The sequence below is a fragment of the Gossypium hirsutum genome, chromosome A09, assembly GCF_007990345.1.
Source record: "Gossypium hirsutum isolate 1008001.06 chromosome A09, Gossypium_hirsutum_v2.1, whole genome shotgun sequence".
In the NCBI taxonomy this organism is placed as follows: domain Eukaryota; kingdom Viridiplantae; phylum Streptophyta; class Magnoliopsida; order Malvales; family Malvaceae; genus Gossypium; species Gossypium hirsutum.
Genome location: NC_053432.1, coordinates 73,481,704 through 73,553,792, shown reverse-complemented (window position 1 = coordinate 73,553,792; position 72,089 = coordinate 73,481,704). Strand labels below are relative to the sequence as shown.

Genomic DNA, 72,089 nt, shown 5'->3' with positions numbered 1-72,089 from the left:
ACGAAGTGTACAAAATAGAATACATGTACATCGTGTGTAGACACGTATTCCCACCGGTCCCAGATGAACGTAAATAGCCGTCTGTATCACTTACTCCGTTTAAGTTGTTACCGGATAGAGATTTGCATCGTAAACCAAATGGTCGACCTTGATCGACTAGAATACATAACAATATGAATATTCGAGAAACAACCAATCAACACAAGTTGTGCGGATGGTGTAGGAACCCAGGCCATACAACTCGATCATGTCCAAATCGGAATAGCTGATAGTTGTTGTAATAAAATTATGTTGCATTATTTTCATTTTATTAAAATGATGGAAAACATTAAAAATATTTCCTTATTCAAAACAACTTTTATTTTATTACAAATATAAAAGAGTAAATTATAATTAAAATACTAAAAACAACTTTTATTTTATTACAAATATAAAAGAGTAAATTATAATTAAAATATTAAAAACAACTTTTATTTTATTAAATGAAATAATATAAAAAAGTTTATACAAGTATATTAAAAAAATCAATGTTGGTGCCGGTCGGAATCAATGCCACATGGGGGTCGTCGACGGTTACGCGTTGGATTCCTCATTGGTTCAGGTTCCGAAGAGGGTTCTGGTTGCTCCGGCGGGGATTGTGGTTCATCCTGCTGGAGATCTAGCTGTGGGTGTTGGGAGGATGAGCCACCTTGATAGAATAATGATTGCGGAGGTGTTTGCATCACCCACGGCGAAGGTGTTTGAATCTTATAAGGTGATGGGGATTGGTAAAAAGAAGAGCTCCCCGACGGCGCCTCGTGCGACGGCAGCCTATAGATTGACGGTTGATTCGGAGTAATTGGGAACGGAGATAAACCGGGCCATGCATTCCAACCTACCAGAGGACTGGAAAAAGGAAACATATAAGGGTTAGGATATATATAAGGGTTAGGATACGCACCTGGCATAATCTGAATAGGCTGTGATATGGGTGTCGTCGGTTGAATTGTTGGGCCCAGTGACTGTGTGGGGCTATTGATGGGCTAGCTGATTGTATGGGCATTGTTGATGGGCCCGAGTCGTTATCCCTTCTTCTTGGATTTAAAGGGCCTCGTTGTTCCCTTTGGACACGAATTTGTCATCGCCTCTCTTCTTCAGACAGTAAATATGGCTTCCCATATATTTTAAACCATGGCGTGTATTCTGGTATGCACGCTAACTCAGGAACGATGATCAGTTCCAGAATAGGTATATAATCATACCGATTCTCTCACATTTCGATATATGCTGAGTGGAATCTCGGCCAATCCGTATGTAATTATCGTAAGTCCATTTTGTGCTTATCATCGAGCACCTCAGGTGCCACGGGAATCGGTTGTCGGAAGCCAAATTGTCACAATACTCGATCTGACTGGTGCATCTCCACGATAGCATAGTTGACCAATGGGACCTTCACGTGGCAAATGTTCGGATTTTGAAATAATTCATCCGGAATTACTGCCCGAATTTTCGGATCCTCGTATGGTGTCCATTGAAACTATATTAATAGAATAAAAATATTAGTTGTATAAATAATACTAGATGCTAAATACTAAATACTAAATACCAAATACTAAATATTAAATACTAAATAAGAAACGAGTATTTTATTATCTATATATATTTCATTTAAAACTTACTTGTACTTCCGACCGTTGGTCTAATAGAAGCCGTATATCTTCAAGAGATGTAGGTATTCCAACATAACTCGTCAAATGGTTCCACCTAATTAAATAAATTTTTAGCACACAATTATATTTTAAATCTACGTAATAATTGTAAAATCTAATTTAAAATTTACCTCGTTATAAGTGGGAATGTATATGGCTGGTCCACTCGAGGACGTAAAAATGGAAAGCAAAACCGTGCCCATGATTGCAGTAGTGATAGGCAACCTCCTATTTTGGCTTTGTTCGGTCGCGTCGCCCCGTACATCTCCTGGTACAATGTTGCTAACACAACAGACCCCCAATTAAGTTCACCAGCTGCTCTAAAATCAACGAGTTTCAGCAGTCATATTAGATGTACGTAGTTTCGTGACAAGTCTGGCATTAGATAACCTCCGATCATCTCAAGAATGTATGCCCAAGCATATCATACTCTTTCTAGTTCAGTCGAATCATTATCTGGCTCCGAAAATGTGTCTCGTAACCAGCCCATCTCAATCTGACCTCCGTTAATATTGTCCGGAATAGCACCCAAAAACTCGTAACATATGGCGCCCCAATCAGCAGAATAAGCAGACCCAGTAACCGCGTACCCATCCACCTGCAATCCCAATTGCAACTCCACGTCTTTCAAAGTGATAGTACACTCTCTGTATGGAAGATGGAAAGTGTGCATCTCGGGTCTCCACCTCTCTATCAACGCACTGATTAGTTTCGGGTCCAACTTGCACCCCCGGCCTATCGTGGCCACATGCCAAAAACCCGCGTCCCGCAGATAACCCTCTATCAACGGTGATGGAAGACCAGACATATTACGAATATAGCATTGCAACACCCAATCTACAGACTATTATAAAAAATTATAAAATTAAAATTAAAATTGTATAAATGAAAAAAATATTAAATTGTATTGAAAAATTAATTAAAATTGCATAAATTAAAAAAATATTAAATACTATTGAAATATTAAAATTATCACTTGCCATTGTCATTTGATCGACGGAGATGTGTTTATTATCGAGACGAATTAATTCTTTTTCCATTGCAAAAATTTAATTTAAAATACAACTAATTCAAAAAAAAATTTAAATAGAGCTTTTTTTGCAAAAATTAAAGATAGCTTTGAGAAAATTTGAGAGAATATGAGAGAATTTTTGGAAGAATTTGAGAGAATTTAAGAGAATTTGGATAGGAGGACTTTTTTGTGTAAAAAATCAAGGGGAGTGGGGTTTTATAGTTTTTTTTTACCGTTGGGGGCCCAACTGTCAAATTTTTTACGTTTGAAAAACACAGGCAAAACGCGTCTCTGAGGAAGCGCTTTGTCGACATCAGTACAAATCACATCCTTAGAGAAACGTTTTCTACTGATGTGGACAAAGCGCTTCCTCAGGGACGCGTTTTACTGGCAAATACCCTGACTACGCTCTGACGTGGACGCGATTTTCCCGTTTTCGGCTTATTTCGATAAATAATTAAAGACTCAGTCCATTTCCGTAAAAAAAGTTAGAAATGGACCTTTATTAGTAAAATACCCTAAAGAAACTCTCATAAAATAATTATAAAAGCCAAATAAGTCTCAACTACAATCAATTGAGGTTATTTTTCGTCCAAGTACCTAATGAGATGTGACGGTTTGTATAAAGTTGGGTGTGAAAAAAGATATATGAATAATTACATTGTTTTTTAATTATTTTATGAAGATTTAATTAATTTTTAAAAATTATAAAAGAATCATTTAAGAAAGTACAAAATACTATAAAAAGTTTTATAATATTTATTAAATATTATAAAAGAAATAGTATTTTTATTTTTATAATATTTGGGTAATTTATATTTTTTTTATAATTTTCTAAAAATTTAATAATTTTTAATAAAACTTAGATTAAATTTTGCTATTAGTTTTTGTACTTTGTAAAAGTTGTGGATTTAATCATTGTATTTTAATTTGATCATTTAATTTTGTACTTTTTAAATTTTTAAAATTTAATTATCACCAAATGATAACTGTTAAATTCATTGACTTAAATTGTATTATTTTTAAAATTTAATGTGGTAAACACATTATCATATGTGCGATGTTATATCAATTTGCTATTTTCAGATATTACTTATTAAAAATTCAGTTAATAAGTTAACGATTGTCATTTGTATTAAGATTAAAATTTAAAATTTTAAAAAGTACAGAAACTTAAAATAATCCAATTGAAGAATATAAACTAAATCTACAATTGTATATATGGTACAATATTAGTAATTAAATGCAAACAAACAAATTTAAGTGCTACCGTTTGGGTTAGGACTAAATTTTCAAATTTTGAAAAGTGCAGAGACTAAAATTGACAAATTTAAAAAATATAAATATTAAAATTTATAAAATTAAAGTATAGGGACTAAATATACAAGTCTAACCAACATTACACTTCAAGTTTCCCTGTTCTTATTAGTAAAACGAAGACTCCAAGCTTTCAATTTTTTTTTAAAAAAAAATTAATATTTTTATAACTTTTCAATAAGTACTAAAAATTTAATATTTAATATTTTTAGAGACTTTTTGATAAACTAAAAATTATAAGTACTAAAAAGTCAGATATTGAAAAGAAATTAAATATTGAATTTAAGTTGTAAAATATGTTTTCTATTTTAATTAAAATTAGATATGAATTATAACTCAATTGTTTGATAATTAAAAATTTTAAATTATGAAAAAAATTTATTTTAGAGTTTTATCTTTAGTTTTTAAAATATTTCTCATTAATTTAAACAAATTCAAATTAAAAAATCTAAAGTCTTTAAAAGAAGATATAATGTTAAAAAATTAAATTATATTAAAAATTCTCCGTAGTAAGTAGATTTGTATCATATTATCATTTTCTATATTTTTATAAAAATAAATGGATTAGGTGATCTTTTTTTTTTTGAACGTTTCAACTGATGCTCTTATTGATGGGATTTTAGCCAATGCCTTACACAAACAATAAATTCTTCCTACAACTGTCCTTTTCTAATTGACAGCCTAATTGGTGTCTAGGGAAAATGAAAACAGGAAATAAATGAATCAGTCTTTACAATTGCCAATACAAATGAAACCATTTAAGCAAAAGAAAAAAGAAAATGACAAGCCAATCCCCCGAGCCCCTTTTCTTGTTGCATCAGTTGCTACTAAGACTCTTCCTCTGAATCGTCTTCAGCAAATAACTTTTCAATTCCGAGCCTTTAGTTATTTCAAGAGTTCATCGAATCACGTTCTCATTTCCGGACTTGTCATCAACGCCTCATCTGCCATTGTTGCTATTTTGGTCCCTATTTACCAGATCCTCCATCTCGCTAGGAACCTCTTCCATCCAGTACTGTGGGTCCTCGAATTTCCAGCCCTCATTCGCCAGTCCGTGTGTTACTTTGTTAGCCTCTCTCTGTATGTGAAAAAACTTTATGCTTCTAAAACTGCCTGCTTTTTTTTTTTATTTCTTAGATATAACCTCGGATATAAGATCTATCCTCTGATTCCAGGTTTATTTTTCGAATAACTGTCAATGCGTCGCCCTCAACATCTACCTCTTGAAATCCCAGTTCCTCTGCCATGTTGACTGCCTATAAACACGCTCTAGCCTCGATCGTAGTAGGATCCGCCATATTCACACCTGGGTAAGTGCACGAAGCCATAACCTCTCCATTATTGTTTCTCGCGATGATTCCAGAAACTGATTTGTGTTGACTTTTGTTGAAAGCTGCATCAAAATTGATTTTTATTCTGTCTCCTCTAGGTTGCTGCTATATTTTATTGTAAATCTCATTTTTGCTTTTCAACACTTCACTCATGTGTACAATTTCGGTATAATATACATGAATAAATCCCACGGTTTCATGCAGTTGAGCCCTACATCCCTCATGATACACTTTGTTTCTGTTATGCCAAATAGCCCATGAAAGAATAGTTCTTTTTGTGCACTCCTCTTCGGTAAGATGTTCAAATACCGACGCTAACCAAAAGTTCCAATTTGTTTCCCTGTTGCATGTTGAAGAACTACATCCCAGCTCCAGTGAGACTTGTCGAGTAAAAGAACAATCCCGGAAGATATGGCTCACTGTTTCCTCCTCTCTTTTGCACACTGGGCACAACGTGTTATTCACCAGTTTGCGGATTCTCAAATTATACAAAACCGACACATAATCCTTGGCCACTCTCCACAAGTGGACTCCAATCTTACTTGGCACCTTAATGACCCAAAGTCTTTTGTAAAACTTAGCTAGAGGATTTTGTTGTATATTGGAAACTTCTATTGTATTGCTCCATTTGTATCTATTTTTTGCTGTATATACCCCTGTATTATCCCCCCTCCAAACTAAGGCATCTTGTGACTCGCTGTTCGCCAGTGGAATTGCGATAATTTTCTGTGTTTGTTCTTCCCCAAATAAAGATCGGATTTCCTCTTGTTTCCAGGTAACAGAATCTCTATCAATTAAATCTGATACCTTAGAATACCTTATATCGATTTGCTAACATTGAACTCTGCCATTTTCAGCTCCCGGGATCCATGCATCGTTCCATATATTGACTCGCTGACCATTCCCGATTCTCCAGCCAATCCCCTCTTCCAGTAGTCGTCAGGCTCCCCAGATGCTACGCCAGGTAAACGAAGGGTAAAAACCTATTCTTGTACTCAGAAACTCCCCTCATGGGAAGTACTTCGTTTTCATTACTCGTGCAAATAAACAATCCGGTTGCGTGATGATCTTCCAGCCCTGCTTCGCTAAAAGGGTCGTATTAAACGTAGACAGGTTTTTAAAACCCAACCTATCCTTCGATTTAGGAATGCATATATCACTCAACTTGCACCAATGAATACTTCTATTATTCTTAAGAGTTGCGCCACCAAAATTTGCTTATAATATTTTCAAGATCTTGGCAAAATGAAATCGGTAATTTAAAGCATTGCATCGTATATATTGGAATAGCCTGTAAAACGGATTTGATAAATACCTCCTTTCCTCCAGACGAAAAAACCCGAACACTCTAATTGTTGATCAATTTGGCAAAACGATCTTTCATCTCAGAGAACGCCTGTTTTTTCCTTCTGCCCACCGTTGTAGGGAGCCCCAAATACCTCTCCGGATTATTGGAAATTCGCACTCCCAAAATGCCCCCAACCCGTTTCTGGACTTCTCGTTTGACATTTCCACTAAAGTAAATCAATGATTTATCAAAATTAACCTGTTGTCTAGATACTGCTTCGTACTAATTAATTATAGTTTTCATTTGATTAGCACCCTCAATCGATGCCTCCCCGAACAGCACACTATCATCAGCAAATAATAGATGCGATATTGAAATATTGCTTCTACCAATCCTAGCCCCAAAAATCCTCTCATCGTGCTTTGCTTTATCAAGTATTCGTGAAAATCCTTCCGCACAAATAAGGAATAAGTACGGACTCAGCAGGTCTCATTGCCCCAAAAACCTTTATTTGAACCCCCCTTCTTTTCTTAAATGAGTGTATAATCTCATACACCACCAATATATTAGCTGTGATCTGCCTTCTTGGCACAAACGCCCCTTGACTCTCATTGATAAAACAGTGTAGAATAAGACAAAATCTGTTGACTATACCTCTGAAATTATCTTATAAATCACATTGCAAAGACTAATGGGACGAAACTGACCCATAGTTTTCGGTGAAGTCACCTTTGGAATTAGAACTATACTTGTTTGATTTACCTCCTCCATACTCCTTTGACCATTGAGGACCTGCAAACAGTACCTAGTAACATCCTCCCCACGATATTCCAGTATTTTTGAAAGAAGACCGCCGGAAACCCATCGATCCCTGAAGCTTTTAGAAGGGCAATAGATTTTATTGCTTCCAAAATCTCTGATGCTTGAAACTCCTTTCTCAAATTTTCATTGATTTCTTCCGTAATACAAGGAAGTATTTTCGCGCTTAAATTATCACTTCTACTAACTGCACTTGATGAAAACAAATTTTTAAAATAATCTGTTGCTATTTTGGATATCTCAAGCCCTTTAATTCTGTTTTTTTTTCCGCAGATACGAAGCCCATCTATGAAAGAAAGCCGTATTTTTATCTCTCATGTTTAACCAATTCGCTCTCGCCTTTTGTTCCCAGAAAAGCTCTTCCCTATCAGCTTCCAGATTCAACTTGTAACAGCCAAATTTTCAGTAGTGTCAGAACAGTGATTTGAGATCACTAAATTCGATGAAGAAGTTAGAAATATTTTTGAATTAGTGAATTTTGTGATTTAAAAGAAATTATTAGGTAAATTGGGTCGAAAACGAGGTATCGAGACCTCGATATTATAAACTGAGCCGTAAATATTTTTATAAATATTTACGGAGTGTCAATAGGATAATATTAAAGTTTCGTTAAGAAATTTTAATGTTTCGATAGTTAATTATGAAAAAGGATTAAATTGCAATAGGGATAAAAGTTTAATTATAGATTAAAGAAAAGTTAAAAGGACCAAATAGGCAATTATGCCTTTTTCTAAAGTTGAGGCGGCATAAGTATAAAAATCTGAGATTTTTATGTGTTAAAAAAATATTATTATATTATAGTAATGATTATGTTTTTATATTATATTATCATTAATATATTATATTATATTATATATATACATAAAACAAAAGAAAGAATAGAAAAAAAGAAAGAAAAGAAACAGAATAGAAGAGACGAAACAGAGAAAGAAACAGAGAGCAAAACGGGCAGAGAAGGAAGGAAAGAAAGAAAGAAAGAAAGAAAGAAAAAGAAAAAGGGAAATTTAAGGTTTTAAGGTTCCAAGCTCAATTGATCAAGAAGTACGAAACTCGAGGTTAGACAAAGGGAAGAATAAAGTTGAAGACTAAGTTGGTAAATTTGGCTATAATTGGTACCGAGATAAGTTTACAGTAAATAAATGCAATATTCTTTTATTTTACATTATTATTGTCAATTTCCAGCATTTATATATTTATGTTATGAAAATATTTAAAGTCGAATTTAAGGTGAAGTGACAGAGGAAAAGTGTTAGAAAGCCCCGGTTGAACCCTAGGAATGTTAGGATATTAGGGTTGACAGGACAGAACAGGAATGAGCCATGTAAGTCCATATTAGAAATATGGCTTTGGAGACAGGATTGAGCCATGTAAGTCCATATTATATATGGCATTGGAGACAGGAATAATTCATGTAAGTCCATGTCAAAGACATGGCATTGGCAGGGTATTGATAGACAAGAATGACCCTAGTATCCTTAGTATTCCGAGTGGTTCAACGGGTCAGAATACGAGTTAAATTACAGTGAATTAACAGCAAAGGAAAAGTAGATTATATTTATGAAAACGGAAAGGTCAGGTAAGAAAGAAGGTAAGGGAATAAAGAAGAAGATAGAAATTGAGAAGTAAAGAAATTTATGATGTTAGATGATATTATGCATAATTATCCATTATGTTGAATGTTGTGATTTATTTGCTTGTAAGCTTACTAAGCCTAGTGCTTAATCTCTTTATTTTCTTCTTCTTATAGTACTTATCTAGCCACTCGGGGATCGAAGGAAACGTCGGAGGCCGATCACACTATCAAAGAAATAACTCGGTATAATTAGACGTTTTGTTTTGTGTATGGCATGTATAGGGATTTAGTTATTTTGTATGTTTGTAGTGATGATTTTGCTAATGAGTGATGTGTAAGTAGTTGATGATGTATGGTTATTAAAATGATTAAGGATGAAGGTGTTTGCTGTTATGAAAGATTAGGTGATAAATTATGCATGGAAATCATGAAAGGATAAAATTTTGCAAAGAAACAGAATTCAGGCAGCACAGTGACGTGAATTTGAAAAATCACCCAAGATAGTATAAAATGAATTAGAGGGTGAATGATATATGGAATTAAAGCTTGTTGAGTCTATTTTCATGGAAAAATAACGGTGTAGAAAAAAGAAATTTATATTTTAAGATATGTGAATTTTAGTAAGATAGGGTCAGAACTGTTTTTGGAGTCCCCTGTTCTGAGTTTAGAAAATAATTACAAATTGTACAAAAATGGTTATGAGTTGAAATTTACATGCTTAGATTCCTTAATGAGTCTATTTTCTATAGAAACAAGTAAGAACTTCATATGAAAATCCTATAGTGAGAAAACTTATTTTTAGTGACTAGAGGTCAGGGCAGTCTGGTGGTGACACAGGGGAGACTTTAACTAATAAACTGTACTAATTTGCTGAACCAAAAATTCTAAAAATTTTATGATGAGTAGATATATGAGTCTAGTTTCAGGGAAAATTTACGGGATTAAATTTCGAGTTCTGTAGCTCAAGTTATAATTAATTTAGTAACTGCTGCGCGATTAGACAGATTTGCTGCGAATAATGAAATAAATTTTCAAACCTAGTTTTTATGCTCCGAACTGGTAAGATAAGCTAAGTAATGCCTCGTGCTCAACTCCGGAAACGGTCTCGGGTAAGGGGTGTTACACAACTCCAATCTAATCTCCGTCATCTCTGCTAATACTTCATCGCTGATGCCTTTAGCATTCAAATTTAACAATATATTGTTCAATACCTTTGAATGACGTTCCCTAGCCCCTTTTTTCTTTCTTTGCCCAATTACTTAAACATACCCCCCAATTATTTAAGCTTCATCAAAATGTCCTCCTCGTTTGACAACCACCCCTATTTGACTTGCTCCTCTATTTCTCCACTCAACAACCAATCGGCGCTAAATCTAAATTGCCTTTGCCCATACATTGCTTGTAGGCTCGTATCCCCTCTCGTATCAACTAACACCGGGCAATGATTTGATAAGCCATGTTGTAAATGTTGTACCGAATAAGTATTAAAAAGACTCCACCATTCTTGGTTAGCGACCCCTCTGTCCAACCGTTCCCTAATATTATTCCCAGCCACTCTACCTCTTTCTCAAGTGTACCACTGCTTAGAAAACCCCAAATCATTCAAATCACATTCTTCAAGAGTCGTTCTAAAAGTATTCATTTGCCATTCCTCTCTTATACGTCCCCAATATTTTTCGTGTGGAAATAGAATTTCGTTGAAGTCCCCCAATACTAGCCACGCCTTATCGTTCCCATGCTTCAGTTGTCGCAACAAATTCTATGACTCTTTTTTATTGTTCTCTACAGGCGCTCCGTAAAACCCCGTAAATCTTTACACTATTGATTCATCATTTTCCTCAATTTCTACATCTATGTGCGATTTTGAATAACTTTTCAACATTAAATTCTTTCATCTCTCCATCCTAATGACAAACCTCCTTTAGTCCCCTCCGCATCAACATCAATACCATGCTCAAATTCGCACTTCTTCCTTATTATCTCCATAGGCTTCCTATTAACTTTTGTTTCTATTAGAAATAAAATTTGGGGCTGAATGCGTCTCAATTTATTTTTGAGACGATTTATAGCTCGTGGCTGCCCCAAACCACGAACATTCTAACTGAGGATTTTCATTGTGCCCGGTCGGCCTGCTTAAAAGCGGCCGCCGGTAATGCATTATTTAATCCTTCCTCCACCGGTCCCCAACTAATGTTAGTACTACTTCCTTCTGTGTTGTGTCTTTACCTTTTCTTTCCATCCACATAATCTATAGCCATGTCTTCCAATTCGGCATCCACCCCCTCTCCTCAAGCATTCCAATCTCGTCGTCCCTCCTCCACTCTATTGATTTCTTTGTATATATCCTAGATCGCCCCTCCACCTCCAAACCCTCTGAAATATCTTTCTGGTTCGTCACATCATCTCCGAATCTCCTTGTCCTGGTTCCCCCTCTAACTCCATACATGTCCATCTTCCTTCATCAGTATCATCCCTTAGCCATCTACTTACCACTTGCCCTCCCCTCCTTGGCGTTGCCCTTAGTGAAATATTCCATCCAAACTCCACTTGTTGATCACTTAGGATTAGTCGAATAGGAAAAAAATTCTCCCCATGCCTCAGCCACCCACATAAGAAACAAAACAATGGTAATTTTTCATACTGGAATAACACATATATGCATTGATTTCTCCCTGTACTTATCTTTTTCTTCCTTTTGAGTGGGCTCTTCACATCCAATAGAACACGTATCCACATGTATTTAGTCACCTTCTTTGTAATCAATGTTGCATCATACTCATAAAACATCCCAATAAAATTCCCCAGTTGTCGCACCATGCCTTCTGTAAAGAATCCCGGCGGTAAATTATGAACCTGCACCCAGAATACTGTGGTCCATAATGGGACCGCTGATGGAATCTCCCCCTTTTGTACTCTATGGAATATTATTAAATGTCAGTTGAAAAACCATGGCATGCCATCCACCACCCGTTTCAAATCAACTTCACTATAAAATCTAAAAAGAATTCGCCTATCCTTCATCTCTGTAATCGAAACCCCTTGTAAAGGATGCCACAAATCTGCCATCATATTTTTTAAAGATGGAAAATTAACAATACTTTCGGTAAGTACTGTTAACATTAATGGGAGACAACATTAATGGCAAACAATACAAAGTGGTGCAAGTTTAGCACCCTAAAGTTGACTTTGAAAAAGTGGCATGGGATAATTTTTTTTTTGGTCCTTGAGATAATGGGCTATTTATTGTTTGGTCCTTAAACCTCAACTATAAATAGGCCTTCTCAGTTCTCATTTCAATTTATCCCAACCAATCTTTCTCTCTTAGTTTTCTCTCTTCTCCCATTTGAGAATTCTTAAGGAATTCTATTTGTTTGTAATATTTTGGAGATAGTAAAGTTATCATCTGGTGTTAGTGCCCGAGGACGTAGGTATAATTTACCGAACCTCGTTAAAACTCTTGTGTTCTTTCTTGTCTTATTTTTCTTTCAATATTTGAGGGTATAATAGTAGTATTTAATTGTGCTATTAAATTACTATAGAAGGGATATTCTGTCTAAGGAAAGACTTGGTATTTAAGAGATCCATGCGATCCACCTCTCTTTCCTGGGAATTGAACTTTGTGTGATTTTTTAGTACAATAATTTACACGCTTCCGACCCTATTGGAACAACAAGTACCCTCCCTACCAGACATAACTCGTAGTTTAAGTCAGTAGAAACCGCATCTTCGTTCAATACCAAAGGCTCATCTTCCTCTTCCATAATCTGGAGATTTGCTAGATCTACCCCACCACGTTTACTTCAGCCATATTCTCCCCCAGATCCGAAACCTAATTTTTAATGTCGCTGAACCCTAGAAAATCCCTGAAAACTATATTCGTGACACAAGGCAGACAAACCCTAAAACATGCCACAGACTTAGATGATCTTTTTTAGGGATAATAAAAAAGTGTTTTAAAAAATATATTGAAAATATTGACTTTCAATTATTTAAATTTTTCAACAAACTATTAAATAAATGCCTAAATTGAGAAAAGCTTTTAAAGGGGCAAAATAAAAATGCACTGCGTGATTAATGGTATAATTTACTTAATTCCTTTTAATATTAAAAAAATGATAAATTTCAAAATTACATATTAATATTAATTTAATGTACAATTTGACATATAAATTTTAATTTGAGGCACACATGAATCTTTTATTAGTGTTCAAATATATATATAATGTTAATTCAATTATATACATATTTAAACAATAAATATTAATTTATTTTTATACATAAATATAATTATTTGTAAATACAATATATAAATATAAAATGATGCTATATGATATAATTTACAAATTAAATCAAATCAAATCAAAATTTTATCAAAATTATATGTAAATTTTTTTAAAGAGAAATTCATAAGACCATACAAGTTGGGGAAGAAAATAACAAAAGCTTAAACATCAATAGAGCATTATGGCACATTGACAACCGATTCTGTCACAACTCAAGCACAAAGTATTAGAAGTGATTGCAAGAACTTAATATAATAAGAAAATCAACCCTGGATAGTTCAAAGCGGTAGGCATAAATCAACGAAGAACTGACCAAACTAGAAGGAACGACGACAAAACCAACCCTAAAATTACTCACAAAAGTAAGACTACATGCATAAACAATACTAAAAGGCATACTACAAGAGGAGACAAAAACTTCTAAAAGTGAAGACATATTAAATAATGGAAAAACAAATAAAAAAAGTATAAACTTAATATGAGTCTAAACTGACTCATGAAATCATTTATTATTGTAAAATTCTCAAAATAGAAACAGACTAAAAAGTCAACGAAGAGCAAATTGAGCAAAAACAAAAAGAAGCAAAAGATTTGAAAAAAAAAATTCAGGGTTTTTTTAATTTATATATAAAGTTAAAAAAATCAAATTCCAGTATAACGTTTTATTTAAAAAAAATTAAGTATAGCATTACGAATTTGACCTTAGTTTTGAGATTTTTATGTTTCGTCCCCCTTTCCATCACTTTCGCAGGCCACCACATTGTTTAGAGACTACTTACTGATGGCTTCTCGATTATTCGCGACTGCCGCCGCAGAGAAAATCGAGCCGGCGGCGTTAAGGCGGCAAGCGCTGTCTTTGACCCAATCAGCTGCCCCTAGAATTCGTCACCTTCTTCAACAGCTCAATAGATTATTCCTTGATTGGGTGTTGAGGCTCGCGGCTGCAGCCGCTTATTCTACACCCTCAATTACGCCGGTTCGTCTCATATTCTTAGTGTTCCGACTTTTGTTTCTTTATATTACGAAATGCATTAATATTTTGGAAAATTATTTATTTTTATTTTACGGAATTGACTGAGAGATGAGAAAGGAAAATTCGATGAATTTGTTGAGGACAAGGGCGTGAAAATACCAATTGATCCTGAAGCTTTGTGCATATGATTGAAACCAAGATGGTTTTTGATGATGATAAACTGAGGTATTTCAAACTCCAATCTTCTCGGAGCTTTATTTTTGTTTTTTTCACATCATTTTTTGGTTCATCCGCTAGCTAAATATCGTAGCTTTGTACGGTTAATTAGCAGTGATTACCAGATTGAATAATTGCATTTAAAGCACTAACACTTGGCCTATTTCTGACTATTGTTATGGATACTGTTGTCCTGACAGTTCAACACATGCGAGAAGAACTTAAAAGATTGAAAATACCCCTACCCGGCATATGCGTGGGCATAATATTTCTGACTATTTTGACTGCATGGCTCATCCTGTCTGTCATCGTTTCTTTTGTGAGTAATAATTCATTCCTACGACGGCTACTTACTATAGCCATTCTACCCCCTCTCCATCCACCTCCACTGTGTAGCCTTCTTGCGGTTGCTCAGAGTGCTTTCATGGACATAGCTTCCTGTGGGAAGAAAATTATTTCTGTTAGCAGATTCCTTAACTGAATTTTGTAATTATCTGGGATGTTGCACGTAGCGAAGTTTTGCTCACTGCAATTCGCATGTCTATGCATCAATCTGAATGCAATCTGTTACAGAACAGGCTTTTGTACCTATTGTTGATTTTCTGCACCTTTTTGTTATGAAGGCCAGTGCGTTTTGATTTGTATTCAACCTTATTTTCACAGGTCTGAATTTGTTTTTATTAACCCAAACTCTAAAGGTCAGTGTGGTTACGGTAAATCTATCGTGACAACAGCTGGTGTTAGTGGTGAAGCTGCTAAACAGGGTGGTAGTTAATGATTCCAGGGAGCTCTTAAAGTTTCCCCTAACTGATTGTACGAGTATGGCTAGTGCATAGATTCACGTATTTCGCATGGTAGATGCCATCATTTTGTACATACCAGTTTGTTCTGTTTGTGTAATTGTTGTATTCATGGGGTTCTTTTTATATTGCAGCAATAACTAATATTCTTGGCCAAAATACAAACTTATAGGTATGTTCCATCAACTCCTTGGAAATGATAGCACTTGGCGTAGTTCAATGAACATATTTATAGTTACAACATTATAATTTATGTGGCTCATGCTATGATATGTTGCCTATGGTTCAGTCAATATCAAGTTGCAAAGCCAAGTAGTGGCATTTAGTTGTTGGGAATCTAGGATTCTATGATAAACTATTATGATTTCTGGGAATTGCCAAATACCACCTCCATTTAAGCCGTCGTCAAGGCTGTTTTGACTGAACAAATCGCTGATGTGCTATTTGATTATTCATAATGACTGCAGCCAATGTATTGTAAGATGAAAACTGTCTTAGGTGTCTGAATAGATATTTGTAAGAATTGAAACTCCAGGCCACGTGTTCTATTTTCTTGTTCCTTTGTATTCCTGGCAGTGACATATTTTTGCTTTACAATGGACAACTCAGACTTCTCATTATTCTTAGTCTTTCTCTAGCTTTCCGGGCTTTTGTTTGTGTTTTCGTTTTCCATTCCTCAAAGCACTGAAAAAAAAAAATTAGGAAGAAACGAAGCAAAGAGTAAATCATGTATAGAATTTTCTAACTAGTTGGGTGCATAGTATTGCCATTAACATGAATGCCTTTACCTGCTGCTTTCTTTTCCTCTCGAGTTCTGCCTGTTATGTTATTGATACAAGTAAAACGGGAGAAAAATTATTCGAATGATAGATGATAAAAGCTTCATGAAAATCATCAATTTTAATGAAAATAAATAAAACCAATGATGTTTACCAGAGCCTGCTTAAGGTGGGCATTTTCTTGTTTCAATTGATTCAATTCAGCTTCTAGCTCAACTGTGTATGCCTGTTAAAACCAAACCAACCTTGTAAGAAATGGGTACTTTTAGTCATATTTTAATTTCTCCAATAACCTGTTGCTGGTATAACAAAAACTTCGAAATTGTCAATTAAAACCATCAAGCATGTGTATTCTAATTCTTAAAATTGTCGGGTCCAGTTGGATAGAGAAAAGATGAAAGCAAAGAGTTGTATCCTACATTGTAGTATTCTAATTGCTTAGGTTTTCAAAGACTAAGAAGATTGAGGTCTAGTCAAGTTCATCCATGGCCGGGATACTTATGGAAGACACTTGTCGTTGTTTGTAACTGTTAGGCACTTAGGCCAAGGCACTAGTAAAATTGTGATAATGGGAAACCGGTTTCTGACACATATAACTGTATGCATTTACTTCAGCAAATAGTATAACTCTCAATTCAATATGTACCTGTTTTCTAGCTCTAGACCTTGCAGCTGACTCTCTGTTCTTAATCATCCTACGTTGCCTTCTCTCGACCACCTTCTCTATTGGACCATCGATGATCCTTTGCCTTCCTCGTACCGCAACCATCTCCATCCCGAATTGTGAAGCTGCATTATCAACTTGATTGGTACAAAGCCTTTCCGATGAGACTGGACTCACTGGAGCCACCCCTCCAATTGTCTTTCCCGGTCCATAGCCACCACCACCAGTTACCTTCCCATTATAAATAACCGTTGTTAGTGGTGGCGCAGCTGGCTGGTAGGCACCACCAGTCTTACCATCATTCAAACCTGGAGGCATTGTCTGGTATGCAGTCCCACTAAAGCCAACAGGCCTGGAAACAAAACCTGGACTAACTGTAGGGTTATTGCCCGTTTGATACAGCCCATATTGTGGTGGCTGATGATGCGGTGAAGGCAGTACCGATGGTGGTTGTGGTGGCATGCATTGTTCCCTTACTACCCCTGCTTTGATCAAGAAATCCTCCAAGGTCATCTCACCAAAAGTCGGCTGCCGCCGAGTACTGGCATTCTCATCAGCATTTTGTACGTTGCTATTGTTACTCTGCCCTTGTCCTTGCTGCCCTCTTTGTATCTCAGACCAAACTTCATCGACCGTCTTCCGGCACAGCGGTGCAGGAAGTGTAAGCGAGCCTTGCCTTGGCAGACTAGGCTGCTTAGCTATACCTTTACTGCTTGATGTTTCATTAAAAGACAAATGAACTTGATCGCTATCTTGTTTATTTGCAGAGTTGATTTGATGATTGGTGTTGTTATTGTTGGAGTTGATAGCCTGGTTTTCTTCAGCGTTCCAGATGCTGGTAAGGAACTCGTCCATGTTCATGGACCCAAAGTTCTTCCCGCCATCACACAGTGTATGCTGGAACTCATCAAGTGTTAGAGAATAAATTGAAGATTGCCTTCCAAGTTCTGAGAATGGGTGGTTCTTCTGTTGCTGATTTGCCCCCTGCAATGGTGACTCGACCTCGCCGATCTCAGACTCGGAGACCACCATTCTTTTTTCTTTGTGACTAAAACCTGTTAATTCAGACCGAACAAAGAGAACAAAGAAAGAGAGCATGAAAATATTGTTCTAAACACTGAAAAAAAAATCAGATACTACCACTTTCTTACAGCTAGGTCTTAAATTTAATCTTCATTAGTTCTTATATAACAAACCCTAAAGTTAAAATATTTCCTCTGTAATTTAGGATACTAATTATTCTTTTTCCATAATCCTAAGCATTCTTTTTGAAAAGAAAATATTAGCAATAGTATGTCCAAATCTTAATTTCATTTTATTTTGGCTGAACAAATCTCTAAATTTAATTCCAAGTTGTACTGGCGAGGAGAGAGTGGATTAATGAGAGCCGTACAACGAAGTGATTCAACCTCAAAAAGTGATGTGATTTAGTCAAAATGGTGGGCTACTTTCTTAAAGTCGAATATCGATATGGGTGGCGGAGAAGCAAATTAAATGCAAAAGAATCTTTCCGTTATGGGAAAGATTATGGATGCAGGCATCATTTAGTTTAGTACCACTGAATACTAATGGTATCACTTTCTATTATTGCCCTAATAACTGAACTAAAACTCGGTTGGACTCAATCCAACTTAATTGAACAAAGCAGCTTTAGTTAGACAAACAAATAACTTATATAATCAGACGGACGTACTTTCGATTCAACAATTTAATCTGATCTGATCTAAAAAAATAAAAAAATAAAAATTATCAAAGCTAGTTATGTAGCTAACTACTATACGCCCTCTACTCTAGTATATTATGGATCTATATTTACCTTTAATAATTTTCTTTGGTATATTTATATAATTAACCCATATGACATTTAGTTAAATGTAACATAAAACATTATTAACTACAACAGACATACATGGGATAGGCCATAGAACAAATTAGCTTCAAAAATTGAACTTCAATCAATATTAATAACACATATCTCCTTGAATTGTCTACGATTCTTGAAGACTTGAACCATGAAAACACAAAGAAAAAAGAACTATATGATAGATAAGTAAGTATGACATACCTGATTCCAACGAGGAAGAAGAAGATAATTTAGCTGAAAAAAAAAGGGTTTAGTTTGGGAAGCTCTATGAAACCAACACTAAGTTGCTTTATACATATGTGTGTGTGTAATAAGACGAGGAATGATGAGTTGCAGATGTGGGTATATAAGAAGAAGATGAAAGCATTTGTTTGTATGAAGGGAGGTGGGGGTATATAAGTTTCCCGTGGGAGAGGAGTGGGGCCCAATGAAAGAGCAGCAAAGGCTATAAAGTCAATTCTAAATCAACCCTAACGCAGGCAGGAAGTTGAGAATAAAAACTGGGTGTCCCGAAATAGTAGTAGATGGGCGGCTGAGGCTTGTTCTGATCGACACGTTTTGCCCATGTGGCTGCCTCTGCCTTGCTTTGCTGCTCTGAGCTCAACGCGTGTGCTGTTTGGCCTTCTCTGCTCATCAACAAGACCCCATTCATCTTACCTATGCCAATTGCTAATTTAAGCTTCCACTCTCATAATGCGTGCATGGTAAATGAAAGCCCTACCATGCATTATTATGTAGTATTCATTTCAAGCTGAACAAGTAGTACTACAAGTAAAAGCAACAAATAGGCCTTTATAATTTCTCTCTTCAAGCATCAGCATATAATGTAATTCCTTCGTTTTACAAGGGTTGAAATCTGCGTTTCTACTAATTTTGAAAAATGAGTTTATTTGTCGCTACTATGGGGTGCTAAATCAATTTTATTTATTTATTATTATTGGAAATATTTCGAGGACTGATCCCACATAAAGTTGAGGTGGTGGGAATCAACTCAAGTGATTTTAAGGAACCCTGTTTTTTCTTTTCTTTTTTTTTTCCTTTGGTTTTCATTCATCAAAGAAAACATTTAATTTTGGCTTCAAATTCTTGATTTTATTGAAACGAGAGTATGTAGACTTTTTAAATTAAATTGATTTTTAGAGCTAAATTAAGCAAAATTGAGTTTCATGTAAAATTTTGGGATTGACTCTTGAATTTTAGGATTACATTGAATTTTCATTTTATGATTGAATTCAAAGTTATCAAAATGGGAGTTTAGTTGTTGTAATTGAACAATGTTGGATGAAATTCCGAATGGGGCGGTGGATATTTGGATATCCCGTATGGAATTAATTTTTAAATAGAATCCGTTTTCAGAAATGAATTTTTCTTAAAATTATGTCTTGCGGTGGCCCAACTAGGAAGACTATTAGGATCTTGAAAAATTCGTAAGCTTCAAAGAGCCCGTTTGAAAAAGGCCAGGGTGTGAATTTGATCTGCACACTGAAGGTCTAGTTTGGTCTAAGTCCCAGTGAGACCCGATTGCAGCCCCAAGTCCAAGTCGCTCAAATTAGTGAGTCTACTTTATTAAAGTTAGGGTTTAGTTTCACTTTATGCCTTTTTGTTTTTCCATCGCAAAAATTAGATTAGGGTTTTGATTTTCTTTTGCATTGTTGGTAATCTTATGTTTTATTTGGTTCTACGTAATGGCATAGATATTAGGGTTGGTTCGGTGTGCTACAGTAGAGCATGAATTTGGCTCATCGAATTTCCAAAATCATTCAGTAGAGGAAGTGCTGAATGGCTATTCCTACCTCCCCATCGAATAACATCCCTTTCAGGCTCTGAAAATACTCTGTCAATTCAACATAAAACAAAACAAAGCTACACTGAAATGATTCAACAAGCAACAAAGTAAAATGCAAAACAATTAAAAAAACAACACTGGAATGATTCAGCAGGCCAACAATGTAAAAGAGAGAATGAAAGCATGGGTTTGTAGGTTTTGATTAGGCAATGAGGAAAAGAAAGAAGGGAGAGAATCATTGCAGTCGAACGAGGGAAGATAACGAGATATAGGTGAAAGCTTCAAAATGTTTTTTGTAGATCTACGACGTTAGCAGACAATAGGAAAATCGATAAGAGGAGTTGAAATAATTCGAACTTGAAATTTTGAGAAAGAAAAGACGCCAGCCAGCAACGCACGATGGTCGATGTGGGGGGTTTTTGGAAAAAAAGAGGATGAATTTTAGAGAGAGAGAGAGAGTGAAAATGAAATAAAAAGAATAAAATTATATAGTACAAATATTAAATACATTAATATTTTATTAAAATTTCATATAAGTATTGAAAAATGAAAACAATATTTTTAAATTATTAATAGGATAATCTATATATAAAAATAGTCACTTTTGTTTGCCTCATGCTACATTTTAATTATTTATGTTTGAAATATTACGTTTTAGTCACTTATATTATTATTTTGTTACGAAGTGATCACTCTACCGTTAAGTTCCGTTATCTCTCTAACGATAATCCTACGTGGCAGTCTAACTAGATCTTAAGTGCCAACTTAGATTTCTAAATGGGATGAAAATAGATTTTTAATTAAAAATTTTAATTAATTAAAATTTTTAAACCTAAACCTTAACTAAAAAAACTGTTAATATTCTCTTTTTAATTTTTTTTCATCTTTTCTTTTTTTCAATGGTTTTTTTTCTCATTTGACTGAAAAAACTATTATTAAGATCAAAATAGTTGAAATCAAATTGAGTGCTTCATAAAGATGGATTCAATGGAAGGTTCAGGTATGTCTTCTTTATATTCCTCTATCTCTTTTATTCAGTATTGAAAAACAAAATATTAGATTTTTTATTGTTTAATGAAAACCCTAAATTAAAACTCTTGATATTTTCTTGTACTTTTTGAAATTGTTTGTAAACATGTATTTTATTTTGAGTCAATAGACATCCCATAAAATGCAACCAGAAACATGTTTCATTCAAGCTAATTTTAAAATTTTCAGAAAAGGGTCGTTACTTTCACTGTTCTTGTTCCTAATTATTATATTTTCTAGTTTTTTTACAGCTCTTGAATAATTGGTTTCTCAATCAATTTTTTTATGATCTGAATCAACTTGTATGTTCACAATCTCTTTGTGGGTATTCCATATTATTCTTTCTTATTGCTGATTTCAACTATTTTGATCTTAATAATAATTTTTCCAATCAAATGAAAAAAAACCCATTGAAAAAAATAAAAGACAGAAGAAAAATTAAAAAGAGGAGATGAACAGTTTTTTAAGTTAAGGTTTAGGTTTGAAAATTTTAATTAATTAAAATTTTTAATTAAAAATTTATTTTCATCCCATTTAGAAATCTAAGTTGTCACCTAAAATCTAGTTGGACTAGTTGGACTGCCACCTACGATTACCGTTAGAGAGATAACAGAGCTTAACGGTAGAGTGATCACTTTGTAACAAAATAATAATATAAGTGATTAAAACGTAACATTTTAAACATAAGTGACTAAAATGTAACCTGAGGCAAACAAAAGTGACTATTTTTGTAGATTACCCATTATTAATATTATTATATTATATTTTGGTGGTTATAATAATTTTTTTATTTTTTAGTAAATATAATATCTTTTAGAAATAGTAATAATGTATTTTAAAAATTTGAGTTCGTGACGTCAGCCCAAGACTTTTAAAAACTCTACATTTTGGTTCTAATTTGGTCTTAAGTCATACTCAGGTTAGCAAAAGAGCTTTCGTAAAATCATGTTTGAATAAAAAATGATTATGTGACATGTTGCGAATGTGTTTAATGTTTATTTATACATTTAAACAATTGAGAAGTGCATGATTGCACATAATTTCTCTAACAACGATTGTAGCATCCAGTGACTCAAACTCGACGGTCGAGTCGGGCAAGGCGTATTACAATCCTTATTATAATTGGAGTCTAACCATGACAAAAACATGAACAGATAAAATTTGAATTAAGATTCTTGCATGTTTGTATTCTGGAGACCCAGTTTGTGATCTATTACTATTTTGGGACACTTAGAATAAAAATTCGATCCGTGCTCGTCCAATAACCTTGTCACAATTGCGTTACGTCATAGAATATCATTTATCTCTTTGGGGTAAATCCGTCAAACCAGTATGATCCTATTTTATCTCATGGTAACCATTACACCTTTCTTCATTAAAAGTCAATTACTATCAAATAGTAATTAAATCATTCATCACAAAGACAAATGACTTGTGACTATGTTTACTTTTCATCTATCATGTAATGTCAATGAGAGGTTATCATTTACCTATGTCTTGAGCTAAGAATTCTACTATTGTGAATAATGTTACATACTAGAGGAGTCGTATACCCTATGCACCAGCTTTTGGACGTGTCTTATCTATTTGAACTTAGACTTTTACTTACATCAAAGTATACGAGTCACACATACAAATCCATCATCAACGTAATACTGCTTAGTAGTAGTTAAATATTAGATAACCAGTAAGCTAATATTTTCTTTTATTTTTCTTTGTATGCAAAAACCATTTAGGACAATATACAAAGGGTATTAATGTAATTCATTAATAATTTTATTAAATCAATCTGTTAAAAAATACAAGTATACGAACAAATGTACTACAATTAGGGCGCTAAATCCAACATCATACACTTGAAAAATTTTATTATTCAATTAATATTTCTTAAAGAAAAGGAAACATATATCTCATAGATAATACAATAGTGTATATTATCCTTAGGGATAATAAACAATTTTTTTTACTTGATAATGGATGAACCAATATTTGGTGGTACAAAATTAATTTAAGGCTCCATAAGAGCTTATACATTGTTTTTCGAAGATAATTAATGCACAATGTTCTAGTTAGTCTCAAATACATTATTATGTTTTAAAAGGATATATATTTTAACGGATATCATATTGAAATTGTAGATGAGAAGATGATTAATTAAATTTATTATATTGGGTAAAATTTTGTGTTGAAAAACTATCACATTTTCGTCTACTTGGTATAATGTATATATTAATTTGGCTAAATCATATGAGATAATAGAAGTTTACATTAATATTGTTAAATCATGTGCATAGTAAATCAGAAGTTTAGTGGTTCAAATATACTAATTAGTTGACATGATAGACTAGATTATTTTAATTAATATTGATGCAATAAATAAAAATTTACATGTATATTTATTAAACAACCTGACACCTTAAACAATATATTTTTCAAACTTGACACCTTAGGTAACTATCCAAGCACCATCTTTGCTGGCAATATGCATAGCTTTCAGGTTACCAACCGTTTTGCCTAATCGAATTGTCATATCTTGTTGAAACCATCCAAGCAGTAAATCATATATGTGAACCCATGCCTGCACCATTTTTAAAACACAATTTCTTGGTCTCAAGTGACCATCATAATTTGCGAGAGTTAACAGGTGGTTGTCAAAAATCCATGGACTTTCCTCTAAAACCTTTCTCTAGTACACACCTTTGTTTAAGAATTGGAAAAATAAACGTATTTGTTTCCAACGGAAAGATTTTAACAAACTCTGACAATTTCTAAACCCTTGAAAAAGTTGTAGTTAATGCATCTGGGTTGATGGATGGTACCATCCTGTGTTTGAATTTATTCTTTGCATTGTTGCATTCAAATTAACTCCTCTTCCTCCGCTTCATGCTATTCCTTTGTGAAGCAAATTTCATGTAATTCATCGTCCATGCTGATTGACTTCTAACGCTAGTATTTACCGTACTAACGCTAATACACTACCAGCATTGATGCTCCAAACGATGGTCTGAGACTGCCTAACCCCACAAAGAACGGGCAACTTTCTCATTCAACTGTATATATAATTATGTTGTATGGAAAAATGTTAAAGTTGTATTCACTAAATATATATATATTTCTTGGTAGCTTATAAATCGGGAGGGGATTATATTAATAGGATTTGAATTCTAGTCATTGGGATGCCAAGCAAAAACTTTAACCCCGACTCTCTCGTAAAGTTAGTGTTTTCATATTATTTTTTGTACCATAATAATTTTCAAGGTAATATATTTATGTAAGCTTTTTAATAATATTTTGGTATATTTGTATATTCATATTATATCTATTTTATTTTTTGTGTTTCTTTTATATTTTAAATTATTAAATGTTGGGCTTAAAATATTACAAATTAAATACAAAAAAAAGAGGTCCATTCTCCTAAATAAAGAATTTTGAATCACACAAATATAAAAACATTAAATAATATATCTTTTTTAAAATAATGATGACGTCTTATTTTTATCATAATTATTTTCAAGGCAATGTAATTATATAAACTTTCAATATTTTATTAATAATACTTATTTTATTTTTTTGTGTTCTTTCGTAATTTAATTTACATTATTGAGTTTTTTTAGGGATAAATTATTGAATGTTGGATTAAAATATTACAAATTAAATAAAAGGAAGCTTGTGATTCTCCCAAATAAAGAATTTTGAATGCAAAAAATTAAAATATAAATCCAAATTCAAGTATCTAAATAATAAAATCTATGAAATAATATTTCGTAGTTATTTATCTTGTCATCCAAGCATATAAAAACTGAAAATAGGATAGTTTGAAAAGATTTTAGATAAATATCCAAGGCCAAAAGTGAGTAGAAGGAGGGAAAAAAACACTTTTCCTTTATTTTCCACCAACTCTTACACGCCACTGAATTTAAGAAATATCATCATATAAAACAACAAAGTGGAATTAATCATGACAAATTTTACGTTCCTTCACATTCAAGCAAAGGATGGCTTCAATTTTCCTGGTTTTTAATTTTTTTTCCCGAATTTACAACAAAATCATATTCAACTTTGATTAGATTGGCTCGACACTTGTAAATTGACCTTCCCACGCGGACGACATCAAGAATATGCAATCATCATTGCGATTATCCATTACCGAAATCTTCATCATTTTCTTCAAATTTAAAAATATGACTTCCTTTTTTTAATTTTGTTTATATAATGAAAATATACCAGTGATAATAATGCAGGCCTCTACCTAAATAGTACACACTTCCTGATATTCTGCTTTCGAAACTGTTGATTATTGCTTTTGTAATCATGTTTAGAGCGTATTTAGCTTTAAAGCAAGTTTTATGCTTCATTTGCTTCTATATATACCGATCTGAACATCCTCTAGGAGTTAAGAGATTTGATTTATTAGTAGGGAAAAAATATGGTAGAAAAATCATGGGTTTTGATTGTACTAGTGGTATTTATCATGCATGGGGATGAAAGTTTAGCCTCGGACCCTGATCCGATTCAGGATTTCTGCATTCCAAATCCCAAATTTGGATATATAAAAACAGCTCATCTCAGCATTCTACCCTGCAAAAACTCGTCGGAGGCCACCACCGATGATTTCGTCTTCTCGGGGTTAAAATCCAGTGGAAACTTCACAGACACAGGCCTGGCAACCTTCCCAGTGAATCCCACAATCTTTCCAGGGATCAACACACTAGGGATATCATTTGTGCGAGCCGACTTGAAAGTTGGTGGGATAAATCCACCCCATTTTCACCCCAGAGCCACTGAGATTGCCTACGTGGTGCAAGGAAGTGTTTATTCAGGCTTTGTTGATTCAAACAACCGAGTTTTCTCCAGGGTGATTGAGCAAGGAGAAGTTATGGTGTTTCCAAAAGGTCTGCTTCACTTTCAGATGAATGTGGGTGAGAAGCCTTCTACAATATTTGCATGTCTTAATAGCCAAAACCCAGGACTTCAAAAGATTCCATCTGCCATTTTTGGGTCTGGTATCAACGAGGAGCTTTTGGAGAAGGCTTTTGGCCTCAATCATAAGCAGATTGGGACCATGAGAAGAAGATTTGATCCTAAAACAGTGAACTAAACATTTTACTTGTCTTGGAAAATATGAAAGAGTAAGTTACAAAAATTTGGATGAAAGGTTAATTATGTTTTCTGTTTATGTTACAGTTTCTGTTCCTTAATTTTCAATGTATTGCCAATAGCTTGGTTCCTATTTTTGTAGTAATTTTGGAAGACAGATACATGAAGGAAAGTCCATGTTTTAGTTTTCCATCCGTTCTCCTTTTTTTCCCTTTGACCAAACAATGCCGTATTTACATAACAATTTAATTACTGACCTGGTAAAACATTGGTTCTACGAGATTAATGTTAGTAAAGGGGTAGTGCAGTCTGGATGAGGAATTGTAATGTTGGAATCCTAGTATCAGCTGGCCTTGCTGCCTTACTACTTGCCAAAGAATAAAGTTCAATACTAAGAAAAAGAGAGAATCAATTCACACTGCAACAAATTAATCAACATTGAAAATGTTCCATATCAATTGAACAGATGCACTGCGACTGGTTAATTATATATATTGTTGCTATTGAATTAATACTTATATATCTATACTTCTACTGTCAAGTACTATTATTTCTACTGTGATTTTTTTTTTACAAAGCATCTTATATTATTATAAAAGTATTTTTTTATTTTATATTTTATAAATTAAAAAATATTATAACATTGTTGACTGAATCTTAGTTCGATTTACTTGGATATTGTTGTCAATACAGGAAGATATAGGTTCGAGCACGCTAAAACGCATTATTCTCCTATTTATAAGTTGGAGATAAATTATGCCTAATTCTAAGCATTATGTCAAATAAGAAGTACTTGAACTTACGTAATTTTACACTGAATATAATATAATATAATCCTAATCCAATTTTATAACTGTATTTTTTATTTGTCACGAATATTTCGTAATCTAGTATAAATAAATTTATTCAAATTTAAAGATGTAGGAAGAAAATTTCTTTGCCCCTCATTGTGGCCACTTGTTACTTTTTGACACGTGTTCTTTTTCTCTTTGCGTTAACAGCTTTTCATTTTTTATCACATAGCATCTATTTCAGGTGAGTTTCTGCCTGATTTATTCAGTAATTTTAATAATTTTTAACATCAATTCATCATATAGTACTTTAATTGGAATCACAACATATTGATTAATGTAAACAGGCATTAATTTGAGCGTGCTTAAATATACCATCTTCCTAGAGAAAGGATATAAATATTAATTCTAAACATTACATAAAATAATTGAAATGTGTAATTACGTAATATTAAGCCTTATATTTTTTTAAGGAAGTATTAAGCCTTATAATTACTATTATATTATCACAGACCCACCATTGCAAAAAAAATGCACGTAACAAATGTTGAAAAATATATAATAATTAAATAAGATTTGATTAAAATGATAAAGCTGTAAATGAATATTATAATATTTTAGATTTAAATATAATTGTAAATAAGTATATTTTTAGATTTTATATAAAATGATAGAAAATATTTTGATCACTTTCCTATTAGTTAGGTATTGTTAGAGTAGTTTAGTAGTCTGTTAGAGTAATTAGTTAGTTTTGTTTCAGTATGTTTGTATCAGTTTAGTTCTGCTAACTGAGTTGGTTGTTTAGGATGAGTCGTTAATAACAGCCTCATCATGAGCTAACAGTCTCCTCTTGTATAAACTGAGTTGGGTTCCTTTTGGAGGTATTACAGCTAAAACCAATAAAATAAGTAGACCCGTTTTCTCTAAATAATTTTTCTCTTCATGTTGTGTTTGTGAGTGTCCAAAAGATGATGAGATTGGTCAAACTTCATCACCATAGATGACTGATTGGAAGTGTTGACCTGGCTTTTTTTATTAATTTAATAATAAATTTAGTTCGTTAATATTTATCTAAATATAAAATATTCAATACATTTAGAATAAAACTTTATAATCAAATAAACTCCTCATTGATTTTCATTTTTTGTCAACCATAAGCCTTACCACGCTTAGAAACTCATAGGTACAAGTTCATTCAGTGCTTGCAAAAAACTGGAAAGGTCTGGTTCACGGTCTTCAAAAGAATTTCACTCCATTTCCAGTGTTTCCAGAGAGCTAGTGGCATTTTCTCCACAGCAGCTCCTTGGCCTGACTCATCGTTGCCTCCTGCAGAATCATTCTCAATCTCATTCTCCTTTGTGCTCGGAACCTCTTTGAAAATCCCATAACTTGAAGCTTCTGCGTTGTAACTGCCGCTCAACGGATAGACTGAGACCGGATTTGTTTGAAAATTAATGGGGTTTTGAGGGAGGTCTAGGCGGTAACATCTTCAATCTGGTCCAAGTATTTGAGAGAATCTTGTCCTTGTGGAGTTAACAGGCTCTGAAGGTTACTGTAAACTCGTGGTTAGTAATAATAAATTTAACCTTTAATATTTATAAAATTTGTTATTTTATTTACTCATCAAATATAAGTTAAAATGATAGAAAAAAATAGAATTAGAACTAAATTGATAAATTTTATAAACTTTGAGAGTTAAATTTATTAAATATTTTATATTTAGAATCATATTGATAGAATGTATAAACATTTAAAGATTATTTAATTAGACTAATAAAATGCTCATACCAGCTTCTCATCAGTCATTTTACAACGACTAAGGGAGAGTAATACAAATATTGATTCCAAAAAATTTAGTGATTAATTTAAAAAAATTAATAATTTGGTGATCAAAATAAAATAAAGATAATAATTTTATAACTATTTTTATATTTTATTCATTTATTTATATATTATATAAATATAATTATTTGTATATATGATATGTAAAATGATTGTATATTATTAATTATTTTATTAATTAAATGAAATGAAATTTTGATATATGAAGTTATACAAAATCATAATTTCTATAATAAGGTGATATACAGTTTGAAGATTTATCCCTATTATTTTCTCATGGTACTTTGTCAAATAGTGAGTTGCATGGGTGATTTTGTGCCACGTTGTAATTCCAATGATTCCGCAGTTTGAAAAATAAGTACTACTCCTCGTTTACACTAGTGAATAGTAATAATTCATACAGATAAATAATTCAAAAGTTGCACTTTTTCAGATTTAAGTACTGAAAAACATTTCAGCTTCAACTTCAACAATTCTTAATTGAAATCAAACCAATGGCAGAGTTTGGAGGAGGATGGATCTCTGCACAAAGTTTTATTTTTAATAGAGAACAAGCCTATATACATATATATCTTTATACTGAATAGAAAAACCACACAAATATTAGTTGATCAAGACCACCCCATCACAGATATACTTTTGTGCAGGTTAATCAACGTCTTCTTGCAGCTGTTTCTCTTTGAGCATTGAAATACACAGCAGCAACAGGAAGGCCAAGATCGTTCTCAGAAGCGAAACGTCGAGTGTTGAAGTTATCCCTTGAACAAGGTGACTTGATTATCTGTCGACGTTTCTGCTTGAAAAGAACGAACACAAACCTGTGGATCCCTATATTTGGCTTTGGGTTTTCATAGCTCACCACTTCCCTTCCTGTTTGATTTAAAAAAACAAACCCCCAGAAACCATAAAAAAAAAAAGAAAATAAAAAGTAAGAAGAGAAGAGAAGATCAGTGTTTCTTGTATCTTCTTAAATTGTTCAACAGTAAATCTAATTACACAGTAAACCCTACCGAATGTGGCATCTGTGGTGCCAGGGATGTCTGTCACAATCCTGTAAAACGGTCAGATGTCAAAAGAAACTGTCAGGCTATTATTTTATCTTGCTGTCTGTATGTAGCTCTTTTTTTCCCCATTGGTAAGAGCTCTCGAGTCAAATGCATGCAGACTACTTGATTATTGCAGATGATTCATAATAAAGACATGACATCATTATAAGTATACGGTTTTGTTATCTTAAATTTTTAATATGATTAATTAATACATAAAGCTTTGCTTTTCAAGATCATTCAGTGAGTGTAGTATGAGTGTGTGATGAAACCAAAATTGTGTAGGGTTTTGATAAGTTTTACTGTTCACATATTATTGAGAGCTGTACCAGTGAAGGTGCTCCCTTAAGTAAGGATCACTAGGTCCAGGAACATCCGGGTCCGTCATGACCTGCAAAGCAACATAAACACCAGCTCGATTTAAACAGTGAAAGACCTAGGTGGAGCACAACTTGTTAAAAATGACATCATAAGAAGAAGGGTTTTAAATTTAATTACCAGAGTGAAGAAAGTTCTCATGTCACCTCCTACAACCTCTACCCTAGGTTTGGTGACAACAGTTGATGGATAAAACTCATGCCCATTGAAGACTTGCTTGTTGTTGAAAGTGACCGACATTTTAATACTTGGGATGAAAGAATCCATAACATCTCCTATGACTCTCCCAACCATGAGAGGCTCTACTTCCCTTGCCATTTGAGGAGTTCTGAATTAAAGACAGAGAATCAAGGGATATATATATCTTATATGCTCGATTGGAGTTCCTTGCTGGAGGACGAGAACAAGCAGAAGCTCTTTATATAGCGTATGGAACTCCTATGGAAACACTGTATGCTCTCTAGATCTAAGCTATAAATAAAACTAGGCTATAAAGGATTGGAGTATATATCTTCTTCTCTCTCTCTCTTTAGTCTCTTGTAAACTCCTTTGGTGACAAATGAATCAGAAAGATTAGTACCTTTGTACATATTCCATTCAATCATACGAGTTAGAATTGCTTAGAATTGCATGCCTATTTCTCAGCTAGGGGACCCTCGAATCGGTTCTTCATTGGCTGCTTTGCTAAGGTCAAAAATGAATTATAAACGAAGTGGGTCCAAAAATAAGCAAAAAAAATTTATTGGTTTAGTGACAATCGACTTACAAAGCATTTATATTTAAGTTATGTGTAATTGAGATTCAAATTTTGTATATCATTTTCTTTTCTTTTCTTTTTTTTACAATAATGCATGAATGTTAACAATGCCTGATAAAGGAAACTCCAACTTTTTCATTTAAGGCAAATGAGAAAAGATACTTAGAAATTATTAATTGGTTTATGAATTCATAGAACTTTCCCAAAATTACAGTTGCAAACAACTTTTTACCATTTTAAGAGAGATTCTTTTAGAAGAGAAAGCATAAAGGTTTAGGGCACTGAGTGGGTAGTGCACCTGGGTCATTTCAATGTTAAATAATATTAACAAATTCAGTGGAATTCCAAATTCCCTTGGTGTAAATTAAAGTTGGTGGTTTCCCATAGCTAGTCAAATTTTATTTTTATTATTAGAGCCTGCCCTTATCTCACTCAAGGGACGGGTTATTTTTACATTTAATTTTTTTTTCGGAAACAGCCCTTGATGATTACTTATTAACCCAACCCTTAAGAGATTTACAATTTTTCCTCCTTTCTTGTCCTGTGTTCTCCAACCTTTTCTACTCATTTAATTCATGCGTGTATAGTTTAGTACTTAAGCTTTTAAATGATGAATTTTTAATGAAATTGTGATGTCATATACATTCTAGAAACTTTAATACAGTGTATATGGTTCAAAGATTTCCATACCAAAAGAACATTAATATTTAATATTAGCTACACGGTACCAAATTCTCTTGCATTTGGGGAGCTAACACGTCTTGTCAGAAACCATTCGTACTATCACGATATTTGTTAATAGTTGTTAAGTGCAAGTGCAGGCGCAGCAATGTTAATAGTTGTCAAATTGAAGCATCTTATAAATTTTAATATTCTTCTTAATTAGCTTCAATTATACACTAGTTATTTCTTTTTTCAGTCTTCAACTCCTTAACAATATATATATTTATTTTATTTTCATTATGATTTGAAAACTTCCAATATATACAATATTATATTCTCAGAAGAGAATCATGCTGTTGCCATCTAGCAAGAATGAGAGGAAGATGAAAAACATTAGAAGGAAAATAAGATGAAAAAAGAAAATATAAGGCTTAATTCTATAATGTTATTTTGATGATCATCATTAGAAGAAATTAATAGTGCAATAACGTTTTCGACAATTGTGTGATTAAGATAGTGGAATGCTTTCAAACATCATAGCTTATATTAATGAAATTATATTTTTGTTATTGTTAGCTAGTTAAGTAAAATAAAATATAGAAAGAAGTGATAGTAAAAGTGGACACTTCATGTAATATTTTGTAAAACATAATAAAATTAGGGGATGAGGAATTGTTTACACAATTCAGTTTCCTTAATCTTTAATCCCAATATAATAAGTAATTCAAGTGCTATCACTCCCCGATATAGCAACCTCACTTGTGTATTTAAAGGCTAGATCTCTCACCTCTAAGTTCTCCTATTGAGATCTCAAACAACAAAACCAAACAACAAAAATTTTACTCTCTCAAAAACGTTCTTTGCTGAACAAGTAAGTTCAATCAATGCTTAGTTCCAAAACATATACAAGTCTCTCAATACATAAGAGTTTTTGAGACTTGCTAACATAGTAGAGATCAATTACAATCAATTCCCTATCAAACAATGGCTAAAATAGCAAGATACAAACAATGGATAAAATAGCAAGAAAAAATATAGTAACAAAGACTAATGTAAATTGGATTGTCCCAGATGAGTCTTCAAAGTTTGTACCAATCCAACATCATTGATTTAGTGGATTCGATTTGTTAGATCCGATTCAAACCAATCCTTAAGATGTATTTCTCCAAATATATATATATTTTTAAAATGAAATGGAACCTAAATTGTCTGCTTGAAAATTTTTCAATGATATGCTAGGAATGTAACAGCTCGGTTTTAGCTAAATCGGAACAGTGGTTTCGAAACCACAAATCTGAGGTTATAAAATTATTTTTAATATTATTTTTGGTGTTTATAGCATGTGATTATATATGTTGGAAAATTTCCTAAGCTAATTTTATCATTTAATAGCTCAATTTGAGAAAAAAAGACTAAATCGCGTAAAATGCAAAAGTGGCATTCTATATGTTAAATGTGTTTAATTGCTATGGTTGAGTAAATGTGAAGTCCTTATGTTGTGAATAGACCATTGATAGTGGGAATGGACATAAATGAGCATATATTATGATGATTTTAAATGGTTTAGTAAAGGTTAATAAAGTAATTTAGTAATAAAATGAATAAATTAAAAACAAAACAAGGTATCATCTTGTTTATTCATCACTTAGTCGAATTTTAAAGAGAGAAAAGAAGCCATTGAAGCTTCTTAGGGTTCAGTATTTGTGAGCTCAAATTGGTATGTGATTTTGTTTGATTTTTGATGATTTTTATGTTTTTGTGATCGTTGCCTTGAGTACTAACTAGCCTGTACCCTAATTTCTGAATTTGTTGATGAATTTGTGAGTTTCCATTGATGGTAGCTTAATGTTTTTGAATTTTGATGATGGAAAATGAATAATTGTTGATAGATTAATATGTTTTGTAAAGTGATTTTTGATGAAAATGCTTAAATATGATTAAATTGTGAAATTTGTAAACTGTGTGGTTAAATGTGTGAAATGTTGATAAATATGGGCTACTAGGGGCTTAAGGGTAATTCAGCCAAGCATGGAATATTGAGATTTTGTGTAATTTATGTTTTTTATGAAATAAGGACTAAATTGTAAAAATGTGAAACTTTAGGGGCTAAAGTGTAAAAATTTCCAAATGTGTGTTTGAGGACTGAATTGAATGAGTTGGTGATTAAATTGATTAATTTTGAATATATTTAGATCAAGAATGAAAGAAATCAGATTTAGATCGGGGAAAAATCGAAAGTTATCGTATAGTCGATCTAGTCTGTTTATCCCTGAATAGGAGGTAAGTTCATATGCAAATAAATACATTGAAATTGATTTATAAATGTTTAATTTTTATTGAATTTCTATGAATGTTTAACGAGAAAATATGAGCAAGAATTGACGAAGTTTCGATATCTGAAAGTCCCACACGAACCTTAGGAATAGTATAGGATACAAATGTCATGACATTAGATTACCGAGATGTGATTACATGTAGGACCATGTCTGGGACATTGGCATTGTATTGTAATTATGTGTAAGGCGATGTCTGGGGCGTTGACATCGTTATATGATTTTGTGTAAGGCCCTGTCTGGGACAGTGGCATCGATATGTGACGACATGTAAAACCATATTTGGGATATGGCATTGTACGAGCTATTATGATTTTCGAGTATCCTTAACGATTTCAAATGGTTTAACAGGCAAAGTCAAGTCGATAAATCATGTGTGGACGAGTTATATGATACAGATACGTACAAGATTCATACGAGTATTGAAAAATGAAGTATTTGATGAAATTACCTGTGAATTTGAATAAGCACTAATTGAGAAAGGTTAGTGTATTTATATGTGCTTACTCGAACTTTGTCTATTGATGGAAATGATGTTGATTCATGTGGTAATTTAGTTGTGTATGGCTTACTAAGCTTTTAAAGCTTACTTTGTGTGTTCTTTCCATGTTTTATAGATAATCGAAGCTAGCTCGGACTCGAGGATCATCAGGAACATTGTCACACTATCGATCATCTTGTTGGTACTTTTGAAGCTTTGTATATATGGTATATAGCATGTATAGGCTAGTATTATCTTGGTATGTTTTGAGTTATGATATTAGCCATGAGATTTGGCTTGTAAATATTGGAGTGTGTATGGCCATATAAGTTAGCCTAATTCATAAGTTTGATAAGTGATTTATGATGCATATAATGTCTTATGTTTTGGCAAGATTAATATGGATTCATGTGTTTGCTAGATGAGTAATTGATTTGGTTAATTATCAATGATGTATCATGATTGAGAAATGGTATGTTATGAATTGGTTTATTAATGATGAAATGGTATATTATGAGGCATAAAATAGTTGATAAGATGGTGAGAAAATACATATAGAAGTTAAGGTTAAGACTTGTTGTTTTGGTATGTTTTTGTTTATGATTTTAGGGGTTGATTGAATGGATTATAAATGTCATATTATGTGTATGAAATAGTATGTTTTGGCTGCCTTTGAATGTATTGGATTGGTACAAATGTGGTGGTTTAGGTATGCTTGAAAAAGGGTGAGAAATGTGGCTTCAACTAAGCCTATTTTCACTCCACACGGCCGAGCACACGAGCGTGTGGCTTGACTGTGTGTGACACATGGCTTTGGTATATGGCAGTGTGTCCCTTGGGGTAGCCCTTCGAATTAAGTCAGTATACCCTACAGGTTTGGCACGGCCTAGACACACAGGCGTGTCTACTAGCCGTGTGTGACACACGAGCTGGTACATGGGCGTGTGGCCAACCGTGTGACCCAAGTCAGTAACCCCTTTAGTTTTTCCACAGCCATGGCATACGGGCGTTTCTTCGGCCGTGTGGTGCAAGTCAGTATGTATGCATTGTTTTCACACGGCCTGTGACACGGGCGTGTCTGGTGGCCGTGTGAGGCACATAGCCTGTTCACACGGGCGTATGACCCTTGAATGCTTGAAAATTTTATAAGTTTCCCAAAATTTGCAAATTTTATCAGTTTAGTCTCGAACCACTTCTAAGCATGTTTTAAGGCCTTCAAGAGCCTCGTAAGGGACAATATGATTGTGTTTTTGCATAATTATGACTATGAATGTTTAAAGTATGTAATATTGATGTGATTTGATCAGTAATGCCTCATAACCCTATTCCAGTGACGGATACGAGTTAGGGGTGTTACAAGGAAAACCTTGACAAATGAACTAAACTTTGAATTAGAAAAAGAAGCATTGAATTTGAAAATTAGAAGATAGTTTTAAGAAAAATTGTAAGAATTATTATAATTTTTAGATTATAAAATTATTATAATTTTTAAATAACTTTTATAATTTTATTCATTTTTAAAAAGGAATGATAGTGAGATGTGATGTTAATTACCATTAGATTAAAATAATTAATTATTAGTGATTAATGAGTTATGATTAAGTTAATTAATTAAGTTTAATTAAAACTAAACTAATTATATATATTAAAGATAGTGGAAAAAGTTGATAAACATCTTCATCATCTATACACCACCGTCCACTCTAAAAAACCATTGGATGAAGCTTTTGAAAACTTTGCATATTCATCCCTTAATTTCAAGTAAGTCCTTTTCATTTTTCATTAATTTTTATAGATTTGAGGCAATGGGAGCTTGATTTAGCTAGCCCATGTACTAATTTGTAAAACTGTTAAAATTTTCAAAAGTTGTCATTGTTGAGAATTGAATGAATTTGATGTGGAGTTGTTAGAAACTAAGCTTAGTATATGAAAAGGACTAAATTGTAAAGTTTAATTGTTAGTTTAGTACATTAGGGACCAAATTGAATAAAATAGAAAAATGTTACGAAATGTTGATATGAATAGAAAATAGAAGGTCTCTAATGAATTTTGGTGAAGTTGGATTCTAATCTGGGCTTTGAATTGAAAGTTATGCTTGTCCCTATTTTAAGGACAAAATTAAATAAATTGTAAAATTTGTATGAATTGATAATTGATTGTGAATTGGTTGAAATTTTTAATAATTTTCACATTTTTATATTTAAAAGAATTATAATTTTTAAGAATTTTTATAATTTTTTACAATTTCTAGAACTTTTAGTCTTTTAAATAATATATAATTATATATTTTTAAATGAATTTTTACTAATTTTCAATAAGTTTTACAAGCTTTTATTTTTTTACAATTTTTTAAAGTATTATAATAATTTTTGACCAGTCAACGGTGTAACAATCTGATTTCCAATACTCCACTAAAGTTTCCCAAAGTTTGGTCAAGTAATTTGTTGAATTAATTGCTTAATTAGGGTACAAAGACTACATTGTAAAAGTCTTATTGCTATAAGTTTTTATTTGGCCAAAGACTTAATAACTTAAATTACAGTTAGCTAAAGGTACAAAATGGCAATTAAACCATTTTATATTATGTGCTAGCAGAATATTATGGAAGAATCCACTAATGTTTGAGTAATTAAAACATAAATCTGTTAAATAATTAAGCTTAATTACTGTAACAGCCCGGTTTAGACCCTATTCGGAACGGTGATTTCGGGACCATGAATCCGAGTCAAAAAAATATTTAAAAATTATTTTCTGTGTTTATTATGTGTGAATTTGTGTGTGTGAAATTTTCGTGATTTAATTTTGTTGTTTGAGTGCTGATTAAATAAAAGGACTTAATCGCGTAAATTATAAAGTGACTGGCTATTTATTAGAAGTGCTTAATTGTTAAGGCTTATTAAAGGGAAGGTTTTTATGTTGTAATTTGACCATTAAAATTTTAATGGAATTTATGGTTTGGCATTTTGGTAATTATAAATATTTTAATGGATGGTTAGGTAAATATATTATTAATGTTAAATAAATAAAACAAATGGCATGAAAATAAAGCCATTTTATCATCTTCTTGCCGAAAAAAAGAAAGAAAAAAAGACAAGTTAGGTATTCGACCATTGTTGATTGAAATTCAAGGTTAGTTTGGTTTCAGTTTTTGATAATTTTTACGTTTTTGAGATCGTTGCTTCGAATACTATCCGATCGATGCTAGAATTTCTGATTTTGATGAATATTTTGAGTTATGCCATTGATGAATATTTGTGTTTTGTGATGTTTGATGATGAATATGGGAAGATATGTTTTGGATTAATATGTTTTGTATTGGAATTTTTGATGAATTTGAGTAATTAGGGTTAAATTGAAAAAATAATAATTTGAGGGACTAAAATGTGAAATAAATGAAATGTAAGGACTTGTATGTATATAAGTAAGGTACGGCCTAACTATGTTGTTGTAACATTTTGTATATTTTGTGTTTTGTGCAATAGGGACTAAATTGTGAAAAATGTAAAATATTAGGGGTAAAAGTGTAATTTATCTATTTGTATGTTTTTGGATAAATTTGATTGAATATTTGATTTAATAATTTTAATTTATATTAATTTAGATCAAGAAAAGAGAAAATCAGATTTAGATCGAGGGAAAACTAAAGTTGTCGACTAGCCGATCTGTACCGGTTTTTCATCATCCGAGGTAAGTTTATAAGCAAATAGACATACTTAATTTTAATTAAATGCAAATTATATCTGCTGAAATGAAATGTGAGAATATTTAATTGCAAATGCCGAATGTATATAAGCTCGGTAACCATGTTCACGTGTTTGTTTCGATCAAATTACGACGTCCGAAAGCCCTGTATGAACCTTACGAATAGTTAGGATACATATGTCATGACATAGGATTCCGACTTATGTGTGCGAGTAAGACCATAACATCAATATGTGACTCCGATATATGTGTGCGAGTAAGACCCTGTCTGGGATAGTGGCACCGATATGTGATTACATGTAAGACCACGTCTGGGATGTTGGTATTATGTGTGATTATCTGAGTGTCCTATCCAATTCCAAATGGTTCAACGGGAAATGATAAGTGTGATCAAATGTGTAAAACGAGCTAAATGACCAGGTATGAATTAGCTTATTACTTAATTAAATTAAGGTAAGTGAGTAATTTGATTATTTATTACAAATTGCATTTGATACAAATGAAATATATATGTGATTATAATATGTATATTCGGCCAAATAAGTAATAAATGTACATGATGTTATATTATGATTCTTAAGTTTGTGTATTGAGCATATGTATGTTTGGTTATTTAATGACATTTTGATTATGAAAGTTGAATAACATTTGATAAATTTGATCACTTGAACATTCGGCCAAGGTGGAAAGTGGAGTATGAAATGTATTATATATGTAATTTTGTAGTTTGAGATTAAGAAATGATGAGTTTAATATAATTTGGTTAACTTAAATGAATTGATTATATAATTTGAATTGTTTATTTGCTTATGACTACTCTATGTATACATGTGATTCTGTTTTATAGATTTTGAAGCAAGTTACAAGCTCGGGGATCATCAGTAAAGTTCATCACACTATCCACTGTTTCGGTATTTATATAGTTGAACTTGAATTATGGTATGTATAGGCTGGAACATACTTTTGAAATGTTGACTATGGTTTGTATAAGGCCATGCAAAAATGGCTAAATTTCCATGTTTGATTTTGGTTAAGTTTGCTTATGGATTGATTTCATTTTGGTAAAAATGATATGTGATTTAAATAAGTATTGTTTGAGTTATGTGTTATATGATTTGGAATTAGCTTGATAATGGTGGTATATATATACTTGATCATGTCTAACTTTGGAGTTTAATTATTACTTTTGTGAGTTATATGCTTTAAAAAAATTGGTTAATGTTTTTGTAAGTATATGTTTGTGAATTCGATTTTGGTGTATGTATAGTCAATTATAAACAATAGTTCAGATGTTAAGCTTGTTTAGGGTATATTTAGATGTGCATGATATAGGGTATGTTATGTTTTAATGAATGAAACTTGGCTTTGGTTATTAACAGATTAAAAATGTTAATGATGTATGTGTATGTTCGAATATGCATAGATTATGTTGGTTTGGTTTGCATGGAAAATGTATGTATACTTAAAGTGTTTAAATGGTTAAATAAATAGTTATGGTTAATGAAGTTAAATAATGATTATCTATTGAGATTGTTTTGTTTAATATGGTATGTAAGTGAGACGATAATAAATGACTAAATGAATAGTGATTTGAGTAATAGTAAACCATGAGAATTATATGAGTTTGAGTATCATATATAAGTGACCTACTTGATGTTAGATGAATGTTGTATAATGTATAAGTCAGTACTTTAATTATGATTATAAAAATTGATTGTACATGTTATAAAGTACAAATGTCGAATATAAGTTGATCAAATTGTAGTGATTATCTGTATTTGGTTTTGTGGGTTCTATTAATGTATAATTTTAGTTTGCTTTTGAAGTGTAATGTAATTTGTATGTTTTGCATATTATTTAAGTTACATTAAAATTATATTCGGCTATGTGGTATTTTTAAATAAATAAATAAATAAATAAATAAATAAATAAATATATATAAGGATTGTTTGGTTTAAAAGTTTGTGCAAGTGCATATTTATGATTGTTTGAAAATTGTGTCTTGTCCGGTAATACCTCTGTAGGACCAAATTTCTGCCCGGGCCCAATCAAATCAGCCCAAATTAAACACCCCACTAAACCGACCACTAACTCTATCACCCTACTTGTTATAAGTTGTAAATTTTGGCTATAAAAGCCATGGAAAACTATTGTAAGGGGGAGTTTTTTAAAGAATACACATACGAAATCAAAGAGAATACAAATCAGATTTTTAAGGTAACTTTTTATATTATTCAATTTTGTTTACTTTGGCGTTCACATTTTTTCTTTACACAAACGAAAGAAGGGAAAAGAGAGGGAGTTTACCTCTGATTTTATTTCCTTTCTGATTTGGCCCCAAAGTTTCATTTTTAATTCAATTTAACCCCTTTTTTTATTTTTGTTATTTTACTGTTAAATTAATTAATTTGAGCTTTATTCTCATTATTTTTATATTTGTTTTTTTATTATTTTCTATTAATTTAATTAAATTGAGTTATGTTTCATATTATTTTATTATTTATTTATTATTATATATTTATTATGTAAATATATATATTTTTAAGCGAAGTTAATTATTTTAAATATAAATTTCTATTATACATAGACTTATTATATTATTTTTTTATACCATTGTTTATTATTGGTTACCATTTTTATATCAAATTATTATTATTTACTATTTCTCACTATTACTAATTTAACATTGTTATTCCAATTATTTTTTTTTACTATTATCCCCCATATTTAATGTTATTGTCAACATATTTTTTGTTATTATCATCATGTTTTTAATATTATTATTAATACTATTAGCACAATGTTTATTACATTATTGTATTTATTATTACTGTTGTTTTATTAATTATTTTTATTAATTACTATTATTATTTTTTATTATTTATATATGGTTAGCATTATTCTCATATTATTATTTTCATGTTGCCTATTATCATCATTTTTAAAAAAATCTATGTCCTTAATTCATTTATCCATTGATCTTCTCTCAAAATTTTTCAAAATAAAGGCAATGTTCGGTATTTAAATAATTCGAAGAATCGTGCCCTAACGTACTGGGTTTCGATTTCTTTGTTTGTCTTGAATATTCGAATATCCTCTTACCAGTTCGCTCTAAAAAATTTTCAAAATAAAGTTAATGTTCGGTATTTAAAGAATTCGAAGAATTGTGCCCTAACATATTGGGCTTCGCTTTCTTTGTTTGTTTTGAATATTCGAATATCCTCTTAAGGCTAAAACGCACGTTTTAAAGGCAAGCTCACAATTGAGGGTCAAAATTTTGTGTCCTAACGTACTGGATGTAATGTTTTACTTTGAGGTGAGATGGTCTTTAATACACATTTGACTTACCTAAATGTTTTAAAAGCCAATAAAAGGAGGATCGCGTTTTGAACTCTGTCCAAATCTTTAATTTTCGACATTAAGACACTAAATAATCAATCAAGTACCAATTTCGGGCGTGTCAAGGGTGCTAATCCTTCCTCGTACGTAACTGACTCCCGAACCGATTTTTTATTTTCGCAGACCAAAATTGTCGTTTTGAAAATTTTATTTATTTATTAAAAATGACCGTGTTTTGAGGTGATCCTATCACACCCTATTAAAAACGATTGGTGGCGACTCCCAACTTTTCGTTTTCAAAATTCGATTTTCCGTTTCCAAAAAAATGGTTTCGACAGCTTGGCGACTCCACTGGGGACCAATAAGAGAGTCGAGATGTAAATTGATTATTTTCTGTCCTCTTGTCGAAATTTAGAAATTCAATTTTTCTAAAAATACACGATCCTCGCTTTGCATTTTCTGTGTCCTTGTTGAGTTTTTTTTTCCGTTGAATTTCTTTATATACTCTCGCATCATATCGCATGACCGTTTTGGTCACACCTTTTAAGTGGGAGTGAGAAACTATGCTTTCGTGAGGTTTTCACCTTCGCATGGGCTAGGGGATCGCTTTCAGAATACATCCGTACTTATGTCTTAGTGAGGTTTTCACCTCCGTACGGGCATAAGGAAATGTATTCCCCTGAACCGAACTTGATCCATATGAACCTATAATGGGCGAGGGTCGAGGAACCTGCTGGTTTAAGTACCCCTTTCTTTAGAACTGAACCACATATAGTAAACCCTAGGAGCCTACCCTAGTTAAGGCTACGCCAAACCTTAATGGTTACCCAGATAGGTGTTCTAGGTTGTTTATTTCTCCTGTACTAACGTGTTTCATTTTGTTTATGTTTGCATCACATTGCATAGCATTTTCATCATAAAAGGAGGTGTCGATATACGGTTTGGTTACTAATAGAAAGTTTTGCCATGAAGAACGAATTCCTTGATAAAGTGAAAGACAACGCGTTTGTCCAAAGATGGTCAGAAAATGCACAGTTAGAGAAAGGTGACAGTTTGAAAAAAGAGTACACGTCAAAATTATGGGACTTTACCCGTATTAGTGTGGTTCAGAATGATCTTCAGGAGTTGAAAGAATTATGGAGTCGCTGGGATGAGGAGATGAAGCAGCTACTCTACTGTAATTATTGTGATATTCCGTATCTCCTCGATGTTAAGGTAGATAGGTATTTGTTCCGCGCCATGGCTCAATTTTGGAATTCCGCCTACAGTTGTTTTACTTTCAGAAAGGTGGATTTAACACCTACTGTCGAGGAATATACAGCCTTGCTTCGTTGTCCGAGGTTTCAAGTTGATAAGATTTATTCTAGAGCTGTCAATACCCCAACCTTTGTAAAGAGGTTGATGAACATCACTGGGATGAGTGAGCAGTGGGTTGCGGCTTGAGTCTAGCAGAAAGGCAATGGAAAGTGCAACCCTTGGGAAAATTTGAAAGATCTGATCCTGGCACACCCTGATATGAAGAAAATAGTTGATGTCTTCGCCTTGAGCGTTTATGGTTTGGTTATTTCCCCTAAGGCTTTAAGGCATGTAGATGAAGCAGTCGCCGATCTATTTAACCGATTTGGTAAAGGAGTCACTCATGTTCCTGCAATCTTGGCTGAGACTTTCAGATCTTTGAGTGCATGTCGGAGGGCAGGTGAAGGAAAATTTATTGGGTGTACACAACTCTTGTTAGTGTGGTTTCATAGCCACTTTTGGAGGGTAGAAAATGCCTCTTACCGACCTTTTCTCGGAGATTATTCACCTTTGAAGGAGATAGTGACCATATCGAGAAGAGATGACATAATAGAGGAAAATGGATGGCGATACTTCAAAATCTCCAAGAGGAGGATATCGAATGGAAAGCCCTTGGATGGTTTCCGATGAGATTCTCTACCGATGTGGGAGTTATGATTAGGTCCCTTTGTTGGGGATTTGGGGAGCCGTTGGATACGCCCCTCTGCTTGTATTGAGACAATATAGATCTAGACAATTTATACTGATAACGCATAGGTTAGCTCAGAGTGGGTTCTCGTATGGGGAGAAAGGCTCCAAGAAAAAGAGCCACGAGATTTATAATGCCTAGAACCAAACCTGCTGAATAAAGAGAGTTACTGCGAATCCAATGGTGACTCTTGAATATAATGAATGGTGGAGTAAAAGGGTTAACGACAATATCCCGAGGCCAAATTTAGAAGAAGCTCGACCGATAGATAAATATCTGCGAGTGGTCCTCTCTGAATTGGAAATCATAAAGCAAGACTTCGAAAAGAAAACCTCAGAGTTAGAAAGGAAAATAGAGTAGTTGGAGGAGGAAAAAGTGTACTTAAAGCTGGATGTTGATGTTCAAAAATCCGAGGCTGAGAATTTGAAGAAGAGAAAGAGAGAGGTTGTGGTGGACCTGGATAGTCTGAAGACTGATTACAAGCAGCTGTATAAGTCAATGAGAAATGCTGGCTTGGGTAAAATGTCTGAACAGTAGAGGCAAGAAATCCAAGAGGAAAAGACTAGGGCTGATTGGTAGGAGAAAAAGTTCCATGATGCTCAAGCTCGAGAAGTCACTTGTAAAAAGAGTTTGGATGATAGCCAGAATGAAAAATAGATGTTAAGAACTTAGGTGGCAGAGTTAGGAACGGCACTACAGCAACATCGGAGTCGTAACTCAGTAATTGAATTAAGGGCTAGCCTAAGTAAGGTCGAGAATTTGAAGGAGAAAATAGAAGAACTTGAGACTACACTTCAGAACTGTGAGAATCAAATTGATTTATTGGAAGCAAATAATAAGCAACTAGGGGAGCAGCTTCACCGATCTCAAGATCAGGTCCGAGATAGGGATTACCTCATGGGCGAAGCTATAGCTCAGATACGAGAGGTGGCTGGTCATTTGCAGACTTTGGCGGTCCAAGCAGATGTGCTAGGAGTTAAATATGAGTTAGAGTCAGATCGAGGGCTAGAGTTAGCCTGCCTTCTTAGGAAAATAAAAGCTTTGGGTGTTAGGGCAAGACCGTATATGTAATTCATTTTATGTAAAAGATTTTGTTTTTCAGTGAAGTTTTCTAAATGGAATTGAATTCGAATCGATGTCTCCTTTTTGCATCCATGTCATGCATTTGCATTGCATAGCATCATAAACATTAAGTTGCACAAAAGAACCCTATTAATTAGAGATTTTTAAGTTACCCTAGAACATCACTACTATACACGGAGGAAAACAAGGGATATCGATCAGAGGTTAGAGAAATTAGAACAAATGCAAAAGGAGATGCAGGAGCAACTTCAAGCTCAGAAGCAAGAATAGCTGGCTAGGATCCAGCAGGAGATGAGGGATCAAATGCTGGAGTCACAAAACAACATGATGAGCCAGCTGACACAGCTGCTGAAGGGAGGGTCTGACAAAGGAAAATGCCGTATGAGTGATACTGGGAATGACAACAATGACTCTGCTTGTCCTACAAGCTTTGCCCCAGTAAACATTCAAACACAGCCACCAAGGGTGTCTGTTAATGTTAAACCTCTGTATCAAGCCGACACTTTGGCACCGGTAAACTTCTCAACGGGCTCGTGCTCTAACCCTGGAAACAATATGAAAAATCCCACGATCCCTGATTTAGATGAGGTTGAAGGGGAAAAAGTAAGGGCGGAGCTCCCAAAGTAGATCGAGGATCGGTGCAAATGGATAGAGGAGAAGTTTAAGGAGCTAAAAAGTGCTGATCATTATTACGGAGTTGACGCAAAGGAACTCAGTTTGGTCCCGGACTTAGTACTTCCTCTGAAGTTCAAGATGCCAGAATTTGAAAGATATAATAGAACCAGCTGCCCTGAGGCTCACATTACAATGTTCTGTCGGAGAATGACGGGATATGTCAATAATGACCAATTGTTGATTCACTGTTTTCAGGATAGTTTGACTGGGGCCGCAGCCGAATGGTACAATTAGTTGAGCCGTGCTCAGGTCAAATCATGGAAGGATTTGGCGCAGGCCTTCATGAAACAGTATGGCCATGTGATCGATATAGCGCCTGACAGGATTACATTACAGAACATAGAGAAAATGTCAGGTGAAAGCTTCAGGAAATACCCCAGAGGTGGAGGGAAGTCGCTACGCAAGTCCAACCACCACTGCTGGAAAAAGAAACGACTATGTTGTTTATTAATACCTTGAAGGCACCTTTCATTCATCATATGTTGGGGAGCGCGACTAAGAGTTTCGCAGACATAGTGATGTTTGGTGAAATGATAGAAAATGCAATAAGGTATGGGAAGATAGAAACGGGGGAAAGCACGAGAAGGTCAGCCTTAAATAAAAAGGAAAGTGAGGTAAGCAATGTGATCTCAGGCTATTCAAAACCTATCACCGTTAATCAATCGAGAACGGTAGTCACAGGCCAACAAGTTGCACCAAGGCAGGAGCCGAGCACAAAGAGAAATACGAAGATGATACAGTTTACGCCTATCCTAATGACATATAAAGAGCTAGGCAAAAGATTATTTGATGCACATGTTGTAGCACCGTTCTACTCAAAACTCGTTGCAGCCGATAGAAAATTGTATCCCTTTTAAGAAGTTAGTCGAAAGGCTAGTTGAAATGGGTATTATGAAGTTCGACAACAGTCTGGAATAGAAAATCAGTTACCCAACCATGCTGATGAAGGGGTAAACGTAATAATCAATGATGCGGAGAAAAGAATTTGACAGGCATTCACCTTTGCATACTTGGGAGTGTTTTAAACGATGGGACGGTGGAAGAGATCCCTGTATTTTTTAGGGCGAATCTAGAGTCATATTCAAAACACACTTGTTGCTTTAAGCCTAGATGTAACAGCCTAATTTTCAGTGGTATCGGGAATAGAGATTTGAGATCACTAAATCCGACGGGTGAGTTAAAAATTTAATAAATTAATACCTATGAGTCGAATGCGAATGTAAAAGCATTTTTGAATTAGTGAATTTGGTGATTTAAAAGAATTAATTAGGTAAATTGGGTCGAGAATGAGGTATCAAGACCTCAACTTCATAAATCGAGCCATAAATATTTTTAGAAATATTTATGGAGTGTTGGTGAGGTAGTATTAAAATTTAGTCAGAAAATTTTTACGTTTGGGTAGTTAATTAAATAAAAAGGACTAAATTAAAAAGGGTGTAAAAGTTGCTAGAAGGATTAAATAGCTCAATTGTCAAATGAGGAAGGACCTAAAGTAAAAATAGTCCTAAAGGAGATATTTTTGGCGACAATAGTTGAGAAAAATCAGGAAATGGATGAAATAAGGGCAAAATTGGAAAATTGCCAAAATTGGCTAAATAAAAATGGGACTAAATTGGAATATCTAGAATTCTCTTCATTTCTCTTCATATTCATCAGCTGAAAAACAGCCATGGAGGAGGGTTCAAGCTGTTTTTCATACTCTAGCTTCATGTAAGTTTAATTCTTGCTTTCTCCTTGAAATTTTTATGTTTTTGTGACTTTTACAACTAGGTCCACTTGTTGAATTCATTTGTTTTTGATTCTATGAAAGAAATTGAAAGTCGTTATGAACATGTGCTGGAAGTATATGATGATTTGGAATGGAATTAGAGCTTTAAATTATTTATATGCTGATTTTATTGAAAGAATTGAATAGAAAGTGAATGTTTGGGACCTAATTCTAAAAGAGTTTGAAGTTAAAGTTTCATATGGAAATTCTGAATTTCAATAGTTATGAAATAACTTATAATGTCTAGAAAAAGTGTTAATTGAGAAAATTATCTTAATTGAGGGGTTAATTGAGCAAGGACTGAATTGTATGAATTGTGAAATTTGGGGCAAAATGGAAATAAACATTTTGCACTAAAACTGTTTTAGACAGCAGCAGTAGTCTAACTTTGAAAGATCACTAAAAATTATAGAAATCGAATTAGAGGATGAATAAAATATGAAATTAAAGCTTATTGAGTCTAGTTTCTTATAAAAGAAATTATGTAAGCAATGGAATTGTAAATCATCAGATACAATAACTTTTGGGAGACAATGTCAGAATGATTTCGAGTTCCCCTGTTCTAAATTTGGAAAATCATAAAAAATTGTATAAAAATAATTAGAGGCTTAAATTTATATTCTTAGAATTCTGAATGAGTCTATTTTCAATAGAAACAAACGAGGACATCATTCGAATCCTGTACGAGAAGATAATTAATTTTTAGTGAAGAAGGGTCGGAACTGTTAGACAGCATAACAGGGGAGACTTCAATGAATAAACTGTATTAATTGGACCAACAAAAAATTATGAAATTTTTATGGTAAGAAGGTATATGAGTCTAGTTTCATATAAAATTAGTGGATCTTAATTTGGAGTTCTTTAGCTCAAGATAAAAATAATTTAGTGACTGTGACACAGATGGATAGCTTGAATATTCACATAAGTAGATAATGAAAATTATGGATAATGTTACTTACAAGTGTGTTGTTTATACTAAGGATGTGGATGGAGAGGAGGAGGAGGAAAAATATACATATATATGAATGACTCGTGTATAAATTGATCACATGCCCGGTTATAATCGATGAGTGTTGGATTAGAAATGATATAATGTTTTATTTGGAATATTTATTATGAAATTATGATTATCGTTATAATACAAAAATTGAACTTGTGAGTTTATATGGCTAAATTTTAGTGATTATTTGTTAATTTTATGAATTTTATGATGAGTTATTTCATATGTATTGATGATAAAATCGTGAATAATGTAAAAGCATGAAAATTGAATAAATGATCAAATTGAGCATTTCAGTTCAGTGACAAGATGAATTGAAGGAAAAGACCATGGTTGGACCATGGAAACAAGTGATAAGTGATAGCTTCGGCTACACTTATCTGATCAAGGACAAATAAAAGTGATAAGTAATAACTTCGGCTACACTTATCTGATTAAGGACAAGTGAAAGTGATAAGTGATAGCTTCGGCTACACTTATCTGATCAATGGCAAATGACAACTGAAAAGTGGTAGCTTCAGCTACCTGATCAGTGAAAAGTGGTAGTTTCAGCTACCTGATCAGTGAAAAGTGGTAGCTTCTGCTACCTAATCAGTGAAAAGTGGTAGCTTCGGCTACCTGATCAGTGAAAAGTGGTAGCTCCGGCTACCTGATCAGTGAAAAATGATAGCACCAGCTACCTGATCAGTGAATAGTGGTAGCTTTGGCTACAAGTGACAAGTGACAAGTGACAAGTGACAAGTGACAAGTGACAAGTGATTTCTGTATAAGACCATATCTGGGATATGGCATCGGTGTGATATATGCTATTGTATAAGACCATATCTGGGATATGACATCAGTGAGATATGTGATTACGTGTAAGACCATAGCTGGGCTATGGCATCATTATGTAAAGATGTGTAAGACCATAGTTGAACTATAGCATCGAAAAAACGAAGTACTCAATTTCGTAAGATGTTCACTAATTTGAAGAAGTTTGGTAAGTATTACATGGAATTATGTGACATAAGAAAATACGAGTTGATGAGACATGAGCATAAAACTTGGTTGATGGATGAATTCATTTGTGATTATATATTTCTACGCCTTAAGTGTATTATCCGTACGAATTGGTACTCCAAATGAGTTAATGAGAAAACTTCTAGTATGAAATAATCTGAGTTCGAAATGAAATATCATGAAAACGTACTTGAAATACATTGGTTTGTATTGTATATGCTATTTGAATTCATAAATGTGGAAAGCAAATGTATGTGGAAATATAAGATGATGATATTTGTACATGGAATTTATTGATGAATACATACATTAAAATTTATATGATAAATTTTAGTGAACATTGAAATTGGGCTCAATAAGTGATTTGGCAATTTAAATCGTAATTGGTAGGAAGAGTTAATGAATTGCATATTTATGAATTGTTACACGTATTTGTTTGAAATACGAGGAAGTGATGGTAATTGATACATGGAAATATGAAACTATGATATATATAAAAACATGGAATATGTTTGATAAATGTGTTCATTCATAATTATAGAATTATGTACCTCATGTGTGCTATTTGCATAAAAATGATATTTCAAATACTTTAGTGAATAAAGCTTAAATATGAAATAGTATGAAATCGAAACAAATTGTTATGAAAATGTATTTAAACTATCTGTAAGTGTTTCGTGCTTCTCGGTAATGCCTCGTACTCTATTCCGGCGACAGATACAGGTAGGGGGTGTTACACTATAGGCAATAAGAATCCTTTTGTGAAATAGGCTTATGTCTAGCGTCTTTATTTCAATGAAATAAATTCTCTTGTTTTTTATTTCAAACATCTGTTCTTTATCATTTCATTCATAATCATACCACACGAGTAAATATTATTGGTTTCTCTTGTTCTTCAAAATTTCTTTCATCCTTATAACAGGTCTTCAGATATCAATGATATGAGTGACACTGTTGCTAACTTAAAATCTCCTTTTAAGCGAGATATGTGTTTAGTGGGACCTCAAGACTTTGAAGATGACTAAGATTGTAGCTTATCTCCTGATCTGTTGATGACGGTGAACAAGATGAGAAGCAAACCTCATGTTGCAAAGAATCAGTGAATCCTATAATCTTCTTCTATATAGGGCATGTGTGCCGTCAGGCTGATTTCACCAAAAGCCTTTGAAAATTATTGATTCTTTTTGTGGTCGTCGATTATGTTGCCAAGTGGAAAGAAGCTGCCTCATATGTCAATGATGCGAGGTCAATAGCCAGCATTTTCTATGTTAGTATGGAGTACCGAAAAGGACCATATCTGACGATGTACTAAATTTAAATAGCAGTACGATATCTGAAGCATCCGGGCTGTTCAATATTATATACCATATCGCCCGAAAATGAACAGTGCAAAAAAAAAGGATAATGGGAGCCTCTATCAGAACCTTCACCAGGGCAACGTTTTTCGTTGATTTATGGAATGAATGCAATTTTGGTAAGGTCTCTTCTCCACGAGTTTTGTCAGAGTTGAGTAAATCCAATTCCGATGATCAAGTGAACCTGATTGAAAAAGGAGGTCAAAAATTATCCGTTACGATCAAATGATACGAAGTGATGACGGGAAGATCATTCCAGAAAATTTCATCAAGGAAACTTAGTTTTGAGAATGATCCTTCCCATACAAAAAGATCTCAGTGAAAATGGATGTCAAATTGGGAATGACCTTATCCCTGGTAGGGGCATTGATGTTGATTAAGATAAATGGCAAGAACTTGCCTGACCCTGTGAACTTGGATTTAATCGAAGGATACTTCACTTTCAAAAAAAAAAGAGAAAAAGGAAAGAGAAAAAAGGAAAAGAAAAAAGAAGAGAAAAATAAAAAAGAGAATGAAAAGAAAAGCAAAGGAGAGGCCAAGGCAAAAACCTGCAAATGGCGCTTTGAGACCAAAGGGGATTTGAGTTGAAAACCCGAAAAGGGCGGCTCAAATTTGGATCGAAAGTGTGGCATACAGTAGTCTTACTATGCCTGAGTTAACAATGAAGAAGTATGCTACATCTCGGGGCATTGACAAAGTACTTCGGATCACCTAAACACATGTTGAGCTCAAATGGTCATCAAGAAGTTTGTACAGAGAAGCTCAGGCTGCGATATCTGGGGCACTTAATTTTCTATCTTACCCATGTTTACTATCCTTGGTTGCCTTATTGTTTTCGAGATACGCCCCAATCATTTTTATTTTATTACCTTGGATATCTCCGATTACTTTAATTGTTGCGAGCTATGCTCTTAATTAATTTCATTCTTATCCCTTGCCATGATCTCTTTCAAGCATTTCGCATTGAAATATAGATTAAAATATTTCCACAAAGGAGATTCTGCTTATGACTCTAGAAGTTTCTAAATAATACGGGAACCTAAAACATGACTGTTGTTTAGAATTTACCGAGCCTAAGGGTTGGAATTGTCTGAGGGACTACCCCTTAAGATTTCCTGTCAAATATATCAGAGACAAATATTGCATCGAAGGTACAATCTTGACGAATAGCAAGCAATGTCAACCCAAGCTTTAAAAGGGGATCATTCTCGAGAGAAAGATGGTATTTTGCATCCATGCAAATATCAAGCATATAAATTTGGTCATGACACCCAAGAATGGTGTAGCAGACCAAATTAATGGAAGAAGAGTCAAATCTTGTACCCTTAAAATTGCGGGGGGAATGAATTGAAGAGGAATCAGATTATATTCCCCCGAGTTGTAGTAGGAGAGTTTGAAGATGGTGCAAGCCTTATATCCCATAAAGTACAGTGGACTGGATTTTGAAATTATAGTGGGGCAAACCAGCTGAACAAAATGGATTGTTTCTATGAGTTTTCTGTCGGAAAGTAGCAGCTGAACAAGAAAGACTCATGTCAGTGAAGCGATAGCCTTAACAGACAACGAGTAATGGTAGCCCAAGCATTAAAATGGGATTATTTTCATGACATTCTGCATTCGTACAAATGTCATTCATAATACATTTAGTTAGGGGCATTTGATTCATGTTGATTATAGCATCCTAATCATTTAGCATAAACATAAACCATAGGAAATCACTTCTACAAATGGATTCCCCAGTGGACAGTGTAGCAAAATTGATTAAAATTATAGATTTCGGCAAGCCTTATCCCACTGAGCAGGAGTGGAGCAAATCAAGTTTTGGTGAATCTTATCTCCATGTATCGGCAATGTAGCAGATTTCAGCCACCAGCCTTATCTTCATTGAGCAGGAGTGGAGCAGGCTATTTACTAGATCTTATCTTCGCTGAGCAGGAGCAAAGTAGATTAAATTTTGATGAATCTTATCTCCATGTATCGGTAATGGAGCAGATTCCAATCATCAGCCTTATCTTCACTGAGCAGGAGTGGAGCAGGCTAAACATACCAGATCTTATCTTTACTGAGCAAGAGTAAAGTAGATCAAATTACAACAGATCACATCTCTGTGAAGCAGCAACGGAGCGTTTTGAAGCAATAAGGTGCGGTGAGTTGCGGCAAAGAAGACAAGACTCAGCCAGCCCAGGCAAATTTGGCCCTTTTAAAATCTTTGCTCTATTCTCGTTACACGATAATGAGCAAAGAGGGGCAGCTGTAGTACCAAATTTCTGCCCGGGCCCAATCAAACCAGCCCAAATTAAACACCCCACTAAACCGACCACTAACTCCATCACCCTACTTGTTATAAGTTGTAAAATTTGGCTATAAAAGCCATGGAAAACTATTGTAAGGGGGAATTTTTTAGAGAATATACATACGAAATCAAAGAGAATACAAATCAGATTTTTAAGGTAACTTTTTATATTATTCAATTTTGTTTACTTTGGCGTTCACATTTTTTCTTTACACAAACGAAAGAAGGGAAAAGAGAGGGAGTTGACCTTTGATTTTATTTCCTTTCTGATTTGGCCCTAAAGTTTCATTTTTAATTCAATTTAACCCCTTTTTTTATTTTTGTTATTTTACTGTTAAATTAATTAATTTGAGCTTTATTCTTATTAATTTTATATATTTTTTTATTATTTTATATTAATTTAATTAATTTGAGTTATGTTTCATATTATTATATTATTTATTTATTATTATATATTTATTATGTAAATATATATATTTTTAAGCGAAGTTAATTATTTTAAATATAAATTTCTATTATACATAGACTTATTATATTATTTTTTTATACCACTGTTTATTATCGGTTACCATTTTTATATCAAATTATTATTATTTACAATTTCTCACTATTACTAATTTAACATTGTTATTCTATTTTTTTTTACTATTATCCCCCATATTTAATGTTATCGTCAACATATTTTTTGTTATTATCATCATGTTTTTAATATTATTATTAATACTATTAGCACAATGTTTATTACATTATTGTATTTATTATTACTGTTGTTTTATTAATTATTTCTATTAATTACTATTATTATTTTTTATTACTTATATATGGTTAGCATTATTCTCATATTATTATTTTCATGTTGTCTATTATCATCATTTTTTAAAAAAATCTATGTCCTTAATTCATTTATCCATTGATCTTCTCTCAAAATTTTTCAAAATAAAGGCAATGTTCGGTATTTAAAGAATTCGAAGAATCGTGCCCTAACGTACTGGGTTTCGCTTTCTTTATTTGTCTTGAATATTCAAATATCCTCTTACCAGTTCGCTCTAAAAAATTTTCAAAATAAAGTTAATGTTCGGTATTTAAAGAATTCGAAGAATTGTGCCCTAACATATTGGGCTTCGCTTTCTTTGTTTGTTTTGAATATTCGAATATCCTCTTAAGGCTAAAACGCACGTTTTAAAGGCAAGCTCACAATTGAGGGTCAAAAATTTTGTGTCCTAACGTACTGGATGTAATGTTTTACTTTGAGGTGAGATGGTCTTTAATACACATTTGACTTACCTAAATGTTTTAAAAGCCAATAAAAGGAGGATCGCGTTTTGAACTCTGTCCAAATCTTTAATTTTCTACATTAAGACACTAAATAATCAATCAAGTACCAATTTTGGGCGTGTCGAGGGTGCTAATCCTTCCTCATACGTAACTGACTCCCGAACCGGTTTTCTATTTTCGCAGACCAAAATTGTCGTTTTGAAAAATTTATTTATTTATTAAAAACGACCGTGTTTTGAGGTGATCCAATCACACCCTATTAAAAATGATTGGTGGCGACTCCCAACTTTTCGTTTTCAAAAGTCGATTTTCCATTTTCAAAAAAATGGTTTCGACAACCTCATAACCCTATTTCGGTGACGGATACGAGTTAGGAGTGCTACAATTACAACCTAATTATTAAGTTGAATTAAAGAAATAAAACTGCTATTTCCCTTCATACTATTTTCTTGTAATTTCTATGTTTTTAAGGTCATGAAAACTTTATTTAGTTAGCCCATGTGCCAATTTTCAAAACTATTAAAGTTTTTTTTATTTATAGTTTCCATTGTTGATTTCTTGAAGAAATTGATATTAAATTGACATATTTTAAGCTTAAATTATGAAAAAAGACTAGATTGTAAAGCTTAATTGTTAGTTTTGTTTATAAAGATTAAAGTGATTAAAATGTAACATTATTGTGAAATTTTAGTATAAATAGAAAGTAGAGAGTCTATAAGGGATGTAATTGAAGTCAATTTTTAAATCGAGGCTTAAAATCGAAAGTTATGGCTAATTCAGTTTTAAGGACTAAATTGAATGAAATGTAAAACTTTGAGTGTAACACCCCCAACCCGTATTCTTCGCCGGAACCGGGTTACAGAGCCTTACCGGAGTTTACAGATCAAACAGATAGAAATTTCAAACATTTCATATCATCAAAATAAGTCATCAAAGCATCATTTTAATCCAAATTATAAATATACCAAATCCAAATCAATTTGCCTAGTTGTTGAGCACTTAAACATAGAATTAAATTCACATGCACCTATCTAGGTTTTGTTCAATTTACCATGCTATAATATGGCTTCAAAAACAAACACATATTTATATGTATAAAATCAACCAAAATTAAATTTATAATCTCATTTACAATTAATCCACAAAATGTTTAATATTCAGACACCTTAGGTACATGCCGACACAAAAGGAAAAACATCACCACGTTTGAGTTCGGGACCGTTGTTGGATGTTGAATCGACAGTCAAAACTTAGTGCCTAACCTGCGCATTGAAAACAAAACCGTACGCTGAGTATAAACTCAGTGGTATTTCTATAATCCGAATAATTAAAAATAAAACAATATAATATGCACAATTAAAATTAAACACAAATGAACATTTAAAACCATATTTATTTATATAATAACACAATCCATACAATACTCAAATCTTGAATAAATTATTTTATACCATATTAAATTTCCATCACTTGTTATATAATAGCTTTTCTCACTTTGATCCACATATCAATTAACAATAATATTATCCATTTCATGAACACATAATTCATGCATTTCATGTGCATATTTCAATTCACTATCCCATTTCAATTCACATATAATACCATCCAATATCAATCATAGTGCCATTTCATTTAATTACCCCTATTAACACGACTCGGACTCGGACGGATACACGAATCCAACCAAAACACACCAGTTTGGCACCTAGTACCTCATTGGATAATTCAAAGTAATAATTTGACACCCAGTGTCTCATCGGTTAAACCGAAGTAAATTGGCACCCAGTGCCTCATCGAATTAATCCGAAGTAGTAAATTGATACCCAGTGTCTCATCAACTTGAAGTCAAAGAAATCCCTGAACTCTTCCAATCCTATGACATGCCATCTATATCCGAATCGACCCAATACAGGTAATAGGGTTTCAATTCACTTTTCAAATACAACCAATATTCATTTCAATTCAAAAAATCAATATATTCAATATATATAAATTCAATCAATATAAATTCAATAAATTCATCAGATACTAAATCAATCCATTTCAATTGCAAAACAAAATAATTCTCACCTCAACACTTACCATATACATTAAATAAAAATTTAATAATTAATAACTAATTTCGGATTATAGAAATACAAATCGGAAATTCTAAGCTATTCCTCGTCGACTTTATTTTTCCCCTTTTTAGTCGAGGGTTCCGATACGACGTTAGCTAAGGAATTAAAACAATTAAAAATCATCAATACAAAAAAATTCAATTTCATATTGAATATTTCAATTTTTACTTAAATTGTAATATCCCGAATTAAGGCCAAATCGGAATAGTGGTTTTGTGACCACAAATCTGAGATAGAAATAATTATTTTATAATTATTTTGAGGTTTATGAGATGATTGGATAATTGTGTGAAAATTTCGTGAAGAAGTTTTTTGCATAACGAGTTTAATTTAAAGTTAGGGACGAAATCGAATAAGTTGCAAAACTTGCATTCTAGAAATTTTAGTATGAAATTGCTTTGAAATATTAATTAGGAGGTCTTAAATGGTAATTTGACCAATTTTAAGTTCATGGAAAAAATTAGGACATGGAAGGAATTTTTGGAAAGTTTAGTAGTAAGGGCATTTTGGTCATTTGGATATTAAATGAAATAAAAATAGGAAAAATAACCCAAAATGATCATCTTCTCCATATTGTTCTGCCGATTTTTTCTCTCCTCCATAGCTGGGGTTTCTTCAACTTTCAAACTTCATAGTAAGTGATTTCAAGCCCCGTTTTTAATGATTTTTATGTTTTTGAAATCCCGGTAGCTCGATTTGGCTTATGTTAACAATAATTCAACCTATGGTTCATATTTGGAAAAATACCCATAGGTGAAATTTGTGTATTTTGGTGTTTTATGACAGAATATGAGGTTTTAAATTTTGTTAGATAACTTGTGCTACTCGGTTTTGAGTAAAAACGAGTAAAAAGGCTTAATCGGTAAAAATATTTAGTAGTCATAAATACATGTTAGAGTGATAAATTGATGTTGCCATAGAAGGGAAAAATGATCAGAATGTCATAAAATATAATAATAAGGGATGAAGTTTAATTCCCGAGCCTAGGGGTAAAAGTGTAATTATGTAAAAGTCTAAGGGCAAAATGGTAATTTTGTCAAAGTTCGCATTAAGGACTGTTTTAATGAACGTATGTATTAAATAAGATTAATTTGGTATTATAGATCAAGAGAAACGAGATTCAAGTCGTGAACGAGGGAAAAACAAAGTTTACGAGGAATAGGCTCGATTGTTAAAAATTATGTACCGAGGTAAGTTCATGTGTAAATAAGGTAGCACAATTGTTATTTTTAAGTTATTGATGTTAAATATATGATATGCTGATTTTTATCATGAAATATATGCTTTGTGGTTATTTTCTAATAAAATGCAAATTAAGTGTATTATTTGTTAAATATAAAGTGCTACCGAGTATTGGTTTCGGTATTTTACAGAAGATGGCAAGGAGATGTGTTCGAGGAAAATCCCGTTTGAACCTTAGGAATAGATTAGGATACAAGTGACATGTCACTAGGATGGTTGAACATTCGAACTCGTTGAGTTGAGTCCGAGCTCACTTATGGCTGAATTGTATATCCGTGAGATTGTTAGACTTCATGGAATACCTTTGTCAATCATTTCGGATAGAGATCCGAGATTTACTTCACGGTTTTGGCAAAAGTTGCAAGAGGCATTAGGTACAAAGTTAAATTTCAGCACTGCCTTTCATCCACAAACTGATGGACAATCAGAGAGAGTAATTCAGATTCTTGAAGACATGCTCAGATGTTGCGTATTGGAATTTCAAGGTAGTTGGGAAAGGTACTTACCGTTGGTAGAATTTGCTTATAATAATAGTTATTAGACGAGTTTGAAGATGGCACCTTATGAAGCATTGCATGGTCGTAAATGTCGGACGTCATTTTATTGGACTGAACTCAGGGAAAATCAGATTTATGGAGTTGATCTAATAAAAGAAACCGAAGAAAAGGTGAAAGTGATTCGAGATTGTTTGAAAGCTGCTTCAGATAGACAGAAATCTTATGCGGATTTGAAACGAAGAGAAATCGAGTTTCAAGTTGGTGATAAGGTATTTTTAAAAGTGTCTCCATGGAAGAAAGTCCTTAGATTTGGCCGAAAAGGCAAGTTAAGTCCGCGTTTTATTGGACCATATGAAATAATTGAAAAAGTTGGACCGATAGCATATCGGCTAGCATTACCACCTGAATTAGAAAAGATCCATGATGTATTCCATGTATCTATGTTACGTCAGTATCGTTCGGATCCTTCACATATAATTTCACCGACAGAAATTGAACTACGACCGGATATGACTTACGAAGAAGAACCGATTAAGATTTTAGCTCAAGAGGTCAAGAAACAAAGAAATAAAAGTGTCGCTCTCGTGAAAGTATTGTGGCAAAAGCACGGGGTAGAAGAGACTACATGGGAACCTGAAGAAACTATGAGAAACCAATACCCACACTTGTTTACCGGTAAGATTTTCGAGGACAAAAATCCTTAAAGGGGGGAGAGTTGTAATATCCCGAATTAAGGCCAAATCGGAATAGTGGTTTTGTGACCACAAATCCAAGATAGAAATAATTATTTTATAATTATTTTGAGGTTTATGAGATGATTGCATAATTGTGTGAAAATTTCGTGAAGAAATTTTTGGCATAACGAGTTTAATTTAAAGTTAGGGACTAAATCGAATAAGTTGCAAAACTTGCATTCTAGAAGTTTTTAGTATGAAATTGCTTTGAAATATTAATTAGGAGGTCGTAAATGGTAATTTGACCAATTTTAAGTTCATGGACAAAATTAGGACATGGAAGGAATTTTTGGAAAGTTTAGTAGTAAGGGCATTTTGGTCATTTGGATATTAAATGAAATAAAAATAGGAAAAATAACCCAAAATGATCATCTTCTCCATATTGTTCTACCGATTTTTGCTCTCCTCCATAGCTGGGGTTTCTTCAACTTTCAAACTTCATAGTAAGTGATTTCAAGCCCCGTTTTTAATGATTTTTATGTTTTTGAAATCTCGGTAGCTCGATTTGGCTTATGTTAACAATAATTCAACCTATGGTTCATATTTGGAAAAATACCCATAGGTGAAATTTGTGTATTTTGGTGTTTTATGACAGAATATGAGGTTTTAAATTTTGTTAGACAACTTGTGCTACTCGATTTTGAGTAAAAACGAGTAAAAAGGCTTAATCGGTAAAAATATTTAGTAGTCATAAATACATGTTAGAGTGATAATTTGTTGTTGCCATAGAAGGGAAAAATGATCAGAATGTTATAAAACATAATAATAAGGGATGAAGTTTAATTCCCGAGCCTAGGGGTAAAAGTGTAATTATGCAAAAGTTTAGAGGCAAAATGGTAATTTTGCCAAAGTTCGTATTAAGGACTATTTTAATGAATGTATGTATTAAATAAGATTAAGTTGGTATTATAGATCAAGAGAAACGAGATTCAAGTCGTGATCGAGGGAAAAACAAAGTTTACGAGGAATAGGCTCGATTGTTAAAAATTTTGTACCGAGGTAAGTTCATGTGTAAATAAGGTCACATAATTGTTATTTTTAAGTTATTGATGTTAAATATATGATATGCTGATTTTTATCATGAAATATATGCTTTGTGGTTATTTTCGAATAAAATGCAAATTAAGTGTATTATTTGTTAAATATAAAGTGCTATCGAGTATTGGTTTCGGCATTTTACGGAAGATGGCAAGGAGATGTGTTCGAGGAAAATCCCGTTTGAACCTTAGGAATAGATTAGGATACAAGTGACATGTCACTAGGATGGTTGAACATCCGAACTCGTTGAGTTGAATCCGAGTTCACTTATGGATGTGAAATGTCCGAACTCGTTGAGTTGAGTCCGAGTTCGTGAGATGTAACTAGGCATCAGAACTCGTTGAGTTGAGTCCGAGTTCACTTATGGATGCTAACGTCCGAGCTCATTGAGTTGAGTCTGAGTTCATTTATGGGTGGGTTACATGGTAGCTTGGCTACAAATGTGGCACTTATGTGCAAATTCAACGGGTAAAATTTCTATTGAAATGGAAGAACACTTAATATGCAGGTGATGTATTGGTAAGTATTGTGAAATGGACACTTTGGACAGGTATGTACTTAACCTTCGGGTTGAAAATAGATACAACAACGATAAGGTGGTAAGATGATTAATGATGTTTAGAAATGTGATATATGTTTTGGTGATACCATGCTAAGGTTGTTTGGTATAATTGTATTGTTATGTTATTTGTTATTTGCATATGACTTACTAAGCATTTATGCTTACTCCCTCCTTTTCATTCACTGTAGTTTTGAACAAGCCGGCTTAGGAATCGGGACAGGTCGAAGGTTCGATCACACTATCCGAAGGACTCTTTTTGGTAAACGGCTTGTAAAACTTAAGTATGGCATGTATAGCAATACACCTATTTTGTGTAAATAATTTTGTGATATAGCCATGATTTGGCTGAGAAAATGCTTAATAATGATAAGTCAAGGAAAATGCTAAGTTAGATCTTGTTTGATGTCATGGAAGTTTAATATGTTATCTAGATCATTAAAACTCATGAAAAGATGAAATTTGCCATAAATAGAATATTGCAGCAACACTGACATGAGTTTGAAAATTTACTAAAAATCATAGAAATTGAATTTGGTGATGGATTAAATATGACATTGAAGCCTAGTATGTCTAGTTTCATATAAAATAAATGAATCAAGTAAAAGGAATTACATGTTATAAGATATTTGAATTTTAGTGAAACAGGGCCAGAGCGATCTGGATCCCCTGTTCCAACTTTAGAAATTTACCATAAATTGTACAAAAATAATTAGGTGGTGTATTTTATATTCTTGGAATCCTTATTGAGTCTAGTTTTGGAATAAATAAACGTCATAGTCATATAAACTTTTCACAGAGAGAAATATGGTTCGTAGTAAACAGAGGTCAGTCCAGTCAAGTCCTGAAATACATGTAACTTTAACTAATAAACTGTATTAATTGGCCCAACCAAAATTTCTAGAAAAAATTAGTAAATAGATATATGAGTCTAGATTTAAGGAAAATTTACGGATCTTGATTTTGAGTTTTTTAACTTGATATATGATTTTTCTTGTAACTATGACGCAGGTAGCTAGAAAGCTGTGAATGTAGAAATAAATGATTCGAAGTTCTTAATTCGATAAATTATGTTCAGTAACACCTCAAGCTCGACTCCGACGACGGTCTCAGGCATGGGGGCGTTACATTTAGTGGTATCAAAGCAGGTTTAGTCAGTTCTCGAACTACGTGTTGTATGTACGGATTTTGCTATACATGCCTTATGTATAAATTGTGATAGTGTGACGACTTCTGACCTATTAAATGATTTTTTTTTATAGTAAATGGATCCCGATCCAACTGCGGCTGATGATGTAGAGAGTAATGCACCAGCTCCGACTGAAGGGGCGGTGCCAACTGAAAATCCACCTCCTACTGTTGGTTAAGGAGGAGGAGAAGGGGCTCGGGAAGCCTTTCTCCAAATGATGAATGCTTGGTATACTGAGTTCGTTCGTACGAACCCAAATGCACAACCTCCCCCACCTCCCCCAATTCCTCAACCTATACCCCCGATGCCTCAGGGCGTGGATATGATAAAATTTCACAGAACTCCGGTTGATAGAATTCGTAAACAAGGGGCCGAAGAATTTAAGGCAAATATTGATGACGATGCCGAGAAAGCAGAGTTCTGGCTTGAAAATTCTATCCGAGTATTTGATGAATTATCTTATACACCTGAAGAATGTTTGAAATGTGCTATATCTTTGTTGAGGGATTCAGCTTATAATTGGTGGAAGACTTTGATTTCGGTGGTACCGAAAGAGATGGTAACCTGGGAATTCTTTCAAGAAGAGTTTCGAAAGAAATATATTAGTGAAAGATTTATTGATCAGAAACGTAAAGATTTTCTTGAACTGAAGCAAGGTAATATGACAGTCACAGAATATGAAAGAGAGTTTGTTCGATTGAGTAAGTATGCCAGAGAATATGTTCCTACAGAGGCCAAGATGTGCCGACGATTTGAAGACGGGCTCAACGAAGACATCAAGGTATTTGTTGGGATCCTTGAACTAAAAGAAATGATGGTACTTATCAATCGAGCTTGCAAGGCTGAAGAACTACTTAAGGAAAAGAAAATGTAGAATCTAAGACACGAAATTGGAAGAAAAGACCAATGAGTAATGCACCCTCACAACAACCCGGAAAGTCAAGAAATATGAATCCTCATTCCCAAGTTTCAACTGGGCAATCATATGGGAATTCTAAGAAGCAAAATGTGGGTCCTAAGTCCCAGACTACTTCGGCAGCCAGTGTAGGGAACTTGAGATTTGTTAAACCCGAGTGCCAGCGGTGTGGTAGAAATCATTATGGTCCGTGCAGAGCAAATGAATGTTTTCGATGTGGTTCTCCGGATCATTTTATTAGAGACTGCCCAAAGAGAGTTGAGAAAGAAAAATTTCAGTATACAAAAGCAAGTGGTGCGGATTCGAGGGGAAGGTATCCAAGAAAAGCTGGGAATGAAGCAAGTATTAAGAAGGTAGCCAGAGATGCAGCAGTTAGATCTGAAGGTAGGGCTTCGGCTAGAACTTATGCTATTAAAGCCCGTGAAGATGCTTCATCACCCGATGTGATTACTGGTATATTTTCTCTTTATGATGTTAATGTTAATGCTTTGATTGATCCCGGTTCTACTCATTCATATGTATGCATGAAACTGGTGTCTAGTATGAATATACCTGTTGAGAACACAGAATTTATGATTAGAGTGTCGAATCCACTAGGCAAATGTGTGATAGTTGATAAAGTATGCAAGAAATTCCCTTTAATGATTCGGGGTCATTACTTTTCGGCCGACTTGATGTTGTTGCCGTTTGATGAATTTGATGGTTGACATTACATGATGCTATAGTAAATTGCAAAGAAAAGGTTATAGAATTAAAGTGTGAAAATGGTGAAACTCTGCGGGTTGAATCAAATAAATCAGAGGCATTGTCTAGTGTGATTTCTTCAATGTTGGCTCAAAGATATTTGAGAAAGTGTTATGAAGCTTATTTGGTGTATGTAATTAATACAAAAGAAGTTGAAAAGAAAGTTGAATCAGTGCCGGTTGTGTGTGAATTTGCGGACGTATTTCTAGAAGAATTGCCGGGTTTGCCTCCAGTCAGGGAAGTAGAATTTGGTATTGATTTGATACCGGGAACAGTTCTGATCTTAATTGCTCCATATAGAATGGCACCAGCAGAGTTGAAAGAATTAAAGTCGCAGTTGCAAGAGTTGACTGATAAAGGTTTTGTGAGACCAAGTTTTTCACCTTGGGGTGCTCCCGTGTTATTTGTGAAAAAGAAGGATGGTTCTATGAGATTGTGTGTTGATTATCGGCAATTAAACAGGGTGACAATCAAGAACAAGCATCTGTTGCCAAGAATTGATGATTTATTTGATCAGCTAAAAGGAGCGACATGGTTTTCAAAGGTTGACTTGAGATCTGGATACTATCAGCTGCGAGTAAAAGAGTCAGATGTGCCTAAAACTGCTTTTAGAACAAGGTACGATCATTATGAATTTTTAGTTATGCCATTCGGGTTGACAAACGCTCCTGCTGTGTTTATGGATTTGATGAATCGCATATTTCGGCCATACTTGGACAAATTTGTTGTGGTGTTTATTGATGATATTTTAATTTATTCAAAAGACGAGACAGAGCATGCTGAACATTTGAGGATAGTTTTGCAAACTCTGAGAAATAAGCAGCTGTATGCTAAGTTTAGTAAAAGTGAATTTTGGCTCTAGGAAGTTAGATTTTTGGGTCATATTGTTTCAGGTGATGGTATACGGGTTGATCCTAGTAAAATTTCAGCCATTGTTGATTGGAAACCACCAAAAAATGTAACCGAAGTTAGAAGTTTCTTGGGGCTAGCTGGGTATTATCGGCGGTTTGTAAATGGATTTTCTATAATTGCTGCTCCTATGACTAGACTACTCCGAAAGAATGTTAAATTTGAATGGACGGAAGAATGTCAACAGAGTTTTGAAGAATTGAAAAAGTTATTAACAGAGGCACCAGTGTTAGTACAACCCAAATCAGGTAAAGAATTTATGGTGTATAGTGATGCTTCTCTAAATGGTTTGGGGTGTGTACTCATGCAAGAAGGAAAAGTGGTGGTTTATGCTTCGAGGCAGTTAAAACCTCATGAGAGGAATTATCCTACTCACGATTTGGAATTGGCTGCGGTGGTGTTTGCTTTGAAGATTTGGCGACATTATTTGTATGGTGAAAAGTGTCGGGTATATACCGACCACAAAAGTCTTAAGTACTTGATGTCACAAAAAGACTTGAATTTGAGACAACGAAGATGGTTGGAGTTGTTGAAAGATTACGAGCTTGTTATTGACTACCATCCGGGAAAAGCGAATGTGGTTGCCGATGCTTTAAGCAGAAAGTTGTTATTTGTTTTGAGAGCTATGAATACTCAGTTAAAGATATCAGGTGATGGTTCGATTCTAGCAGAGATAAGAGCAAGACCAATGTTTTTACAAGAGATTTCTGAAGCTCAGAAAATGATGAAGATTTGCTAGCCAAGAGAAAACAGTGTGAAGCTGATATGGGATCAGATTTCAGAATCGGTTCTGATGGTTGTTTGATGTTTAAAAATCGGATTTGTGTACCGAAAAATGATGAGTTGATTCAAAGGATTTTGTATGAAGCACATAATGGTTGTTTGACGGTTCATCCGGGCAGTACGAAAATGTATAATGACTTGAAGAAAATGTACTGGTGGAGTGGAATGAAAAGAGATATTTCTGAGTTTGTATCAAAGTGCTTAGTTTGTCAACAAGTGAAAGCTGAACACCAAGTACCTTCGGGATTACTCCAGCCTATCATGGTTCCTGAATGGAAATGGGACCGAATTACCATGGATTTTATATCAGGGTTGCCGTTAACTCCGGGGAAGAAAAATGCCATCTGGGTAATAGTTGACAGACTGACTAAATCGACTTATTTTATTCCGGTACGTACATATTATTTTCTTAATAAGTTGGCTGAATTGTATATCCGTGAGATTGTTAGACTTCATGGAATACCTTTGTCAATCATTTCGGATAGAGATCCGAGATTTACTTCACGGTTTTGGCAAAAGTTGCAAGAGGCATTAGGTACAAAGTTAAATTTCAGCACTGCCTTTCATCCACAAACTGATGGACAATCAGAGAGAGTAATTCAGATTCTTGAAGACATGCTCAGATGTTGCGTATTGGAATTTCAAGGTAGTTGGGAAAGGTACTTACCGTTGGTAGAATTTGCTTATAATAATAGTTATTAGACGAGTTTGAAGATGGCACCTTATGAAGCATTGTATGGTCGTAAATGTCAGACGTCATTTTATTGGACTGAACTCAGGGAAAATCAGATTTATGGAGTTGATCTAATAAAAGAAACCGAAGAAAAGGTGAAAGTGATTCGAGATTGTTTGAAAGCTGCTTCAGATAGACAGAAATCTTATGCGGATTTGAAACGAAGGGAAATCGAGTTTCAAGTTGGTGATAAGGTATTTTTAAAAGTGTCTCCATGGAAGAAAGTCCTTAGATTTGGCCGAAAAGGCAAGTTAAGTCCGCGTTTTATTGGACCATATGAAATAATTGAAAAAGTTGGACCGATAGCATATCGGCTAGCATTACCACCTGAATTAGAAAAGATCCATGATGTATTCCATGTATCTATGTTACGTCAGTATCGTTCGGATCCTTCACATATAATTTCACCGACAGAAATTGAACTACGACCGGATATGACTTACGAAGAAGAACCGATTAAGATTTTAGCTCAAGAGGTCAAGAAACAAAGAAATAAAAGTGTCGCTCTCGTGAAAGTATTGTGGCAAAAGCACGGGGTAGAAGAGACTACATGGGAACCTGAAGAAACTATGAGAAACCAATACCCACACTTGTTTACCGGTAAGATTTTCGAGGACAAAAATCCTTAAAGGGGGAGAGTTGTAATATCCCGAATTAAGGCCAAATCGGAATAGTGGTTTTGTGACCACAAATCCAAGATAGAAATAATTATTTTATAATTATTTTGAGGTTTATGAGATGATTGCATAATTGTGTGAAAATTTCGTGAAGAAATTTTTGGCATAACGAGTTTAATTTAAAGTTAGGGACTAAATCGAATAAGTTGCAAAACTTGCATTCTAGAAGTTTTTAGTATGAAATTGCTTTGAAATATTAATTAGGAGGTCGTAAATGGTAATTTGACCAATTTTAAGTTCATGGACAAAATTAGGACATGGAAGGAATTTTTGGAAAGTTTAGTAGTAAGGGCATTTTGGTCATTTGGATATTAAATGAAATAAAAATAGGAAAAATAACCCAAAATGATCATCTTCTCCATATTGTTCTACCGATTTTTGCTCTCCTCCATAGCTGGGGTTTCTTCAACTTTCAAACTTCATAGTAAGTGATTTCAAGCCCCGTTTTTAATGATTTTTATGTTTTTGAAATCTCGGTAGCTCGATTTGGCTTATGTTAACAATAATTCAACCTATGGTTCATATTTGGAAAAATACCCATAGGTGAAATTTGTGTATTTTGGTGTTTTATGACAGAATATGAGGTTTTAAATTTTGTTAGACAACTTGTGCTACTCGGTTTTGAGTAAAAATGAGTAAAAAGGCTTAATCGGTAAAAATATTTAGTAGTCATAAATACATGTTAGAGTGATAATTTGTTGTTGCCATAGAAGGGAAAAATGATCAGAATGTTATAAAACATAATAATAAGGGATGAAGTTTAATTCCCGAGCCTAGGGGTAAAAGTGTAATTATGCAAAAGTTTAGAGGCAAAATGGTAATTTTGCCAAAGTTCGTATTAAGGACTGTTTTAATGAATGTATGTATTAAATAAGATTAAGTTGGTATTATAGATCAAGAGAAACGAGATTCAAGTCGTGATCGAGGGAAAAACAAAGTTTACGAGGAATAGGCTCGATTGTTAAAAATTTTGTACCGAGGTAAGTTCATGTGTAAATAAGGTCACATAATTGTTATTTTTAATTTATTGATGTTAAATATATGATATGCTGATTTTTATCATGAAATATATGTTTTGTGGTTATTTTCGAATAAAATGCAAATTAAGTGTATTATTTGTTAAATATAAAGTGCTATCGAGTATTGGTTTCGGCATTTTACAGAAGATGGCAAGGAGATGTGTTCGAGGAAAATCCCGTTTGAACCTTAGGAATAGATTAGGATACAAGTGACATGTCACTAGGATGGTTGAACATCCGAACTCGTTGAGTTGAATCCGAGTTCACTTATGGATGTGAAATGTCCGAACTCGTTGAGTTGAGTCCGAGTTCGTGAGATGTAACTAGGCACCAGAACTCGTTGAGTTGAGTCCGAGTTCACTTATGGATGCTAACGTCCGAGCTCATTGAGTTGAGTCTGAGTTCATTTATGGGCGGGTTACATGGTAGCTTGGCTACAAATGTGGCACTTATGTGCAAATTATCCATGTATCCGAGTTATATTCCGATGTGTTCAACGGGTAAAATTTCTAGTGAAATGGAAGAACACTTAAGATGCAGGTGATGTATTGGTAAGTATTGTGAAATGGACACTTTGGACAGGTATGTACTTAACCTTCGGGTTGAAAATAGATACAACAACGATAAGGTGGTAAGATGATTAATGATGTTTAGAAATGTGATATATGTTTTGGTGATACCATGCTAAGGTTGTTTGGTATAATTGTATTGTTATGTTACTTGTTATTTGCATATGACTTACTAAGTGTTTATGCTTACTCCCTCCTTTTCATTCACTGTAGTTTTGAACAAGCCGGCTTAGGAATCGGGATAGGTCGAAGGTTCGATCACACTATCCGAAGGACTCTTTTTGGTAAACGGCTTGTAAAACTTAAGTATGGCATGTATAGCAATACACCTATTTTGTGTAAATAATTTTGTGATATGGCCATGACTTGGTTGAGAAAATGCTTAATAATGATAAGTCATGGAAAATGCTAAGTTAGATCATGTTTGATGTCATGGAAGTTTAATATGTTATCTAGATCATTAAAACTCATGAAAAGATGAAATTTGCCATAAACAGAATATTGCAGCAACACTGACATGAGTTTGAAAATTTACTAAAAATCATAGAAATTGAATTTGATGATGGATTAAATATGACATTGAAGCCTAGTATGTCTAGTTTCATATAAAACAAATGAAACAAGTAAAAGGAATTAGATGTTATAAGATATTTGAATTTTAGTGAAACAGGACCAGAGCGATCTGGATCCCCTGTTCCAACTTTAGAAATTTACCATAAATTGTACAAAAATAATTAGGTGGTGTATTTTATATTCTTGGAATCCTTATTGAGTCTAGTTTTGGAATAAATAAATGTCATAGTCATATAAACTTTTCACAGAGAGAAATATGGTTCGTAGTAAACAGAGGTCAGTCCAGTCAAGTCCTGAAACAGGGGTAACTTTAACTAATAAACTGTATTAATTGGCCTTACCAAAAATTCTAGAAAAAAATTAGTAAATAGATATATGAGTCTAGATTTAAGGAAAATTTACGGATCTTGATTTTGAGTTTTTTAACTCGAGATATGATTTTTCTTGTAACTGTGACGCAGGTAGCTAGAAAGCTGTGAATGTAGAAATAAATGATTCGAAGTTCTTAATTCGATAAATTATGTTCGGTAACACCTTAAGCTCAACTCCGGCGACGGTCTCGGGCGTGGGGACGTTACACAAATATTGCCTAATTTCCAATTTAGTCCTTAAACCGAGACTAATTTTTATTTTTCACATTGAATTCTTTATTTTCATGCAAATTGCATTTTAGACTAAATTCAACTCCCTATTTTCACATAAATTCATAAATTTTGAATTTTTCATAATTTAATCCCTATTACACAAAATTTACAATTTATTCTACAATTCAATCCTTTTTTATTTCTAACTTGAAAATCTATCAATTTAGTCCCTAAAACTCTAATTATTCAACATAGATAACATTTAAAAACTCAATATTTTCTAAAATTTTAACATGGGTCGGATAGTATTTAATACTGAGATTCCAAAAACATAAAAATTAAAAGAAAAAGGGACTAAATTGACTAACTCATTAAACTTGGAAACTTTAAAACCCTTGGCTGTGGCTTCCTTCTTTCTCCTTTTTATTTTTCTTTCTATTTCGTTTAACATTCTCTGTTTCTTTCTTTCTTTTATTTATTTGTTTTATTATTATATATTATATATAATATATATTTACTTAAACATTAAGAATATATATAATAATATATATAATAAACTTATAAATATCTACGACTCAATTTTAAGAAATGGCATAATTTTTTCTTTGGTCCCTTTAATTTTTCTTTAATCTATAATTCAACTTTTACGCTATATACAATTTAGTCCTTATACCTAGTTACTTTTAATTTAAGCAAATTCACTTAATCAAAACCTAATTAACTTCACAACTAGCTTCGTAAATATTTTTAATAAATATTTAAGAGTCCGACTTACGGGAACGAAGTCTCAGGAATGTATTTTTTTAATTTGGTCCTTTTTAATTAATTAATTAATTATCAAAACATTAAAATTTATTAATAAAACTTTTAATACCACCTAAATGACACTCCGTAAATATTTATAAAAATATTTACGGCTCATTTTATAAAAATAAGGTCCTAATACCTTATTTTCTAAAACCACTTGAACTTAATAAATCACTTATATAACATAAATTATCAAATCAAAAACCTTTTTAAAAATCACTTTTGACTCGTAAATATTAAATAATAATATTTATGAGCTTATTTGTATTATTTGGTGGCCTCAAAACCACTATTTTCGACACCACTGAAAAACGGGCTGTTACATTAAGGGTATTAAAAAATGAAATTATTTAGGTTCATTCATGTCATAGCATAGTTTATAAATGTTTGGTATTGATTAATTGAATGGAATAATTATATAGATCAAGAATTGGATCAAACGAAGATAATTGAGAAAAAGTCAAAATTGTTGATTAGTCCCTAAAATTCAATTTGTTTCTATTTTGATTAGGTAAGTTCGTATGGAAACTACCACTCAATTTTTATCTTAAATATGAATGGTATTTGAATTTATACTTGTATATATATAATTGAATTAAGTAGAATTTATGAATTTGGCACTTATAGCTTGAAATGGACTGAATTGTAAGTTTAGGTAAATATTGGTATATGGAAATAGTACAAGATGTAAATGTGATTGTTGACTGATTATTTGTCTAAAAAATTAGAAATGAAATTATATACAGCAAATAGTTTTGACCTTTATATGGAAATGATGCCCAAGTGAACTTAGTAAAATATTAAGATACGTATGGCATGCCATTAGGGTTATATACGTATTTAATTAGGGGATTACATGTTTTTACGAGATATAAAATTTGTTACAACTTATCGAGATAAATGAATCGTAGGTTTAGCTCAGACAGGTAACCTCAATATAATGTCAGCTTGTGTGAGCAACTTATCTGAGTCTGTTTTACTATAGTTCCATTAGGAGATGTTAAATTGATTGGAAATGGAATTTAAATCATGAAATAAAAGTTAAATGGTATTGATGATACTGGACACAAATTGTTTTGTGTTTCTGTTTTAAATGTTAACAGTATTTATGATTCGAGAATATAATTAACGCATTCAATTTGTGGAGATATGTCTTAACGTGCCAAGTAAGATTAAATTGGTAGTCAAATAGAATAATTGTTTATGCTTAAATGATCAGGGTAATCTTTGGTTTCCATATGAACTTACTAAGCATTTTATATGCTTATTCAGTTTGTTTTCCCTTTTCCTTATAAATTTTTACCTTGCGGAACTCATCAAGTCGGATCATCTTAAAGCTCACAATATCCTACCACCAAATCAATACATGTTTGATCATTTTGAGTTACGGATTGTGACATGTAAATAGTGTAGCGACGTAAAAATTTCGCTTTGAGGCGATTTATTGAAAATTTGAAAACTGACTTTTGATTTTAAAAAGGGAGTCGCCACCGATCCTTTTTCTAGGTGTGATCGGACACCTAATAAATCCTCTTTTTTTTAAAAGAAAATTTATTTTTTAAACAAAAAGAAGGCCGAGTTTAGGTCTACGTCAAAAGCCAGAGAAAAAATAGGGTTCGGGAGTCGGCTACGCACGAGGAAGGTATTAGCACCCTCGCGACGCCCAAAATTGGTATCTCGTTAAACATGTGCTGTCTTAATTTTCAAAAATGCGAGTTCAATGTAACATTTAATCATGATCCGACCAAAACACGAGAAATTTCAAGTTTTTTTTTCTTTTGAAGGATGTCCTGTTTTTAACACGAGCCAACGTGATTCACCCAACATAGCGATGAAATCACTGACTTAATGTTAAAATCGGTACGTTGCCTTATTTATTAAAATAAAAATGTTTCTAAAATAATGATAAAAAAAACTGACGATGTTATTGTAACAAAAATTCATAAGTAAATAAACGATGCAAAATAATAAGATGATTAATAAAAAGTATTATAATATAATATTAGGATATTAGAGTGATAATAAATAATATTTACAATAAAAGAAAAAAGTAAAAATGTATTAATACCATAATAAAATAATATACGTATAATAAAAAATAACACAT

The 72,089-nt window shown here is 33.2% G+C and overlaps 4 protein-coding genes and 1 long non-coding RNA gene across 6 annotated transcripts; 3 read left to right on the top strand and 2 right to left on the bottom strand.

The window, feature by feature from the left end:
* Nucleotides 1-4,668: 4,668 nt before the first annotated feature.
* Nucleotides 4,669-6,412, top strand: LOC107896356 (uncharacterized). Its single transcript, XR_001683708.2, has 4 exons — nt 4,669-5,097; nt 5,193-5,327; nt 5,705-6,123; nt 6,206-6,412. It is a non-coding gene; the product is annotated as an uncharacterized lncRNA (long non-coding RNA).
* A 7,536-nt stretch (nt 6,413-13,948) lies between these two features.
* Nucleotides 13,949-17,893, top strand: LOC107896357 (iron-sulfur assembly protein IscA-like 1, mitochondrial). Its single transcript, XM_041076685.1, is given in 8 exon segments — nt 13,949-14,228; nt 14,231-14,287; nt 14,393-14,461; nt 14,464-14,509; nt 15,164-15,354; nt 15,435-15,472; nt 16,737-17,404; nt 17,511-17,893. Coding segments are annotated over 5 exon segments (420 nt in total). The 5' UTR covers nt 13,949-14,092; the 3' UTR covers nt 15,276-15,354; nt 15,435-15,472; nt 16,737-17,404; nt 17,511-17,893.
* Nucleotides 15,536-17,841, bottom strand: LOC107895419 (protein ABSCISIC ACID-INSENSITIVE 5). 2 transcript variants are annotated; one of them, XM_016820703.2, is made up of 4 exons: nt 16,726-17,841; nt 16,234-16,305; nt 16,089-16,118; nt 15,536-15,984 (listed from the first exon to the last, which is right to left on the bottom strand). In XM_016820703.2, exons 1-4 carry the CDS (start codon nt 17,839-17,841, stop codon nt 15,892-15,894), a joined length of 1,311 nt encoding a protein of 436 aa, XP_016676192.1. In that variant the 3' UTR covers nt 15,536-15,891. The 2 variants fall into 2 exon arrangements, with proteins under 2 accessions (XP_016676192.1, XP_040932618.1); XM_041076684.1 differs by lacking the exon at nt 16,089-16,118.
* A 7,769-nt stretch (nt 17,894-25,662) lies between the features above and the next one.
* On the top strand, nt 25,663-26,709 carry LOC107896358 (germin-like protein subfamily 3 member 2). Its single transcript, XM_016821512.2, has one exon. The coding sequence runs from the start codon at nt 25,849-25,851 to the stop codon at nt 26,518-26,520; it is 672 nt and encodes a 223-aa protein (XP_016677001.1). The 5' UTR covers nt 25,663-25,848; the 3' UTR covers nt 26,521-26,709.
* Nucleotides 26,710-29,560: 2,851 nt separating this feature from the next.
* Nucleotides 29,561-30,998, bottom strand: LOC107895932 (protein SELF-PRUNING). The gene is made up of 4 exons (XM_016821127.2): nt 30,697-30,998; nt 30,528-30,589; nt 30,163-30,203; nt 29,561-30,022 (listed from the first exon to the last, which is right to left on the bottom strand). The coding sequence occupies exons 1-4, from the start codon at nt 30,892-30,894 to the stop codon at nt 29,805-29,807; spliced, it is 519 nt and encodes a 172-aa protein (XP_016676616.1). The 5' UTR covers nt 30,895-30,998; the 3' UTR covers nt 29,561-29,804.
* Between the last annotated feature and the right edge of the window lie 41,091 nt (nt 30,999-72,089).

Bases quoted from the DNA above. Each gene is read 5' to 3' on its own strand.
- LOC107895419 (XM_016820703.2), bottom strand. From the start codon at position 17,841: ATGCTCTCTTTCTTTGTTCTCTTTGTTCGGTCTGAATTAACAGGTTTT. The intron at 16,119-16,233 runs GTAAACATCATT...ATAACATAACAG, and splicing joins CCCACCTTAAGCAGGCTCTG to GCAGAACTCGAGAGGAAAAG. The intron at 15,985-16,088 runs GTAAAGGCATTC...TTTTTTTTTCAG, and splicing joins AGAGGAAAAGAAAGCAGCAG to TGCTTTGAGGAATGGAAAAC.
- LOC107895932 (XM_016821127.2), bottom strand. From the start codon at position 30,894: ATGGCAAGGGAAGTAGAGCCTCTCATGGTTGGGAGAGTCATAGGAGAT. The intron at 30,204-30,527 runs GTACAGCTCTCA...ACCGTTTTACAG, and splicing joins TTAAGGGAGCACCTTCACTG to GATTGTGACAGACATCCCTG. The intron at 30,023-30,162 runs GTAGGGTTTACT...TAAATCAAACAG, and splicing joins CACCACAGATGCCACATTCG to GAAGGGAAGTGGTGAGCTAT.
- LOC107896358 (XM_016821512.2), top strand. From the start codon at position 25,849: ATGGTAGAAAAATCATGGGTTTTGATTGTACTAGTGGTATTTATCATG.